The 64,519-nt window shown below is 43.7% G+C and overlaps 1 protein-coding gene across 1 annotated transcript; it reads left to right on the top strand.

The window, feature by feature from the left end:
* Positions 1-13,646: 13,646 nt before the first annotated feature.
* On the top strand, positions 13,647-24,882 carry LOC148478195 (uncharacterized). Its single transcript, XM_088455767.1, has 6 exons — positions 13,647-13,748; positions 14,358-14,426; positions 15,659-15,759; positions 16,141-16,290; positions 20,929-21,071; positions 23,287-24,882. The coding sequence occupies exons 2-6, from the start codon at positions 14,358-14,360 to the stop codon at positions 23,430-23,432; spliced, it is 609 nt and encodes a 202-aa protein (XP_088311893.1). The 5' UTR covers positions 13,647-13,748; the 3' UTR covers positions 23,433-24,882.
* The last annotated feature ends 39,637 nt before the right edge of the window (positions 24,883-64,519 follow it).

Below are 64,519 nucleotides of genomic sequence, written 5' to 3'. Positions count from 1 at the left end.
AAGGGGAGGGTCGGCAAAAAATACAGGCGTGCCATGACTTTTGTGGGTGTGTCACATCCTGCGTCTGCGATCCTTTATGGAAGAAAAAGGTCTCTGGTGTCTTAGGGAGCACGTCCATTCTGTGCCACCAGAGGGTGACTCAGAAGACTGATATTCAAAAGATCTGCTTCTTTGTACGCGGATGCTTGGATTTGCAAAGCCCGAAGGGGGGCGTCTGCGAAATTTGCATATTTTTGCACAAAAGTTGCGCATGGAATCACAGCTGCAATGAAATGATCACACATCTCTGAATCAGTCCCAGAATACAATAAAATGTGTTTGGAAAAAATACTTATTTGACATTAAAACTTAAAATTGATATTACACAATTCAATGCATATACACTTCCCATTATCAAGTTTAGCACACATGGCATTAAAAGTGGAATGTTCATATAGTACCTGTATGTTATATAGACCTGATGTCATAAGCAGTGGCCTCCAGCTGCGCCTAGAACAGTAGGTTGGTGAGGAGGGTGTGGAGCAGCTGGAGACTGCACATAATTGCCCCATACCGGTCTGGATACCATAATTGTTGGGACACACTGGGCATGTCTGGGTTGTATGCCTGGAGAAGGAATAAGCAAAACTACATTTAGTGAGTGAGAAAGAGTCACAAGGGTAATTCAACTTCTTATATATCCCTTTTCCTTCTTTACTATCATGTGCCAGCAATTTCCCTTATACAGAGTGCCGGCAATCTCACTATACAGTGTGCCAGAACTCTCACTAACCATACAGCGTGCCAGCAATCTCATTACCCATACAGTGTGCCGGCACTCTCATTACCCATACTGCGTGCCAGAACTCTCACTAACTATATAGCGTGCCGCAATCGCACCTTCTCTACTGCATGCCAGCACTCACACTAACTATAATGTGTGCCGGCAATCTCACTATACTGTGTGCCAGCAATCTAACTAACTACATTGTATGCTGGCACTCTCACTAGCTATATAGCATGCTGGCACTCTCACTAACTATACTGTATGCTGGTAATCTCACTAACTATACTGTATGCTGGCAATCTCACTAACTATACTGTGTGCCAACAATTTCATTACCCATACTGCATGCCAGCAATCTCACTGATTATATAGCGTGCCGGCACTCTCACTAACTATACTGTGTGCCAGCAAACTAATTAACTATATTGTATGCTGGCACTCTAACTACAGTATATAGTGTGCCGGCACTCTCACTAACTATACTGTGTGCCAGCAATCTCATTACCCATACTGTATGCCGGCACTCTCACTAAGTATACTGTATGCCAGCAATCTCATTACCCATACTGTATGCTGGCACTCTCATTACCCATACTGTATGCCAGCACTCTCACTAGCTATACAGCGTACCGGCACTCTCACTAACTATACTGTATGCTGGAAATCTCACTAACTATACTGTATGCTGGCAAGCTCACTAACTATACTGTGTGCCAACAATCTCATTACCCATACTGCATGCCAGCAATCTCACTGGCTTTACAGCGTGCCGGCACTCTCACTAACTATACTGTGTGTTGGCAATCTCACTTACTATACAGTATGCCGGCACTCTCACTAACTATACTGTGTGTTGGCAATCTCACTATATAGCATGCCGGCACTCTCACTAACTATACTGTGTGTTGGCAATCTCACTTACTATACAGTATGCCGGCACTCTCACTAACTATACTGTGTGTTGGCATTCTCACTTACTATACAGTATGCCGGCACTCTCACTAACTATACTGTGTGTTGGCAATCTCACTTACTATACAGTATGCCGGCACTCTTACTAACTATACTGTGTGTTGGCAATCTCACTATATAGCATGCCGGCACTCTCACTAACTATACTGTGTGTTGGCAATCTCACTTACTATACAGTATGCCGGCACTCTCACTAACTATACTGTGTGTTGGCAATCTCACTTACTATACAGTATGCCGGCACTCTCACTAACTATACTGTGTGTTGGCAATCTCACTATATAGCATGCCGGCACTCTCACTAACTATACTGTGTGTTGGCAATCTCACTATATAGCGTGCCAGCACTCTCACTAACTATACTGTGTGCCAGCAATCTCATTACCTATACTGTATGCCGGCACTCTCACTAACTATAACAGAAAAATACAGTACTTTAAGCCATTAAGACCATTAATTGAGGCTTTTCTATCAGGATAATTCGACAATACATAGAACAATTAAAATACCAGGAGCCACAAGGTCTTCATGTACTGCTTTATGTGGTGAAATATGCCAGGTTCTTTGAAAATAAACAGAAATATATACATATGTTCTTATTAATGAGGAAAATGGCATTCGTATTACACCAAAATAAGTATTTGTCTCTCAGGGTATGGGAATAACAGAAAGACATGATAAATAGGACATTGTATTATCTGTACATCACAGAGCTATGAAGCTCTCAGTCACTTCTGCCTCCATGCAGGGCCGGAAATAGCGGCGGTGTAGCCGGTGCAATCAGGGCTGCCAAGAGAAATTCTGGGCCCCGGTACAACCACTTCCCGGGGTCCCCCCTGGAGGGGGCGTGGCCACAGCATGTTAGGGGCGCGTTCACGCTGGTCGTTATCGTTCATCACCCAAACCTCCTGTCCAACCTGATGATATTGTCAGGTTGGACATGTTCGGGGATGAGAGAGGGAGCCCGGCACTGAACGATGTCGTTCAGTGTTTGTGCTCAGTTTCATTAACGACACTGAGGACATCCCTGCCGGGGACACACGGGACGATGTCGTTCATGGAGCGAATTGTCCCATGTGTACAGCAGCTTTATTGAAACCAGTGTGTGGTGGACCTTGCATATCTATGTTAGAATTATATATATATATATATATATATATATATATATATATTGCACACATATATTATATATACACATGTACACACACATATGTGTATATATATATATATGTTTCAAACATTAGATATAGCTATCTATATATGATATACATCAGATATATATTATATATACACACATACTATATCCAATATATACAGTGATGGATGCATTTTTATAAATTATATAGAATTTATAGATAATTTTAAGCTTTCAGTAGCCAGTATCAGTTGCAGCACGGCACCATAGTCTCATTGTCATTGACATCCAACTCACAGATTTACAGCAGCAGAATCAGTGGCGCGCTGGCTCTTCCGTTCCCTCACACAGACTTATATCACAGTCTGCTGTTCTCTGCTGTGCCACTGCCCACACACAAACAAGGCACCCAGACTGCTTTTCATCCCGGACCCTCCCTCCCAATCCCCTCCCACCGCCCGGAGCCTGGAAGTGGTGCTTGGTACCCGGGGCGTGCCTGCTGTGAGACTGAGAGCCTCACGAGATGATGATGCCGCAGCGGTGCGGCTGCTGCTGCAACAACTTCAAGTGAGCCACGACGCACGCACCTGACCTGACCATCTGACTGTGAGTGAGTGTGACAGTGCGGCGGACCTAGCGACCCCCCCCTCCCTCCACTGCGAACTGCCGCCCGGCGCCTGCCGACTATACATAATATCCAAGTACTTTAAAAATGTAGGTTGGGAAAAAAAGGAAATCCGTTTCCTGCGGGCGGCCCGGGCCCCCTGCCATGTCCGGGCCCGGGTAATCTGTACCCGCTCCCCCCCCCCCCTCTCGGCGCCCCTGGGTGCAATGAACCAGGGCCCGTAGCAATGAAAGTGCCCACAGCCAGTGGCATTATCAGAGAGCTGTACTAATAAAGAGTCACACTGGCTCATTACACTACGCCGCAGCCGGCCATGGGCCATAACTAAAGAGAAGTGGTCCAGCCAGTGGAGAAGAGAAAACCCCTCCCCTTAGTATGCTCTGGCTGTCACTCTACACTAGAGTTACTCCATTCTAAAGCTGGGGACACAGGACCCAGCGATGGTGCGCTGCGATGTAACAAAACATTGCAGGCGCTGTACTGCATGTAACATCATGCTGCATATAACAACATCATCTGAACAGCAGATGGAACAATGTGATGAATGACCATCAATAACGAACCATTGGGCGTACACACTGTGTCAGAATGATATATTGCACAATATATCATTTAGTGTGTACCCAGATTCAGTTCTACATACTCTGTCTAATTCCTATACCTTCCCGACTTGAGACTAATGCTGGGTACACATTAGCCGATGTATACCCAGCACGATATCGTAGGCGGCGGGTCCTGGCTGCGACAGCGGAGGCCAATACTGCATTTGATAGCATGGCCCCCCTGACGATATCGCCCGTCGGACCAGCAAGCATGTCTGACGGGCAATGTCGCTGATGACACGCAGGAGCACACGTCATCAGTGACATAGCGGGTACATACTGCCTGATGTGGACTATGCGTCATCCGATCCGCCAGCATTAGGGCCCCATTTATTAACAAACCTAAATACCAGCGGCATATTTTAGTAAGCATTGGAGTAATACGAATATACCACTGGTATTCATCATTACTGACCCCTCCGGGGAGATCCAGCAACATCCTTCTCATCAGCGGAGTCCTCCGCTCATCTGCTGGTAGCCTATCGCTACCAGCAAACATACTTCTATGCCATGTGCATGAGTAACGGGCACTGAAATATATTATGCATTATATGACGGGAGTATGATAGGGGAGGGAGTATGATAGGGGAGGCTCTGACCGCACGTCCCTGCTCTTCATTATAAGGTGGTCACTGGGAAGCTTCCTGCATTATATGGTGCTCACTGCAACGTTCTCTGCATTATATGACAGGCACTGATTGTCTCTGTATTCTATGGCGGTCACTGCGATGCTCTGCATTAAATGGCACTATTAATACCCTGTGTGGCCACACCTTTTCCCCATGTGACTACACCCCTTTTTTGTGGGCACACATCTTCATCACGTGCAAAAATTTCCTATTTTGCACGGAGGCCGGTGGGGGGTGGCAGCAGCAAAGAATATTGTTGCACCTGGACTCACCACTCATTAGGTCCGCCACTGCCCCCAGTGGCAAATGCAGGATTTCTTGAGGGGAGTTTCCAAAAACTTGATTTTAGAGTGAATGTGGCCTGTCCATGAAGAGGGTATATTTAGCACTTATCCAGCTTTGCGTCATACAAAGTGTATTGTGTGTCATAATTCCAGCATATACAGGACCAGGGATCACAGTAAGCCATTATATGCAGCAGTAGGGCCATCCTGTCTGAGCCGAATGTTTTTATGTCAGATGTGGGCACCATTACAGAGCATTGGAGCAAGTCCATGTGTCTGGGGGAGCAGCAGAAGAACCTAGCACCTGGACATATATGTACATATTGGGCTCATTATGCACTGGATAGTGTATTATTATACAGTATTAATAATTAAGCCTATAGATGGTCTATAGCAGTGAACCCCTAACAGTGCATGTTTTCCAGATCTCCTAGTTAGTGCATACGTGTATTTATTACTGGCTGCCACATATTAAAAGATCCACAGGTGGTGCTAATTATTTCATTTGTGATACTGAGAAAAACATACAGAACTAGTAATATTCTATTATATTACTATTTCCATTGTGGTCATGATTTGGGTTGGGGAGGGGGGTTTCCAGGCAACCGGAAACTCCCCCTGCGTTTGCCTATGGCCTCCATGTCGAATATCTCTTAGATCTTGTCTACCTGTTGTCTTCTTGCCTCATCTTTACCTCTCACTTTCTCCACCCTTTGCTCTCCCTGCATTACGGCTGCTGCTTTCCTCATCTCTTCTCCTCCCTGCCCCTTGTTCCCCCATGTCACCCTGCCCTTTGCCTCACCTGTGCCCATCTCCCCAACCTCTATTACTTTCTGTAACATTGTGGCATTTATCACCCCCCTTCTCCATGCCCCCCTCCATTCTGTTACACTGTCTTCCTGCACCCCACCAGGCCCAGATTTTGTGTAAAATCCACAAAAGCTCAGACCACAAGCTGATATCTGCTTACTTTGTATGTCACTATCACCGGTTGCCTATCACTGGTGTATGGTGACTGATATCTGGGGACAAATAGAGGACACACGGCACCATTGTGATACCACAGTGTTGGAGGGGGTGTGGGCAGTCCTTGGTGGGCCAGGCTGGCTGTGGAAGGCTGTTGTCAGCTGCAGAAGGTGTAACAATTGCTTCTTTGCCTACCATTACTCCTGTGTGCACAAGTCTTTGTCATCTCTCCCTTTACACTACACTAAATTACACTACACATAATACACTCAAAGTATAATGCCATAAATAGTGTTCACTCTCGCTCCGGCGGCAGGCAGGGCACCGGAGCTAGAGAGGGCAACTTTGTGCGCTCGCCGTAGGCGCGCATGCCCAAAAGGGGCGTGGCCATGAAAAGGGGCATGTCTATAAGATGCGTCCCCTTTTCGTCATACTTGGGGGCGTGCCCTGCACTTACGGACATGCCGGGCAGCCCCCAAGCTTTGCAGACAGTGAGAATAGATGCCGGGCGCATGCGCCCGGCGTCTATTCTCTGGTGGTGACCGGGTCACCGCACATTTCTCCACCCACGGGACACGGCGACCCGCGGGTGAAGACGGCATCCGCAGGCTGTGAGGGCAGGGCGCTTTTTGCCCTCCTTCTGGAGGGCAGGGTGCTTTTTGCCCTCCAGAAGGAGGGCAGGGCACCGCGCCCCGCTAAAATACCCTAACGGGAATGCTACCATAAATGTACAGAGAAATAAGAAAATAACACCCACCTGGAATATACATGTAATCAGTAAGTGGAAATCCCAACAGGGGATTTAGGTAATTATAACTAACCCTACCCCCTAACTATAACCCTCCCTTAGGGGTGCCTAACCCTAACCCCCCCTTCCCCGCAGCCTAAACCTAAGTCTCCTGGGTGGGTGCCTAACCCTAACCTCCCCCCGGGGGTCCCTAACCCTAACCCCCCTTCTCCTAGCCTAACCCTCCCGGGGTAAAGCCTAACCCTAAACCCCCCCCCGGGAGCCCCTAATCTAGCCCTGGCCCCCTCCTTCGATCGGTATGCCGGGTGTCGGGCTCCCAGCGTAGGTATAATGACAGGCATCGGGATTTTGACCGTTGGCTTCCTGACTGCATCCCATATACATATCTCAAATTATCTACATGCACAAGTGTTTGCTATACAAGCCAGGGACTATCTGTGTTATTTATATGGCAAACATCTCTAACAAATATATACTTACCCTTTTCTCCCATCTCCTTAATCTCCTGCATGAGATAGGCCTCATATGCCTCCGGCTGGTATACTCTGCAAAGAAAAATAAATTATTACAAACACTATTAAGTCATGTATTGTCCAGCATCGGGCTAGTGACTAGACTTCTGACTAGACCCCTACCAAATCCCAAACATACGAAACATCTACCACACAGAGCGGCCGATTTATCAAATACAGTTGCGGGAAATCCCCGTTTTCGGGGTATAAATACAAATACGTATTAAGTAGCACCTGTACGTATGAAGGAGGAACCATAGCAGATATCTCCATACCTGCCGTGGTCCCTCCAATGCTGACCACTGTGCCAGTCATAGTTCTGCCCAACACAGTAACACATAAAAGAAGAAATGTAGGATAAATGTAATTTATTAAGTGCCAATTTTCCTGGAACAATTTGTGAGACATAATTGGAAACAATTTTAGTGCTATATATAACAAACTAGCTGTAATGCCCGGTGTAGCCTGGCTTTTATTCTCTCTCGCTCTCTCCTTTCTCCCCACCTCTTCTCCCTCCCTACACTGTCTCTATCACTGTCCCCTCACTCTTTCCTGTAACCTCACTGGCACTGGTGAGAGGTACTGTACCTGCCAACGTGATGACATCATTTTTATCAGCAATCAGTATTTTTCTTTATAGAGATTAGAAAAACTTGATAAATAAAAACTCACCATGTATTTTCATGTACGCCGGAATTTCCGGGGTTGTGTCCGCAGACAAAAAATATATTGAATTGTAACATTGTCTGAAACCCATATTTGGCCATTCAGTTATTTAAGAAAGGAAATTGTTAAAATAAAGTATACAAATAACAGACACAGGGACATAAGGGTTCATGTACAAAGCCTTGGAGAGAGATAAAGTACCTAATCTCCAATCAGCTCTTAACTCTCACTTTAAAGACTGTAGGGGAGATGTACTAAGCTCTGGAAAGTGATAACTTCCAGCCACTCAGCTCCTAAGTGTCAGTTTACAGGCTGTGTTTGAAAAATGACAGTTACAGTTGGAGCTGTTTGGTTGGTACTTTATCTCCATCCACTTCATCTCTCTCTGAGGTTTAGGGCCTGATTCAGAGATGGACACAATGGCGATTACATATGCAGATCGAGCAAATGTTTGCCATTTCACATACATATAAGTAGCACTGCGCAAACGCAGTGATTGCATTGGGATTGCAGACGCACAGAGGAATCCATCGCAAAGTGAGTGACAGGTTGTCAATGTATGGGGGTGGGCAGTGAAATGCAGGCTTGTCTGACCGATTAACGCTGTTACATGGGCGTGCATAAATTAGCCTTTGTGATCTACTACGCAGCATGAGAGCTCCCTGTGTGTCAGGAGAGCAGCTGAGCCTGCACCAGGTCAGATGTGCTGCAAGGACAAGATGGCCGCTTGACGTGCATCGATATTACTGACATTTACGCAGGTAAGTGATATCGCACACAGGTAAGAAGGAAGCAGGGGGCGTCTCTATGCTCGGTTGATCTTTGGAACCATTAGCATATTTTCCCAGCTGGTTTGCGTACAAAATCGCAGCTGTGATTGCATTAGCGGCCATCTCTGAATGAGGTCCTTTGTACGTAGACCCTACAGTGCCTTATTCAGAGTCAGATGCGATTGCAATCACATTTGCATTTTTTGGGGGGGGGGTTTAAGTGCAGCTGCGGCTCCCTCCACGTGTTGTTCCTGGATGAGATGTGGGCAAAATGCAACTGGAGGCGTGGCTTCACTGAGTACAGACATTTCTGAAAATCGCAGCACACAATGGAGATATATTGAAGCTAATGGCAGCTTATAAGTGGCTTGGTGCATATGATTTGCTTTTTATTTATTTCAACACTTATAAATATATGTGCAGGCTTGCCCTTCCCCTGTTGTGCAGGAATCATTCTTCATTTCTGAGAATGAGAGTTCCTACTGTGTAAAGTATATTTTTAAACAATGCGTTTTATGTATTTGAATAAATGGGTGTGTTTTTCACATTTGCAGCCAATTAGATTCAGTCATCAATATAAATGTTACACTTACACCAGGGTCAGAGCACACGCAGCTCAGACCCCACAGGAGGCTGCATTTTAAACGCTTATATTTTTCAATCGATTGCAATTCTGCAATCGATTGAAAAAGGGAAAGATTTTTATATACAATCGATTGCAAATTGCATGATTGCTGCAATCTATCTCTGATGTATGGGGGCCTTTAGACTCAATTTGTGAATACACACGCACACCACTCCCTTACGGTACTTTTGCTGTGACCCTTCCAAGCCAGGTCAGATCTCTGCCCCCTAATCAAACACAGGGCCTTTGCAGTACGGGCCCCTCATGTGCAGTACGGGCACTGAGTGACTGCACTCCCCTTAACTCGTTTGTAATCAATTGTTTTCCGGTTCAATCGAGCAACTGAAGGTGTAATGATAAGCTGCAGTGTGTTGGTTATTATTGGGACATGTAAAAGGCCACCAGGTCCCGGGGTTCAGTCAAGATGATCACATCATATAGACTGGCAGGGCAGGTTAAGCATTAGCGGAATAAATGTAAAATACACCTTGAATGCAAGCCCAGTGTTGAAGACCAGGCTGGGGATTCCGGTAACGGGGAGGGTTGCAAAGTCGCCGTAGAGACCAGTGGCCACTGACCTTAATGATGAGCTCTCAGCGAGGTTAGATTTATTCGGGTGCAGCTCCAGAGGGATCAGAGTGTCAACAGCGAGTGTGCATACAGAGGTCGCCAGAGCGGTGGACCAGCCAACCACCCAGTAGTCATCAGCAGGGGGGAGCCTTCGGGGCAAAGGCCCTTGTGGGAATGACAGGCCGCGGCACAGAACCTTCCCCGCTGGGGTTATTGTTGTTGCAGGCACTGAATGTGGAGATCCAGCCGGCTGACAGAATCAAAATGGCCAACTCCCTTGATCCCTGGTACTTTTTTTGTTTTTGGAATTTTAGGAGGTCCCTCTACACCACAAGGAACCTCGGCTAGCAGGGGAGAAGCCACAGAGGTCAGCGGGGGCAGCTGGCAGCAGCCAAAGATCCGTCCGAGCACAGGGGAGTCCTGCATGGCCTGAACGATGACGTCACAGTCCTCCGCACGGGAGCAGTAACCAGAGGCCAAGGCGTCTATCAGAGAGGTAGGCCAGGGAGTCCCGGGTCCTGGGAGACAGTCGCCGGGCCTGATCAGGAGAGGAGTGGGGTTGCAAGAGCCCAGTCAGGCAGAGCAGACTGGATAGGGATGCCCAAGGAGACCCCAGATAGCGTCCCAGTGAAGAGGGAATCCGTACCTGTAAAAGGCACGGTCGCGAAGGCCACCAGTCGGGTCGCGGCTCTTGGAGAATTCCAGAGGGCTATAGGAAGAAGAGGGAGAGCTGCCTCTAATCGCGGTCAGGGGAGAGGAGGTCCGGCCGGTCACACCTCTAATTGAGCTCCAGGCTTCCTGGAGCAAGTAGGCCTCAGGTCGCAGAGGGCTAGTGGGTCCAACCCAAGCTCACAGTCCAGGTCTCAGGCACCCCAGCAGGTTCTAATATGTGTAGGCTGTATCTTATTCGCCTTTTGGATCAGAACCAGTATCAAAAAAGGTGTATTTGATCAGGTTTTGGGCAAGAGCTCATTAGGAGTGCATCTACTCAGCTCAACAGACAGGCCACGCCCCCTGGATGTGATTTATTATTGCCGACAAAACTAAGAATATTTGTTGCATCCATGTCCTAAATTTTAGTTCAAAGTTACTGGTGGCTTATTCCCTATCTCCCTGTTTATCCCATTCACTTCCAGGTGGTATTAGAAGATGATTTCTAAGGCCTAGTATAGTGTATGCCCAATGTCCTAATCTTCCATATATGACAATATTAAAGGACGCCCAATGTAGGAGATCCATTAAGAGAATTTATTTCACATTCAAAAATTAGTTTTCTTTACATTAACACAGGACAAGCGCAGGGCCTCCTCTCATACCCCATACACAGAGACTTATTTATACACAGAGTGATCATTTATGTTTAATAAGGCATCCCATAGATAAATACAGCATATAAACTGTACATATCATACATACACACATACAGGGGCGTTTTATGAGAGATTAGGGGGCCCGTGTGCATTCCCTGTGCAGGGCTCCCTCCTCTCTCCCCGGCAGCCGACTGACGCGGCTGGCCGGCCAACGCAGAAGCAGTAAACTCTGGGCACTAGAGTGTGCCCAGAGTCTATTGCGCATGCGCAGAATGTCGGAAAAATGGCCGCGGCAGACATTTTCCGGTGTTCTGTGCAACGCTGACACCCAATGCAGGACCACGGGCAGGTGAGTTTTAAATAATATGGGTGCAGGGTGTGCGGGGCCCCCGGTCCTGGGGGCTTTAGTGCCCCGCACACGCTGCACCCATTATAGATACGCCCCTGCATACATACCATACTGGCCTACTTTTGAAAAAGAGTTTCAGGGAGATTGTGAAAGCAACACCTATTAGCGCAGCAGTAAAGTGGGTGTCAGTGTTCTTCCCACTTTGTTTTTTGCGGGTGCACGTCCCGGCAAGAAACAGTGTACCACCCAGCACTTTGGGAGCCTGCAAGTGGGGACAGTATCTGGGAGCTGTATAAAAAGGAACAGATCCTACAGACTTTGCAGCTTTTTCATAATCAGACGACTGGGCCTCTAATAAGATAAAGAGAACAATTAATATATAAAATGTTATTTCAAGTTTAAATCATTATAAGGTCAGGGTTTAAAACATTTTATTATTGTGAAGACCCCCACCCGGCTACTTCTTTATGCCACCCGGCTTGAAAAATTTTCTGGGGAGAACACTGGACGTGTACTGCTTCATCTGAGAGGTGTGTCATAAAATTGATTTACAATTGTTGTTTTTGACATCGATGGGGGAGAACCAGATGGTTTCCCTCCATCGATGTAAAGGCATAACCAAATTATTATTTTTATTTTATTTTCCATATGCCGGGACATGGAGCATAGCTCTGCCCCTGGCACCCATGAAGTCCCACCCACATGTTCTGATTGGCCCATGTACCACTCAGTCAAAAGACAGGGATGACTATCGGTTGGTGAAACAATCGATGGTCATACAGTGAATAGTTTGTAACCATCCATGGCTACTTACTTTTTTACCATCGATGGCTACACCACCAATGGCCATCCCTACTCTGCCACACTAGTATCGGTAGTGGATAGAGGGCTGATTCAGCAAGGAACGCAAAGTAGAGATCGCATGCACTTGGCCAATGTTTTCGCACTGCGCATGCGTAAGTATAGGACTGCGCATGCACGAAGTAGCCAGTGCGATCAGGTTAGGGTACGCAGGCTACACGCAGACCCCTCCGATATTGATTGACAGGAAGTGCTTTGTGGGTGGTGATGAGAGGGGTGGTCAGGCGAACCTGTGCGTTGGGACGCCGTTATAGGGGTGTGCATAATTAAAGCAATGCGGCAGCATGCGCGGCGATACCGTAAGCTATACACAGGAAGCGGCCAAAATCCTGCGGCAGGTCAGGTCAACCACTATTGTGCGTATGGATCCGATGGTTCTCGATGTTTCAGCTATCTTGCCAGGTATAGAGGACGCAAGTAAAGGGAAGTGGGTAGTATTATGTAGTGCTGGGCATCTGGTTATTCAGCTGTGATTGCCGTGCGCCGTGCGTATGCATTCATTAACATATATCAACATATAAATAACTGGTAATAAATAAATATTCTCGCCGGGGGCGTGCGTGCGCACACTTGCATTCCTTGCTGAATCAGACCCAGATCCCCTTCAGTAGATGTACTCTGAAAAGTAAATAAAGGTTATACTGCGCTTAAGAATTACCCAATTACAATGATAATCAGCAAAATATCAAAAGTGAATGCCAATTTGGTATGATAAAAAAATAATAAACAAAAAGCAAAAAATATTTTAATAAAAAATGGTATATAAAATATTTTTTATTAAAATATTTTTTGCTTTTTATTTATTTTTTTATCATACCAAATTGGAATTCACTTTTGATATTTTGCTGATTATCATTGTAATTGGGTAATTCTTAAGCGCAGTAAAATCTTTATTTACTTTTCTGTTTGAAATTGGTTAGCATCCATTAAATACTGCAGCTAAGGGATTACTACCAATTAGAATTAGTATTATTTTTATATATTATCATTCATTTATTATTAATTGATTTAATTTATATTATTTGTATCTTATTTTAAAGCGCCGAGGCTATATTTTCTTTTTTAGTAGATTTACTATCCACGTGTTCATAGAGGGGGAATGGTAGATATGGGATAGATCCCTTTCAGTAGACACTAGCATAGGTCTCGGCGTCTTCTGTAACCATGGCAACCGCAGATCCTCCTAACGCATTACACTTTCAACGGTAAAACCATCGACTGTCGCAGAAAGTCCCTTCATTTCCGGTGCAGCTGTGTCGACTCTCTATGGTGAGAGGAGCAGGAAACTGCGATGTGAATTTGAAATAAACCAGGGAGGCGCGCTGCCGGTGAGAGTGAGCGTCCCGCACTGTCTGCAGGTAGGTGGCGCAAGGGAGTACGTAGCTACGCCTGGACACTGCGAGGAATATTCTGTCCTACATATTCACAACACAGCTTCCATCCTGAACAGTAAACCCTACGCATACCTGGCACTGCCGGTCTCTGACTCTGATAAACTGTAATACAGCTTCCACACAGCCCGATATATACTGTAGACATCAGACATACTGACAGTCTGTGACCCTGATACACATTCATGCCCTTATGTTTTCCTCATATACATACCTGGGTACTGCCAGTCTCTACACTAAAATGCTTCCACACAGCCCCTTAAACACATACTAGGCACTGTCAGAATCTGACCCCGATACACTGTAAACAGCTTTTACAATGGCACTTCTATTAACATCTTACACATCATACCTGAGTACTACAGATATTGCAGGGCTGCACTTGCTAAACGGACGTATACGTTCACTTCATACGGGCTGTATTTGCCATGCTGCAGGAGCCCCATGTGTACTTCAAACTACCAATAGGCAATTAAAGAAGTATCTTGACCTATGATATAACTGCAATTATAACAGATAATGTTTGGGATTTTTTTGGTAAGGAAGTGTTAATAAATTGTGTTGTTTTTTTTTCAGATGGATATATTAAAACAGCATCTAGCAGAAGATGAGGAAGATTTCTCCTATAGTATGACAGAGCTTGAGGTTGGACTTCTACAAGTTAACACTAGTGTCATTTTGTGACATGCAGTAGTAATACAGATGCTGTGTTTGTAAAACATTAGGATCATTCTGGGTTTATACAAGTTAATAGCGGACCATCCTTGCTATGCGCCAGTGCAATAGATGTTCGTTCTGAATAACACGTCTTGAGTCCTCTAAATCTACATAATTGTTATATAAAATGTTTAAGGTGCTTTTACTAGGTTCAGAGCATATATTAGTTATCAGTATTCATCTCATGCTCAGTTGTGTGTACCAGATTTATCTGACAGGATGTCTGCCAATGTCCCCTGGAAAACTTGTGTGCAGCTGACAACACCTGTGCTTTTTATGTAGCATGGTATGACATGTTACATGCACCTTCCAGCCATGGGTGTACTTGTGTTATGTACACACTGTAACAAAGCTTAGTAACTAAGGGTAATATTTATACTGCACAGAGGGCTGTCGCTATGCGTGATACATAACCTATACCAGTTAGAGAGATTTGTGGCCGTGAGCTGTTAACGGCAACACCTGTGTGCAGGAAGAGAATAATATGAAATGTCACTTTCATTCAAATCTTCACTAGCAGAAGAAGAATCTAGATCCATTACTACTGTATGTTAGACTTTTCTAATGTCAAAACTTGATATCTTTACAGTGCTTTTAACTAGGATCAGTTTTTAGTCCATGTTAAACTCCTGCTCACTAGTGCGTCCCCAGTTTTGATGTTGGTAGGGTAGAACACAGGTACTGTCCTAAGGACCCCAAACAATGTAAGTTTTTCCAGGTCTCACAGAATCACAAGTGAAATAATTAGTTCCATCTGTAGATCTTTTAAAATGTGTCAGTAAGTAATGACTACACCTGTACACCTACAAAAGTAACCTGAGAACCAAGTTTGAGAACCACTGGGGTAGAACAGTATGCAACCCATGAAATCATCAGGCTGCTCACAGCAGCACAGAGTATCTCACATATGAGAGGGATACAATTAAATGACCATTGCACATAATTTTTTCCACATGAACTGTAGCTAGTGCTATTCAATTTATGAAACTTGTCGACTCATGCTTGCATCATCTATGTCCTAGGATGTTGATACTTGACTGGAATACAATAAAGCTCTTTTTTTTTTTTTTTAATGATTGTTTCCTTCCTTTTAATAGTCTTGGAGAATACTTACAGCTTTTACATTCATTTGATGCAATATCTAATTACGTTCACTGCAGAAAATTGTTCATCTCTTCTCTGATCGAGTCCAGTCAGTCAGGGAACAGCTAAACAAGACAAAGGCTGAACTGCATGACCTGGAGACAGAGACCAGTGAAAGGTATCGCAAAGATGCAATAGAAATATGTTCCCCTCATAGAAGATCATGTTCCAATCTGTGCTTGAAGGTGTATTTATTGGGCAGTGTGCTCCTCCCAATATTTTCTCATGCAAGGCATTGCTAGTAGGGCCAACTTTCTAAATTAGATGTCATTGAGCCTGATAACGGACAATACTGTACGTATAGGATTAGGCACAGATTGGATGAACATGTGATTAAATCTTCATCCTGTGATGTTATGGATACATGTATAGCTTTGGTGATATTGCCCGAAACATCACCCAGAGTACAATTTATATCCAGCTTTGGGGGCAAACCTTTACTTATTACCACACCATTGTATGCTTCCTGCTGTAATGTAGATAATTTCCTTCTCTTTAGAAACCGAAGTAAGGAATTATATGTCTCCCTGATGGCCCAAGTGGTGGATCTGCAGAAAGCATTAGAGGAAGAGGCAGAGACCCAACAACAGCTCCAGGAGGTGACCGTTGAAATGGAAAGACTAACAGAGATGCCGCTCACAAATTCCAGGTAGTAATCTGTTTCTATAACACATTGTTCACTGCAATTAGTTTCATCAGTCATTTTACTAGAATGAATCTTTCATTCTGGGGAACTTTTCTATAGTGTACATATTGGGCAGCACAGACGGTGTAATGGTTAGTGTTACTGCCTCACAGCACTGAGGTCGTGGGTTCGATTCCCACCACGGCCCTAACTGTGTGGAGTTTGTATATTCTCCCTGTGCTTGCGTGGGTTTCCTCCGGGTACTCACTCCAAAAAATATACTGGTAGGTTAATTGGCTCCAAAACCTAAAAAAATTAACCCTAGTGTGTATGTGTGTGAGCATGTGATAGGGAACATAGATTGTAAGCTCCACTGGGGCAGGGACTGATGTGAAAGGCCAACTATTCTCTGTAAAGTGCTGCGGAATATGTGTGCGCTATATAAATAACTGGTAATAAATAAATAAATATTGGCTTCTATGCCATTTTACTGAGATCAATAACTACGGAATGTTTCACACCCCTTCAGCTTGTCATTGTCTGTTTTATGGTGTTAGAAAGCTTATGGCTGTGTCTTATAGTGCTGGGTGGAGTGGTGAGGAAAAAGGATGTACAGATGTGTCCACACACAGCTATCCTCTGTGCGCTGCAAGTCTTGTTACACAAGGCGTAAGCACCGTGTGACTTGGTAACAAAGAGCTACTTTCTACTTCAGGGTCCATAGGGTATCCACAGGATACCTTGGGGTATAGGTGTGACGTCAGTCGCCGGGCACCATAGAGTTAAGCTTTTCAGCCTCCCAGGATGCACTAGGGTCCCCCTCCTATACCCCGCCCCCGAGCCAAGGCACCTCAGTTTAGTTTGGTGCCCGGCCGGAGTCGGGTGCACCTGTCGGAGTGGGGGCTAGAAGAGCCCCTGAAGCTTTCTCCTATGCAGCTGTGGCTGCACATCTGGATGTACAGCATGGACAGTTAGTCCTGACGTCCATGCTGTCTTCCCTACACCCCCGCCGGTACCAGAACGCCGGTACCGATCCGGGGATGCTGGTGAGCATCTGGGGTCACAGCTAGCGGTGACCCCAGATGTTCCGGACCATGGCCGGATTTAAGGGGGACAAAGGTAAGCAGCGGGGTCCCGCGGTGGGTCCCCGCTGATCACATGGTCCTGAGTCCCCAGGCAGGGGGCTCCCTGGGGACTGGCTGCAGCGTGGAGCCAGGCGACCAACCTGCGCTTCCACTACCCCCTGGGACAGCGGACCGCAGCAGAGCGGTAGCGCTGCGGCGTCCCAGGGGTTAAATGCATGTCAGGGGAGCGCGCCTTCCCTGTCTCACAGCCGGCGCCTCCCCCGCTGCACACAGCCCTCTCTGCACGCTGCCGACTGGTCCTGTGGCAGCGCTCCTCCCCCAAGCCAGCCTCCTCTCTGCTCCTCGGCGGCCATCTTCTTCTGGACGCATGGTGAACGCTGCTGGAAGCGCTGGACGGAAGCATCGTGGTCTGGGTCCCCCCGCATACCTCTCCTCCGCTGTGGTCAGGTCTGTGTATGCAGCGCTGTGTCCTACCAGGCCCTGTGTCTGCGTAGTTGAGTGATCAGCGCTGTTAGTGCAGGAATTGATTTTCTTTGCATTGTATGTGACTGTGCTAGCGCTGCTGCCTGTAACTTTTCTTCTAAACTGTCAGCTTTATTCTGTCCCTGTTCTTTCTGCTAAGCCCTTGCGGTGGCGTGCTGCAGGGTGGTCTCTCGCCTTTTAACTATTTAATTGGTGAGAGGGGTCACATACCTGGTGCCATCATGTGTGAAAGTGATTTTCCTCTCCGGCTACAGTGTACTACGTGTAAAGTACCGTTAGCGGAGGGGGAGGGTAGCGCGGAGGGCTTTTGCCGGCAGTGTTTGTCCATGCCGCGGCCGCTTACGGTTACAGCACCGGTACAGGAGCCGCCCTGGGCTTGTTTCGCTCAGGCGCTTACAGCCTTAGTGGGCCAGTTAGCTTCGCAGCCCGCGTTTACACCGATGGGTTTGTCCCAGCAGTCAGTGGTGTCGTCACCCATGCACGGTTTCCCACGACAATTGGTGGTACCCCACAGTCTCCCTATTTCCCCGCTCCCGGTTTCTCAGGAGCCAGCGTGGGTTAACTCCCTGACGAGTTCTGTACAGCACTTGTCGGATGTGTTGCAAGGGGAGTCTGTGATGCGGCCGCATAAACGGCCGGTGGCGTCTCTGTCTGCTCCTTATGAGGATGACGAGGGGACGTCTGATGATGGGGAGATTCTGGATCCTTACGATCAGGAACCTCTCCACAGTAAGGACGCTGATGCAAAGTCCAAGGTATATATTCCTGGACTTATTCGGGCGGTGATTGAGGACGAAGTTCCCCCAGCGGCTAAATCTAAGTATGCCTTTTTCAAAGATGTGAAGGGCGATGCCACAGTCTTTCCTCTTTCGGGTCAGTTAGTGGACCGTTTAGAGGAGGCGTGGAAACAGCCTGGCAAAAGATACCAGCCGCAGAGACGCCTGGCGGTGGCTTATCCGTTCGCGGATAATTATTTTGCAAAGTGGGAATCCCCTCCACAGGTGGATTCTCACATGACCCGTCTTGTCCGTAGTGCCACATTGCCGATGCCATCCATGTCCTCCCTTACGGATGCTACGGACCGCAAGGTGGAGATCTGCCTGAAGTCCGCTTATTCCCTTGCGGGGGGGGCAGCACGGCCGGCTATGGCCATTTGCTGGGTTGCCAGAGCGATGGAGCGCTGGGCGGATTCATTAGAGGCTTCTTTTGATTCCGACTGTCCGGCCGAACAGGCTGAGTTGATTGGCAATCTCCGTGATTCGGCCACTTATATCAACGAGGCGGCGATCCTGGAAGGCGGACGCAGATTCCAAAAAGGGTCTGGAGGCGTTGCCGTTTACCGGAGAAGTTCTCTTCGGTCCGGATCTGGATAAGATTGTGGCCACGCTGGCGGCACCCAAATCGGCTTGTCTCCCGTCGGCCGCTGCTCCTTCTGGTTCTGGACCATCGTCCTTTCGGTCATCTATGGCCCAGGGCAGGCCCAAACCACAGTCGTTTCCTCGACAGGCTGGCCCTAAGAAATCGTCCAAGCCCTGGAAGCAGGCATGGAGTACCAGACGTCCGGCCCCCAAGCCAGATGACAAGCCTGCGGCCTGACGGTCCGGGCCTCCCTTTGGGGGATCCCAGGGTGGGAGGCCGCCTGCTGCAGTTCGCCCAGTGTTGGTCGGCCACTACGACAGACACTTGGGTTCTCGAGGCGGTCTCTCACGGGTGCGCCCTCTCCTTCCGCCACAGACCCCCGGCGCGATTCTTCACCACGGTCTACCATCAGACCGGAACAAGGCTATGGAGCTGCGGAAGGTATTGCACACTATGCTCCAGGCTGGAGTTATAGTGCCTGTTCCATTCTCATTCCAGAGGGGCCAGGGTTTCTATTCAAATCTTTTTTTGGTACAGAAACCAAATGGGTCGTATCGTCCGATTCTCAACCTCAAAGCACTCAACAAGTCTTTGCGGGTTCCGAAGTTTCGGATGGAGACCCTACGGTCCATCATTCTGGCGCTGGAACCTGGGGACTACATGGTGTCATTGGACATACAGGACGCTTACCTGCATGTCCCTATTCTTTTGCGCCATCAACAGTTTCGGGCGTTACCTTTTGGCCTGGCGACAGCACCACGTGTTTTCACCAAGGTGATGGCGGTCATGGCGGCTTCTCTGCTGCTGCAGGGAGTCCGCATGTTGCCGTACTTGGACGACCTGTTATTGGTTGCAGGATCTCCAGAGCTCCTGTTATGCCACTTGGACCTGACCATTGCACTGCTGCAACGGCACGGCTGGCTAATCAACTGGCAGAAGTCCACTCTAATCCCGTCTCGGAGGATTCTGCATCTGGGAGCCTTATTGGACTCGGGACAGCAGAGGATCTTCGTGACGGAGGACAAGATCTCTGCTTTACAGTCAAGGGTGCGCAGTTGTCTGCACAGCCGCCGGGTGTCCCTACAGCATAAGCAGCTTATGCTGATTAAACTGATATGCGGCATGCCTATATTCGGTGTGTGACTGCACTTATATCTGCATGCAAAATGCTAAGTTACAGTATCGGCGGCTGTAAAAAAAAAAAAGGCGCACGAAAAGACATTAGGCCCTACCGAGTTGCGCCACGGCATGGTGCAACTAGAAGGGCAGTTTAACGCGCAAAGAGGCTAGATGTATGTGGACACATCAGTAACGTTATGTAATTGTTGATTACAAGACGAAATAGTCTGCTATTTCAGATAAAAATATTGCGCCAATGCATCATTATTCATTTTCATTTCATTATTCATTTTTTTTGTTGTATCCTTGTATTTAGGTACATAGATTATTCAGTAAATGTTATTGTTCCCCATTTTTAAATAAGCTGCATAATGCTGCCTTTTTATCCAGCACCCACCCCCTACAATTCTGCATTGTCTGGGCAGTACAGGTGGTTAGGAAAGGTGTGCGGCGGATTGTCCTTCTGTCCTGCTATTGGTTACTTTGCTGCATCTCCCCCCTACTTTGCTGCACTGTCAGTGGCTCCAGATCTTGCAACATTGCAAATGTCCTGCTTGTGGGGAGCATCTCTGCTGTTCTTGTTGATTGTATTAGTCACACTTGTTCTGCTCTGCAGTGAAGCCCTGGAAATACGATTGAAGGAGGTGGAAGTTATCTGTAAGATGGAAAAAGAGCTCTTGGAGGAAACTGAAAATCTGAAGCTGTTACTACAGAAATCACAAGCCGGATTGGCACAGGCAATGTCAGATCATCGGAAAGGTGAGCACAGAGAGAAGAAATAAACAATGGTGCATAACTGCTGAGATCGTCATGACCATTAATTGTATTGTAGCATGAAAGGGATGTCATAACGTTAATGTTTAACATTGAGTAAAGCTAAACTGCATTTTTTTCTTTTTTCATTACAAGATACAAATGTCATGTTTATTATGTAATTCCCGCTACCTAGCATTTTATAACCTACGAGTGGTGCTCTTTTGTATGCTGTCCATGTAGAGACCAACTATGACTACACAGGATTTCCCATTTGCTTACACACCAGGGTAACCAAATTGGTAAGATCCTGCCATTCTGCATTCATTCTGAGCAGCTGTATCAGATCAGAGCCTGCTGTAGTGGTGAAGTAACCTCACGCAGGGCCCGATTCAGGGATGGACGCAGTACACCTTACTTCTGCGTTGTTTGGACACAGCAGCAATGTGTAAATATATTAGTGTATCTGCAATCCGAGTGCTGCGTCCAAGGACTGGTCGCGATGGTTGCAGCTTCAAGCCATTTGAGAAAGCCAAAGGTTATTCAGAATGGCCATCTTATCTGCGTTCATGGGCGTAGCTATAGTAGGTTCAGTGAGTGCCGATGCTATGGGGCCCAGAGGCTTTGGTGGCCCCTGACCAAATATTGTTAACAATCAAGTTCACAGAATTGCTTGCTAAGCAATTAAGTCTGGCCTGTTGCACAGCCTGAAAAGTAGACTCATCAGTTCTCATACAGGGTATAAGCAATTGTCTCTCTCTCCTCTCTCCCTGTCATTAAAGCTCCACACTATGATCCATCTCCCTTGGTCCTGTTTCGCCTTCACAGGCACAGCTGCGCTAAAAAGTGAGCCCTACACTTGATTATAACCTTTTATTATATTAGGATTAGATTAGGACTGTCCCAAAAAAGGGGTAGTGTGTTGAAATAAGCAAGATCTCTACTGAAAGTGAAATTTCCCACATTAGGAAGCATCCTTCTCAGGTAAGAGCTGGTTGGTCTCTGTCCCCTCCTCCGCTGTCTTTACACTCACTGGCAACTACATTCTTCACAGCTGTGAAGGCCCTGCAGACGTGTAAGACTCAAAAGTGGAAAATAGCGATGGAGCCGTAGAAGCTTCACCATTGGAAGATGAAGCGAAGTAAGATAAGAAGTCAATTGGATATAATCTTCTATGAACTGGAGGTCACAAAATATAAACTGGAGCACTGTTTAATAGAATTATATGAACTGAAGGACACTGTAATAATGCACAATATGAACTGGGGGCACTACAGTCTGGCCTAATATGAACTGGGGGCACTACAGTGTGGCATAATGTAAATTGGTGTCATAATGTGTTCTGGCAGGACTGCCATGTGGTATATTGTGAACTGGGGCACTACAATGTGGTATGATATGAATTGGGGCACTGGGTACAATGTTATCTAGGGCACTACTATGGCGAATAAAATTAACTAGGCCACATAACATTAACTAGGGCAATACTGTGGTAATACTTTGTGACATAAAATGAACAACCAATTTGGTGAGAGGTGTCTCTCTAAGCTTTAAGGCAGGGGCCCCTGCAAGATGGTGTTATGGGGCCCTCAAAGTACTGCCTGCGTTGCTGAGACCAGTAAATCTGCATCTTCCAACACAGAGCCTGACCTTTGGCATTTCTAGAAAACGGGGGCATCATGCGCCTGTTTCTGGGGATGCAGTTCGGCTGCACTCCTTCCTTGGCCGGAGCCAGTCAATCAGGCTGCAGCTGTAGAGCACTTGCGGGCGTGATCGCAGGACTCTTTCTCCACATGTGCAGAACGGGTCCTGAGCATGCGCAGTGCTCCCACCATCAGGTTAGGTTTACGTACTAAACTGAATAAGGCCCACAGTCCAATAGCAGTCATCTTGGCCACATTTATGGCCTGTCCATCATGTTCCTTATCTATTCCTCTGCAAGCTACTGTCTTCTGTTATCATGGGCTCAGAGAGTTATCTTGCAAAGTAGGTGGCAAGAAGTGTGAGAGTCGTAGTTGTTTATCTGTCTTTGTTAAACTCCTGATCTGTTTACAGATATATATTTGCAAATGTTATCATTTTGTGTATTTATATATTTTGAATATTGTTTGACCTGCAACTCTTGTCCATTAATCCTAGTGATGACAGCCATGTGCTTTATAATAGCCTTATAAGTTATAGTTGGGGTACATTATGTTGAGGTTTGTTTCCATCCCTTCAGTGGAAGAGGAGCTTCTCACTCTGCAGAACAGGCGCCTTGCCCAGAATTGTCCAGGACACAGGGAAGCTGATCTCCTACTTGATGCCTGTATCAAGGAAATAGAGTCACTGAACATTTTACCAGATGAGAAACGTCGCAAGAAGTAAGGTTTTTTCCTCCGATCGAGTATATTCCTTCCATGACGTAGGTTCCCACTAAGAAGGGATTTTTTTAAATTCGACTCCTAAGGGGGTGAAAGGGCTAAAATGTTTCCTCCTCCTGTGCAATGTCCTGCCTGACTGTCTCATCATGGCTGCATCACAGTTCAAGATTTAAACACCAACTATCATCCCAATGTTTTCACTGATTCCTCAATAGCTGTTGGTGAGGGAGGGTAATGTTTTACTACACAGGTGAGGGAGGGGAATGCCGAATTGGTTACAAGATGGGCGAGGAAGGGAATGTGCTAATACAGAGGTGAGTGAGTGGAATGTGTTAGTACACAGATGAGGGAGGGAATGCATTACTATAGAGGTGAAGGATTAATTTGTTACTGGAGTTGCGAGATGGCAATAGTAAATATAAGATCTACCTGGGTGAAAATGGGTACATCAGCTTGTATGTATGTATGAATATAATAAATGTGTGTTGTTGTGTTTTTCATTTTTTTTTTTTCCTTTTGAAATGTGGGGGAAATATGTTACTCTACCTTTTTTATTTGTATTGTAATTTTACGCAGTTATAATGAGAATCACCATACTGCTACATGGGTTGAGGGTAATTAAATTACCGCTAATATAACAGTGCCCCCTAGTGGCTGAATTATAATTCAAAATTGGAGAATACTTGTTTCTTCAATACTACTGTATTTAAAAAAAACAAATTCTCAGATATTAAGAGTGCAACATTATAAACCTACAAACAATCTGTACAATAAGTGTTTTCTATTTATCAATGAACAAATTAGAGCCCAAAAATTGCTGAATCAGGGTTAATTTGGAGTATTATGAAAGTTTCAGTCTCTTCATGTAAAGGTGATGGGGAACAGGCAGTAAATAGAATCATTAAGTATATTCTGGATATCCTCTTATCATGACCTGCAAAGACCTTGGAAAATTAAAATACATTATGGCCAACTTCAGTTTTCTTTTGGTGTCCCTATGGATCAGTGATTGTGCTGCAAAGTGATATATCTCTGGACCTATGAATCCACCAAACCAGGCTAAATCTCTGTACAGCAAGTGTACGAAGGTGTCATTCTATACCTGCCCATTCAGTCTAATAAGCTCCTCCCACCTAAATTATCTTGATGCAGTGCAGAGGACAGAGAGAGAGGATGGTCTATATAATTCATTTATGTATAAACCCTCCGTAATAGACAACCTTTGTTAAGTATCAAATAGTGGCCGTGCACTGCAATTCTTAGCATTGAACATCAGTAACCTCTTTATTGATCACTGTATATTGTGCATCCTATAAACTCATCAATTGTCTGAAAAAAATGTTTGCTGAGTGCATTTATCCAATGGGGTTAACATATTTTTTTTCTTTTATATTTCCCCCCCAAGATCCTTTTTTTTTTTTTTTGATTAAATAAAATTTGACCATTCTGGACTCTGTTTTGTCATTTGATAGCACACCTTTATAATATGTATGTTATATACCATTTTACATGTGTCATTTTTTTGGAGGGGTTCTCATTAGTGTGTCTGCTTGACTTGTCTCCAGCTGAGTTGACACGTCACAATACTCTCTAGGACATGGCATCATGGAGACTTTGCACGTGTCCTGGGTAGTCCTGAGGACTACCCATTTTAGTCTTGTAATCCTGCTCTAGTAGATTTTTCTATTAGCATCTACAAGGCAAGAATGTGAATTGAGTGTTATGTTCCATGAAGTTCCCTGCAGCGGGTATATGGTAGTCCTGTTCTTTTTTTAATTGTAGACTTCAAGCGGTCATCTCAGCTCTGGTTGTCCACTTTTTTATTGGAGTAGATCTTATGTGGCATAAAAAGAATGCAGGTGATTAGCTGAGGTACATATCAGAGATCGCGCTGAGCGGAAAAAAATGTGGGTCTCAGGGACCCCTCACTTTACAAAGTTGGGGTCCTACTCCACTGTTTTTGGGTCCCATCACATATTATGGGGGGTGAGGGTAGGCGGTAGTTAGCAGTTGGGGTAGAGCTTGGGGGTAAAGGCAAGGAGAAGTTGGGGTAGAGCTGGGGTTAGAGGGGAGTAGGGGCAGGCAGAGCTGGGGGTAGGGAAGGGTAAGTGCAGACAGTAGTTGTGACAGTGCTGGGGGCAAGGAGGAGGCTAGGAGCAGGTAGTGCTGGGGGTAAGGGTAGATAGCAGCTGGGGCAAGGAAGAAGTTAGGGGAGGGGGTAAGGGTAGATAGCAGCTGGGGCAGTACTGGGAGCAAGGAGGAGGTTAAGGGCAGGTAGTTCAGGGGTTAAGGTGTGGGGTGCACACAGTTGACAGGGTAAATGGGAAATACACACAGCTACACAGTCAGGGCTAGTGAAAAGAATACACACACAGACATGCAGGGGAAGGGGCCACACAGCCGGCCAGTGACATCAAGGACAGGGGCCTGACAGCTGGCAAGTGACACCAGCTATAGGGCCACATAGATGGCCAATAAACACATGTTACGGGTCACACAGCCGGCCAGGGACGGGCCACAGATGGCCGGCAACACCAGGAACAGCCAGGGAGCACACAGCTGGCCGGCAATACCACGGACAGCCAGGGAGCACACAGCCGGCCAATAGCACCAGGGAGCACACAGCCAGCCAATAATACCAGGGACAGCCAGGGAGCACACAGCTGGCCGGCAATACCACGGGCAGCCAGGGAGCACACAGCCAGCCAATAGCACCAGGGACAGCCAGGAAGCACACAGCCGGCCAATAATACCAGGGACAGCCAGGGAGCACACAGCCGGCCAATAATACCAGGGACAGCCAGGAAGCACACAGCCGGCCAATAATACCCGGGACAGCCAGGGAGCACACAGCCGGCCAATAATGCCAGGGAGCACACAGCCAGCCAGGGACAGATGCCCTTACCTTTCAGGGTGCTCCTCTCCACCAGCACCGTGTGCACCTGGGGTCAGACATGAACTTCATCTGCTCCAGGGCGTTCTTGTTTTCCAGAGACTCCCCCAGGGAGGCTGGGGCGTCGCGGCCATCTTCCAGCAGCAGTGGCACCAGCTTCCGGGTGTGTTTCTGCACCCCGAGGCCGACACCTCCAAGCGGGTGGTGCTGTCATTTCCCCCGCCCAGATCCGACAGTGGAGGCTGAGTGAGAGGAGAGTGGCTGCAGCTGAGGCAGTAGGCTGACACTCTCTGCGTAAGCGAGGAGCTGGCAGCGCAGAGGGTAGGGGAGCTGCAAGCTCCAGGGGAATTATGGGAGTTGTAGTCAGGAGAAACCTCCAGCGGCGATTGGATGAGAAGAAGCCGCCGGCTGTGATTGGGGCTTTTTTCGCAACGCACACAGACAACACACACAGTGGGTCCTGCAGGACCCGCTGAGTATTAAAAACCGGGTCCCCAACTTCCTAAAACGTGTAAAAACATGCTATAGCGCGTATGTTGCGAACACTGCATATACTGAGCCCACCTGTGGAGACATTTTCTGGCTTTGTATGAAGTGGATGCAGTGTACGCATCTTTGCTGGCACTAAAAGAAGGATCACTTTTTTTTTTTTCTTTTAAAGCATTCCTCTGCTATGCACAAGATTGTGCTGATCATGGAGTTCTCCAACTAAGCAAATGTGGTAATATGCTGACCTTACAAAACAACTGTGCCCAGTAACATACTACAAGTTAGGGAATACATGGGAGAGGAGAAGCTCGTGGAGGAGTTATGTGGTGAGATGCACGCATGTTAAAATAGTACTTGTCAACCACCATTCCATTTTTTTTCCCCTCCCTGCCATAATGCAAAGTACTGATCCACAGTGACATTTTTTTGTTCTTTGCATGTATACACCTTATGCAAAAAAGATTCTGGACTATGTAATAATATAAGTGATCAGATTTGAACTGTCTACAGTGGAATACTATCCGGCTGGAAAGGATTCTACTATCTATTATTGAGACTTATTGAGTTGTCATCTTATGCTTTAAATTATACATCTGTTCCAGTGGATTGTCCATATTATAAAGGTGGAACATACTACCTATACAGAGGAACAAGCTGTTCAAATAATTACATACCTACTGGAGAAGATTCCCCCTATACAAAGAAGTTATTACATTTATTATGAGGTTTTTGGATACAAGGAGAAACATTGCAATAAATTGCCATTTTTAAAGCCCGACACTGTTTTTTAAATGCTGCTCAAGATAGGGCATTCAGATCATTCTTGTGTTTTATTAAGCGTAAGGCTGGGGTTATTCACCCTGGACGTTTAACCTTCTAAAAAAAAAAGTGTGTATATATATATATATATATATATATATACATACTCAAAACCTTGACAAAAGGGCATTGTGCCCTGAAACGTTGGCATTAAAAACCGCTGATGTAAGTCCCTCAGTGCTGCCTATTCCCTCTGCTACACTGTATATTAAAGGAGGGCACAATATGCCATTGGGATAATTAGAGTGCCGGACCGACTGGACATAGTGTGTGTGTGTGTGTGTATATGTATATAATATATATATATATATGATATTTTTTTTATGGTTTTAATACTATATTTGTGTGTTTTTGTGAAGAAAAACTGTTTAACTGACTAGTGCCTCCTGTATAATTTTTAGCTTTGTATGGTATATTGTTGGAGATCCAGTTTCTCCACATTGAATGCAGAGGCTGAGGTATGAGAAAAACAGAAACCACAGTGTTTGCAAGAGGTGGCAAGGACACCCAGAGAATATTAGACAGTGGCAGGCTCCATTTCCAGGTCAAATTGAGAGGACTGCCAAAGACAACACTTTATCAAGAAGAACAAGACATTTTCGCTTAGTAGAGATGTCCTCATTCATCTCGCCTCAATATGCCACACAGTGAGACTTTCCTGGCATGAGTGAGCCGCCAGGTCCTGTGCAACTCTGATAGCATCAGACGTCTTTTATTTTTTTTTTGCCGAAAATGCGACTAGAACGCACCAGCAGACTGCTGATTAATTTGATATGCAACACTTGTATATAAGTGCGCAGTCCAGTGATGTGCAGGCAGGTGAGGCAGAGCCTTTCCTGTCATACTTGGATATACTCCACAGTTTGGACTATAAAAATTATAAGAAAAATGTAAAGTAAATATTATAAATATCTTCTTTGTATTATTGTAATAATTTTTATAGTCAAAACTCTGGAGTAAAAAGTGTATGGCAGGTGAGGCACTGCCTCCCCTGTCTACCTTTTCTGCATATCCCCGATCAAAACACCAAATTTTCAGCACTATGTACTGCTGCACCTTTGTACAATGCCCACATGAACTCTCGGGTTCATATATGTATCTGTAAATCTGGCTCTGATACTAATCAGTACCTCACCGTATGTCACTGGTGCATACCTGGGTCTGTATAAACCACAATGGACCTTGGAATGAAAAAAAAATTAGCATTTTGTATACAGATTCCGAAACTCAGCTGCACTCAGATATATGTGTTGCACATCAAATTAATCAACACAGTCTGCTGGTGTGTCCTAGTCAAATCGCATTACGATGTTACTAGGACGGTAAAAGAAAAAGACCTGACTAGCAGAGTCTCACGTGACCGGGCGCACCAAGAGGGGTTTTGTGTAAGGACATGTATACATAAAAAGTTTGTGAGAAAGTGAAATTCCCTAATTGAAGCCAGGTAGCAAAAGATAGTGCCTGTGGGACGGAATCGGTATGGAATCCCGGCAGCGGCAGCCCGACAGATCAGCAGAGCCCGGCAGCGGAAGCCCAACAGTGCTGGAAATCCCGATCGTCCCTAAGGTAAGTATAAACTAACTTAACCCTCCTTATGGGTGCCTAACCTCCCCCCCAAATGCCTAATCCTAATCCCCCCTCTAAGTGCCTAACCCCCCCCTCCCCGCTGCCTAGCCTAACCCTAAGTCCCCCTAGGGTGCCCTAAGCCTAACCCTCCCCCGCAGCTGTCCGCTCACGACGCCCTGCATCCCTTTGATCGTTATGCCGGGCGCCTGTCTCCCGGCGTCGGGGAAATGACAAGCGTCTAGATATAGACGCCCGGCATTTCCCTCTCGCCGGGATATGACAGTCGGGAAGCCGGCTGCCGGTATTAAAGGCAGCCAGTTTCCCGATTGTATACCTGTGGGACTATCCAGCATCTACATTAGCAATAAGCGCTTTGACTAACATTAGGAGAGCAGAGACAGATTTGTAGTTCTGAATTTAGAGAATCTTCGAGGCTTAAGCCTCAGATTTGCAGGTCCAAAAGGGGAGCCCTAAACCCAGTCTCACCTGAAACTGAAGACCAGCCTGATGAAGTAGAGCACAGTGCGCATCCACCGTTACACCTTCGGAACTGGTTTTCTTAACTGTATCAGCTGAGCAGCCAAATAAAATAGGACCAGATGTTCCTCTATAGCTCTTCCTGCTGCATCAACAATGAGAAAGAAGCCATAACTCCGAGATGTATTAACATCTCAGCCACCAGAGTGGGGTAGAGAAAACTACCCCCTCTGGTGATTTGTGCAAGACCTACAGTACTTCAAGCTAGTGCTGATATGCTGTGCCTTACCTCCTGGCAAGCCCCACTGCGTAAGATATTGCAAATATTGCAAGATCTCATGCGCAGCCTGAGATCCCCACAGAAGCCTCTCATCTGACAGGTTAGCACATATACCAGCAGGTAATCCTGCTGATATGTGAATAAACAGTAATTCACAAAAGTGCGCTTATCGTATTTTAACAACATCTGAATGATTTTCTGTTGTCATGCAATAGTATGGTAATGGAAAAATCGTTAGATGTTTGCAGATAACGTAGAGAAAAAGGAGACCACCTAAGTATCTTTAAATTAAGTGTTCCCAACAAAGGGGAGACAAATGAGGTACCTCATTAATTGCAGGGAGAAGGGACTTGGATTCTAACACCACATCAATCCTAGAGAAGGAGTGGTGAGACGAGCAAAACATTAATACCATCCAGTCTCGGTGAGCCGAGGCGGATTGGGCCACTAGGACAACGGGTAAGTTCCCGCTGGGCTGGTTCCATTACCCCATCTGCCGGACTGGCTTATCCAACTCTGCCTACCGGACCAGAGCTGTCGTTGTTATTATCACAGCTATAGTCAATGTCTGGGCTGAGATTTCTGTATTGCGCATTCTTTCTCATGGGTGCTGCACACCAGGGAAGGGGTATGTAGCAGTATTAGCAAAAAGGTTGCAAACGCAACTGCAGCAAAAGACACAAGGAAGTCCGCTACTGTGTTCAACTCAGAATCAGGCCCTATGAGGAAGGATCCTGCCCCTCTCAACAAACCCCACACCCTCAACAGACTCCGTCCCCATTAGGGTTGCTTCCATAAATTTCCTGGGCTGGTTTTCCATACCAATCTTCCCCTGGGGTGAGCTTAGTGCCAGGCATCCACAATGCAAATCTCTTCAATCAACCGGGAAAAAGCAGAGGAACCACCAGGGTGGTGATGTAGATTCTCCACCTGAGCAGAACTGGCCAACCTGTGGTTCTCCAGCTATTGTGAAAATATACATCCTAGCATGACCTGCCACAGTTTTAGCATTCCCTAACAGTAAAACTTTGGCAGGGGATGCTGGGACTTGTAGTTTCACAGCAGCTGGAGAGCCACAGGTTGGCCAGGCCTGATATAGAGAAGCATCTAACACAGCATTAAAGTCCCCTATAGTGGGGTCAGTAGGAAATTCATAACATGGAGAGCACCACAGAGGAGAAGGGAAGGGGGATATATACAGCCATTACAACAAAATGGGAGGAATGTATTGTACTGCTGAGGAAAACAAAGCGACTAAGAGGATCAATCTGCAATTTAAGATAAATAAAACAGATGTATAAACAAGAACTGACGCCCTCCTAGAGTTAGAATGGAAAATGGAATGATTTGACCAACCCACCCAGGATTTTTTGAGGGACATAATTATATCACCTACCAAATGAATGTGTAAGAGAAAGACAACCTGTTGCAGTACTAGAGATTTATTTATCTTCGCTTTGTTTTATCATTAAGTCCCCAGACATTCCATGATAAAATGTTCAACATAGAGAAAAAAGGGGACACATACATAGTAACAGGAGACAAAACTCATATCTCCAGACAACAGCAGGGGAGAAAGGGACACTTAGGTGTACTGCCAACCTCAATAATTATCATTAAAACAATGTTGCGCCATTCAGAAAAATAAGGACAATATACAAGAAAAATAAACAGAAACACAAGGAAAATTTCTCAACAAAACCTACACTGTATGCCAAACTCCAATGAGGTACACCTAATCTTTATTAACTGGACTAAGCCCTAAATAACTAACAAAGAACAACATATACAGCAAAGTAAATTGGGGTAGGCAACGACACCCGTGTGCCTTAAGGGCATGACTCAACCAGTCCTGAAGTAATGAGCCAGCTGGGATCATCCCGAAATAAACATCAGGTCAAAACCGGACATGTATACAATACAGGCAATACCATAACAGACATTTAGATACATAACAGGCCCACAGCACAGTAAACTACATACATGTAGGCAACAACACATTAAAATGCACAGCAATTAAACATAGTACTCAAGAGAAGGAAATTAATCCCTGAGTGGCGTTCCTCATTGGAGCCTGAAGATCGAGACAGGAAGCAACGTCACAGGGAGAATTGAAAAACGGATTCCTTCCACTCAGGACCACTCGTAGATGAGCCGGCAATAGCATAGCGTAGGGAAATTGTAAATCCCGCAACCATTTCTTAATATGTACTAATTGTGGTCTAGATTTTTGCACATCCGAAAAAAAGTCTTGAAAAATAGCAAACCGCTGACCAAAAAAATTCCAGAGGGCCCTTGGTCCCAGAAAGCCATAGGATCGTATCATGGTCCTTATAGTGCTGAATCTTACTAAGAAATGTCAGCGGAAGAACTTCTGGGAGAAATTGTCTTGTGAGCATATGACGAGCTCTTTCAGCGGTAAACTGAGGGGTAAATGCATCCTGTCCAAAAGTAGTAGTCAACCAGGATTCCAAGAAATTAGTAAACCAACAGGGCGAACATTATTATGGTGGAAGCGCCCATCCATGTCAACCAGATTTTATTTGCTGGCACACCACTATCAGGGAAGTCAACCACACAGGAATGGGAGCAGTAGTATTTTCCAGCATAGAAAAATAATTTTCCGTTTCCCCAATCCTATACCTCATCTTTTGCATGTCGTGTCAGAGAAGCAATATATCAATATGCACCTCTGCCACCGTGTCTGTCACCCGTTTTTCAGAATCAGTAATGGCCTGTAGCAGTTACTCCATGGTGACACCAGAACCCACAGCGGGTTGAACAGAGAGCTGTAAATTAGCAGTAGGAGTCTAAGAATGCACAGAGAACTGAGCTGGGACAGAGCAAGTAAATTTCTACAGCTTGGCTTGTGATTTTATGCTCATAAGGGAGACAGAGCGCTTGGCAGGAGCTATGGCAGTGACGCTGGGGCTCCGGCACCACAATACCCAGGCAGTAAGGACCCTATAGATAGCAACCACCAATCCGAAGGACAGGAGCTACGAAGGGCAAGATGGCGGCAGGCAGGATGTTCTGGCAACAATTCAGAGAATTGTTGCCAGCAGGAGCAGAGCGGAGGCACCCTCAGGAGAGAGGACATACACTCCCCAGAGCTGATAGGGAGGGCCAAGGAGCACCACATAAAGACAGGACCTCGGAGCTCTAACAATGAAACACCCCACACCACAAAGAGGTGGGAGGCGACGGCACAGACCAGGGGGGTTGACAGACAGGAACTGGGAGGCCAGGGATACCAAAAGCAGCACCGTACCCATAGGTAAGTATCAGGCGGAAGATCACCTCAGGCAGCAGAAGAGCTGGACAGGATCATATGTTCTACTCCATTGCCAACCAGGTCACACCCCTAATGAAATTGATTTTTAAAGTGGAAAACCCATTTAAATCTACAGATGAAAATAATATGCTAAATAGAACAAATGGTGGGGAGGCCAGAGGAAGGGGCCCACAACAACATGGTGTTTTTTTGGCAAGGCAGAGAATTTTTAAACATTAATTTTTAAAGTTTCCACTTCAAGAAATGGAAATTTAAGTTGGGTGTATCTACGACCAGTTTTATTTCTATAGTTCTGTTTTTTTCTATTATATATTAGTTTTATTCATTAGAATACCATTTAAAAGAATATATGTTTAATTATTTAGAAAAACTAGCTTTTTCCCTTGGCTTTGCCAACAATGAAATTGCTTCTGCCAACGTTTTTTTAATTTGAGGTGTTCTAGGTGTATTGCTTTGAATAGGGGCCCTGACGCTGGAGTGGTCACGTGACCAGCAGCGCTATACAGACTGGTGGCAGCAGCGCCTTCACTCACTACTCACGCCCCCTTACTACTCACACCCCCTTACCGGCTGCGCACATGGTGCCACACCTATCTCTTGCATGGATGATGTTAATAATTTTTGTTATTGCCCATCTTTAACTTAATGGATCGAGAAGAAACAAAGTGCAGGTTATTTTATAGGAGTTTCCACTACAGAATGCTACAGTTTTCATGAAAATCAGTTCAGTAATTTTTGCGCCAACTTGGAATAAACAGACAACACAACATTCTTATTATATTAGTATAGATTTTATATGGCTGTGTAAAGTTTTACATGGCCTGATTCAGAGAGTTGCCGCTGCTGCTGCATCTGTGAATGCAGCTACGATGAGAAAATATGCAAATGTCGCAGACGCAGGGAGATGTATTGAGACGCCCACCTGCCACTCGGCAAATCCAAGCATCTGTGTACTAAGGTGCAGCATCAGTCGCAGATCATTCCATTGTTGCAGTCCTGAGGAAGTCTATAGTCCCACAGAATGAATGTGGGAATTGAGACGCTGGAGCTATATTCCATTCAGGGTCGTAATCACCGGATGAGACACCCCCGAAACGACTCCCCAATACCTTCTTCAAACGCTCCCTGTTTGTCTAACACACTGCAAATAAATACATGCTGCAAGTGACTATGGTAATGTACCTTGACGCATGCGCAATGCGACTCAGACGCATGTGCAGACGGCCAGTAATCACTAAACTATGAATACACCGGCATGGCATACAACTCTGAATCAGGCCCAGTGTCAACTCTATTTGTTCTGTTGTGTAGAGCAGCTGCCTATATTTAAATAGTTTTTCAATTATTGCTCATATACAGTACACTTAAATAACAAGCATTTTACTTCCAGTGCTTAATGTATAACACACATGCAATGTCTGTAATCAGTGACTAGTTATCACTGTATTAAAGGCACACACTGTATTTTTGGTGCAAACTTTGATCCAGAGTTTACAAAGAATGTTGTCAGGATGCTGCCAGGGATCGGCCGCTACTCACCTCCGCGCCAGCGTCCTTGGGTTTAGGTGATCAGTCGCTGGGAGTGGAGATGAGTGTTGACTGAGTATTCTCCCCAGAGTCTGACAAGGCTTCTATGCGTGCATCCTGGTTCCCGGCGTGCTGGGCATGGACGCAGCAATGTTGGTCCATATCACCTGACTAGTATTCCCCAATGGTAGTTCTGTGGTCAATCAGCTGATCCTCTGATCCAATGACCAGCTACCTAAGGGTATTTTAGTCTGACTCTAGGAACAGGAACCTGCTGTTCAAGTGATTGTTATGCTCTCAGGTTTTCCACAAAGTATATCCAGTGTGTTATTTCAGCCAGTGTTACTTGTATTAGCTCCCATGCTAATTATCAGCGTGTTACTTTACCTCTCTCATAGTACTCCAGTGTTTCATGTTATACCCCTTTTACACCAGAGCTAAAACCCGAGTTATTGCAGGGTTAACCCGGGCAGTTCCCTGGTGTAAAACGGGAAAGGGTTTGATCGCCGGGTCGAGTGTCCCGGCAATCCTACCCAGGTAAATAGCAGGGTTTAACACGGGCATAGCCCGTGAAACCCTGCTGTAAGAACAGCGCACTCCGGGTCACGATGATCTGGAGTGCGCTGCAAGCCCGCCGATTGGTCCGGCTTCAGTGGCGCTTGGAGATGACGTCATCTCCAAGCGTCCACTTTCACGCCGGGAAAGCCGGGTCTATGCAGACCCGACTCCGGTGTGAGTGGCGCCGACTCGGGAATATCCCGCTAAATTCCGGGTCTGATCCGGATAGGAACTCTGGGCCTGATTCAGACCCGCTCGCGAGCGCTGAGCGCTCGCAAGTGGGTCAATGGTGCCCTAGTGCGCATGCGCACGACGGAGGCTGCTCCGTCATGCGCATGCGCGAGACCCGGCTAGCGACGGGGAAGCCGTCGCTCCGGGTCTCGCACCAAAGGGGGCGTGCTGGCGATGTTGATTGACAGCACGCCCCCTTTGGTGGGCGTGCCAGGGGCGTGGCTGCCAGACGGAGGCGTTCCCATGGGAACGCCTACCGTCTGGGTCCGGCCCCACTGACATCACTAGTGATGTGAGTGGGAGTGATTTTGGCTCTGATAGAGCCAAAATCACTCCAGGGCTTGCGGTCACTGAGACCCTACCGCAGGGTCTCGTCGCAAGCCCGATGGTCGCGATGGTCTTGACCATCGCGACCATCTTTTTGGTCGCTCGCATATGCTGTGGGTGGTCACCCACAGCTATGCGAGCGGCCACGAGGCCGCTCCAAGTTTAGGTAGGAGGGCCCTGATTCAGAGCGAGCGCTCTGGTCAGAGCGTCCGGTTCTGAATCAGGCCCTCTGTTCCAACTCAGGGTCAGACCCGGAATTTTGGTGGAAAAGGGGTATAACAGTTCCTGTGTTGTCTTTCAGTGTGCTGCTTAGCTCTCAGGCTGACTCTGTGTTACATGTGTCAGCCATCAAGCTGATTACTAATTTATCTGTCAAGCTACATCGCTGTATTTACTTCTCCTTACATTTTACAGTGCAACCTTGAGACTGGATCTCTACCCATTCTCAGTATATTCCTGTGTCTACATTTCTCCGTGCAACTCTGCGATTAGGATCCCAAACAATTCTCAGTGCCTCATTCCAAGTGCTGACTACCAGTGATTATCAGTGTTTCATATCAAGTACTGATTACCATAGATTCTCAGTGTTTCATACCAAGTGCTGACTATCATCGACTCCCAGTGTTTCATATCAAGTGCTGACTATCAGTGATTATCAGTGTTTCATATCAAGTACTGACTACCATCGATTCTCAGTGTTTCATACCAAGTGCTGACTACCATCGATTCCCAGTGTTTCATATCAAGTATTGACTACCATCGATTCCCAGGGTTTCATACCAAGTGCTGACTACCATCAATTCCCAGTGTTTCATATCAAGTGCTGGCTACCACAGCTGATGTATGCTTCTAGCCCATCATGGTCAATAACTAGCAGAGGAAGTACTGCAAAGTCTGGGTTAGCGTCTTGCATACTGTAATTTCTCTGGGTATCCCCAGGGGACTGGGTGTCCTAATGAAAACATTTTTTTAGGCATTGTGATGGTGAATCTAGCAGTAGCTACAGAACCTGCCTGGCTGCATTTAAAAACATAACCACCACACTTTTAAAATGCATTATGCTTTCTACAGTAATATATGGCATAATATGCAGTACTGTGCAGATTTGGGATGTCATGTTATGTTAAACTTTATTGGCACTATGCCCGATACCCTGCTTTGCTAAAGTAGTATTGCCCAGTAATGTGCCAATATTAATGGCTAGTATAGCAGCAGTACTAGTGTGCAATAATGTGCCAATAATAGTAGTAGTAGTGTCTAGTAATACGAAAGTGGTATCAGTGCAGTAATGTGCAAGGTGTAACAGTAGTGTTATGTATTATAGCAATAGTAGTAGTGCCCACTAGTGTGCCAATAGTAGTGGTGTCCAGAATTGTGGGAGGAAAGTGGTCCACACTCTCCCCAATGCTCCCTCCCTATTCTCATCCGTTGACTTGCAGCCTCAGCAGTGCTCATAATATTTTTAAAGTCTTTAGTAACCTCGTAGAACAAGAAAGGTTTCACCAGAGGATGTAATTTACTTGGTGCGATATTTACTTTATACATCATTAGTCTATATTTATTGGTCCTTTTGAAATCACTGCCAGTATGTTAGCTGTTTTTCCTATTCTGTGGTTACTGGTAGTATGACAGTTCAATCTGAAAGGACTATGAGCAGGTTATAACTGCCCCAGCCAGTACATACCAGAGAGGTTTATTTTTAACATATTTTACATGGAAACTGTAGGTCATCGTCCTCAGAAGTAAACACAGAGCTGCTGGACATGTTTCACGGACACAAAAACACTGAGGTTCATCTTAATCATAAACTCATATTGGGGAATTGTTACAAAGTAAATGTATACGTTTCTTAAATATTTTGCATGCCATGGAATAGCCTTGAACATTGTTAGTAGATCGTACACAACAGCAGGGATCTCACACCATGTCTACTACACATTAATGTCCGGTGCTTGGACACTCCTATCTCTTTGCCGGAAATCTAACTGGATTTGTCCAATTGACGGGTGCAAAAACTGCATTTGCACTACGCAGCAACCTGTATTTTTAAATGACCCCACAGTGGTTCACTTAGAAATGAGACTTTCTTGCACTCTTTACAGTCTCTCTCCTCCCAGTACACAGGTCTCACTACAGCAAGGATATCACATCACTAGATTAGAGCCTTGATGCTAGTTTGTACTCTGGTCTATCAGGAATTTAAACTTGAGTAAGGGCTACATCCTTATCCTGTATCTGCTTATCATAACCAGAGAGGTTTTTCAGTACCTGACTGTAAAGTCGGCCATGTGACAGGCTCCAATCTGAATCTCATGGTTACAATTCCCTTTGTTTCCCTATACTTCCACATGCAGTATAACCAACAGATGTGAATTTTATCTCCTAATGACCCCTGGAAGATATGTGTGCGGCTGACAAACCCTGTGTCTTTATGCAGCATGGTATGGCAGATTACATATACCTTCCAGCTACGGGTGTATGTGCATACTATAACTAATGGTAATATTGTACTTACAGAGGGCTGTCGCTATGCCTGATACTGAATATATATTGGGTAGATAGACTTGTGGCCGTAGGCCATTAACGGCAACACCCGTTAGAATTCCTTGCTTTATTTTGTTTACGGTGCCTTTTGCATTGTGTCATCTTCACTACGTTTCATGTCTTGCTCCCAGGAGAAGCAGATCTGCAGTATGATAAGATGGACAGTGGTTTCATTACACCATATACAGCAATGGGGTAGATTTACCAAGCCACAATTTGTCCAAATATTAGAAATAAATGATAATTGAAGCTGTTTTAGCATTTATTTCTATTGCCATTTTAAAACTATTGGTCCGAGCTGACGAGAATCAGTGACTTTAACAAACCACGGCTTAGTAAATATACCTGTAGGTGTTCACTTAAATCAGTATCAGGTATCCAATCCAATAACTTAGTAGAACGTTAATTGTCTTCTGATGAAAATATTAATCCTAGTGTGTTTGTGGGGCAGGGAATGATGTGCATGACTGAAATGTTCTCTGTAAAGCACTGCAGAATATGTGTGCACTGTATAAGTTAGTATTAACAAATAAATAAGTTGATAAATTTGGTTAGAAGATGACCACAATTGACTGATATCAGCTTGTGTCTATAGCTCTTCTTCCCATGCACTAACCAGTCCCAAAAATTACTTTGTGGCCAAAATGGATATTAACCCTGTCCTGGGCAGAGAATAAAATGTGTAACAGTTGTTAGGTGCCCCGCACCAGTGTTGATATCTTGAGATACAATAATATTTTATCTTGGACCAATTTTGTTGTTATCCCAATTATTCAAAGATATACTGTATGTTATATACTAACTCTATTCTTGTGGATGAACAGTTGGTGCTACCTAACTCCTACAACTATTTAAAAACAAAGTAAGAATGGTGACTTATTTTGTATGGTGCGCCCAGGTCCTTTGTTAACATATTCATATTATCGTTAAAAACATACAGTAGGTTTCCCCTATATTACTCATTAATTAGTAGGTAATATGTTTTATCAAATACCTGTATACTTATATATTCAATAACTCCCTAGTCTGAGATATAAATTAGTATGTTTAATGAAATAGCTAAAAACAAGGAAAATTGGTGTAATAAAAGAAGAATGGTTAAAATTATATGTTGTCCTCTTCCTTAACCTCATATTTTTATGTATAATGTTTGTCTTTCTGATACAAGATATCGATGTGAAAAAAATTGTGGGGTTTTACCCTGGGTGAAATCTACTGTTTCATATCTCATGTATATTGCAATAGGCAAGCTGATCAGGATATAATAATTATGTCAGTACTCTCTTTGAGTCACATATATGTGTAGATAAGATTTCTTTGACAGAAGTGGTATCCTTATCTGCTGATACCTCATCAGCTGTAAAACCTGCAATTAAGGACACTAAGGTCGGTGGGTGGACTGCTGATTTATTTAAATATGGGGATTTGCACTTACACAGATAGCTTAAAAATACTGTTAAAATAGAAAACTCCTGACCGAAGTACCATTTATGACCTATATATATATATATATATCTGTGTGATGTCTGGTTACCCTGTGAAATTAATTTTCAGTTACTTCCCTGTTAATGATTTGCCACTTCTATAATAATGTAGGCACCGTATGGGTTTACTCAGCAATCTGATATTTGTTAATCCTTTATTTGTATATGCATTTACATCATTTAATTTGTGAATTTCCCCAAGTCAGGGGAAAAAATAAAAAGGGGGTATTGTTATTAATTTAATACCAGTTGTAGTTATGTATGTTAGTTCAACTATAGAATATAATAACAAAGTACAGTATCTAATAACAGTGGTATATTGTGGTTCTGGCTTGTCTCTTAGATCCTGCTATTTCCAATCGTACACTAGACATTCTTGTATTCAATCCAATGTTTTACTGTCACAGGTTGTCAAACATTTCACTTCAGTCTCTGTTGAGTAGCTGATACATTGCTATCCCTTTACAGGCCCATGTGTGGGTATACACTATAAGTATAGAGTATGTATCTTTACGTGTATACAGTATGTACTAAAGTCATATGATTGATTAGGGAAATAGTTTATGCACTGCACAAATTTCAGTTATATGCACTTTATCTAGTTCTGTTAGTCACGACGTGTACTGTATTTTGAAAGTATATATGGCCGTCTCAGGAGACACCTAGAACAATTTATATGATACTTAGCCATTGCCAGATGAACCCGCATTCTAGTCTAAACACACTTGTATCATGTATTCATAATGTTTGGGGAGGACAGGAGGAACCACATCCAGTGAAAGTTGACAAGGCAAGAAAGGAAGTTAGGGAAAAATGGTTTGACAGATGGTGTAATGGTTCACAGCACTGAGGTCATGGGTTCGATTCCCACCACAGCCCTACCTGTGTGGAGCTTGTATGTTCTCCCTGTGCTTGGTGGGTTTTCTCCAGGTACTTCAGTTTCCTCCCACACTCCAATAATATGCTGGTAGGTTAATTGGCTCCCAACACAAATTAACCCTAGTGTGTATGTGTGTGCGCATGTGATAGGTAATATAGAGTGTAAGCTCCACGTGGGCAGGGACTGCTGTGAATGGCCAAATATTCTCTGTAAAGCGCTGCGGAATATGTGTGCGCTATATAAATAACTGGTAATAAATAAATAAAAGATTCTGGGATGTTTATATCTTATGGTGCAAACTAATTGCTGTTTAGCCCAATGATTGAGGTTGAACTAAGAAAAGTTTTGAAATGAAAAAAGATGTATGTAGTGTAATTATAATATTAAAATTACTAGGCATTTCATATTATGTACACTTTGGACGTCATTCAGAGTCGGTCGAAGCGGCTGCACGGTCGTACGGGAAAAGGGGCCGGATATTCAAATGATTCCCTCGCAAGTTGCGTCCCTAAGTTCGGATCGGTAGCTGGCCGACCAAGGGGAGGAAGCGGTCGGAATGAAAAAAAATACGCCCCCTTCTCGTACGCATTGCACGTCATCTCCGGGCATATAAGGATTAATCGAGACCATCGGGAACCATCGAAACTGGTCGTAGAGCTTAAGGTTGACCATACCCTCTCTTAAGCTCTACGATCATGTCAGTGTAAAAACCTCCCCTGTCACATGTGCCATGACGCTACTTTGTTAATTATGCACTCCCATAAACCGTATGCACTCCCATAAAACGATGTTCGCATAATTAGGCACGCCTGCGTTCGGATCTCCACTCCCCCGTTTTCAAGCACCTTCCCCTGTTACCACCCACAAACGCCTCATTCTGTCACTCAAACTACCGACCTGGCTGTGTTCAAGGAGAGAGAAATTTCTGATCGTAGCGGCTAGTTTGCGCACGCGCATTGCGAACTTTACGCATGCGCAGTATAGCGAACATCGGCGGCGTACGACCGTGCGGCCGCAATGACCGACTCTGAATGAGGTCCATTATACCCAAAGGGTACAACTTGCAAATGTTCTAAATGTTGAAGTCACTATTTCTTTTTTTCCCTGAAAATGCGGGCAGTCTTCTATTTCACATTACTGGTCACAAGTCCTCTTACTGAGCTTTCAGTGAATTGTGTTTCTTAATCACCTGGCATACTGTGCTGTACATTTTATTCCAAATTATGAGCAATCTGCTAAGCCTCAAAGTGATTGGTCAGTGGTATGAACATATAAGCCAGAGTTATATGCTCTAAGCATGCCAAAAGTCTAATAGTTTGATCCTGCAAAGCTTCGCTCTGGTCACTGGCTCTTCTTGCAGTTGGAGAAATAAAGCAATGGACACTATTTTAATGGTGGATCAACAAAAGTAAACAGGAAATTTTCAACAGGCCAACGTTAATATTTGGCAAAAGGTAAGTGACGCCACTATATTTCAATTTACAAAATATAGATGTTGTACTGTTCCTTCGGACTGTTCTGAGTGGGTGTGGATCATTAGGTCTACAGTGAAAAGGTAACAAGGGAGGATGGGTATACGTGCGCTCCTAAGTGAGAGAGATTGTGATCGTAGGTGCAGAATGTGTGATGGAGGGATGTGTGGGTGGGGGGGGGGGTGGTTGGAGGGTGAGTTTGGAGAGGATGTGGTATTGTGTAGGTGGGTGGATGGAATAAAAACTGACAAGAGATGTTGGATCCAAACCTATTTATTGGGTAGGCACAATGCTCCCTAGGTGGTTCCGTATGTTGACATACATATGGTGAATGATATTGATAGTCTCGATATGGCCCACGGTTGGGGGTGGGGGCTCCTTTGGCGTGCGGTCCTCACTCCTGCTCGTCCACCTGCTGGACCTTTGGTTAACAGACTTATGGCAACCGGGGTGTGGTGTAGGCTGTAGACCAGGGTGTCTAATGAGTTGGCGGCGTTCCGCTCTGCTTGGGGGTGGACTTACCTACCTACGTGTATAGTCACGTGGGGTAGGGCGGGTAATGTCTGCGGGAAGTGCGTGTGCAAATGGGTGTGCGTGTCAAAGGTGGCACTTAGCGATTGGATGGGCCAGGCTGGAGGCGTGACACAACCTGTCATGCCTGGTGGGAACGGGGCGTGTTGTGCTTGTAGTAGCCAACGTCACTTTATGTTTGCACGTTGCTAAGGCTACAAGGGGCGTGTGTGACACGAACGCAGATCCCACGGGCTCATGGGATCACCCAAAGCACGTGGACCTCCGCATCACCTCACCACCACCCAGTGGCTGTGACCATTCATCCTCGTGGCCGCCCGTCCACCTGACTACCCCGCGGGACCACGGAGGCCAGTAATATCGACAAGCTTGGTATCAGGACATCTATTACCACTGCCATCCACCGTGGACCCCACCCCACCTACCGGTAGGTAAGTCCACCCCCAAGCAGAGCGGGACGCCGCCAACTCATTAGACACCCTGGTCTACAGCCTACACCACACCGCGGTTGCCATAAGTCTGTTGACCAAAGGTCTAGCAGGGGGACGTGCAGGAGTGAGGACCGCACGCCAAAGGAGCCCCCTAAAAGAGTCCACCCACCCCCCCAACCGTGGGCCATATCGAGACTATCAATATCATTCACCATATGTATGTCCACATAGGGAACCACCTAGGGAGCATTGTGCCTACCCAATAAATAGGTTTGGATTCAACATCACTTGTCAGTTTTTATTCCATCCACCCACCTACAAAATACCACATCCTCTCCACACTCCCCCTCCAACCACCCACACATCCCTCCATCACACATTCTACACCTACGATCACAATCTCTCTCACTTAGGATCGCACGTATACCCATCCTCCCTTGTCGCATTTACCCAGCAAGAAGTGGTACTCTTGCATATGTTGCAGCACCTACCCGACCCTTTCCCCAACATACAAGACCTACTACATCACCACTATTGGAAGCACAGTCCACCTCCATTAAGCTTACAGTAAAAAGGTAGACAATGGAAGTTAGGCAGGCAATAGGTCGACATTGTCTGAAGGTCGACACTCTAAAGGTCGACATGCACATTAGGTCGACGCATGTTTTTTTTTTTTTCTAGCCTTAATCTTCACCCTAACACTCCCCTTGGTGCCTAACCGTCCCTCCTGGTGCCTAACCCTAACCGTCGGAGTAGGTGCCTGACCCTAACCATCCCTTCTAGTGCCTAACCCTCCCTCCTGGTGCCTAACCGTCGGAGTAAGTGCCTAACCCACTGCTAAATGCCTAACCCTAAAAAAAAACCCCAAAAAACATGTGTCGACCATTTGTGTGTCAACCTAATGACCCTGTTGACCTTTGTACCTGTCGACCCTCTTAATAGTCGACCTTTAGTCTGTCGACCTTCAGACCATGTCGACATATTGTCTGTCTAACTTCCATTGTCTACCATTTTACTTTAGACCTAATGACTGTATACCATTGTGAGTAGAGGGAGCACAAACTTGCTCTGGGGAAGTTTAATTAGTAATTTTAATCTGGAATAGTGGCAGTTATAATGTCAGAGTACTAATGTTTTGTTCAATAGTCATTATAATGTTTTGTTCAATAGTCATTATAATCAGACCCACAAATCTAGGTGTGTACACACTTAGCGATATTTAACACAATTTGCCTGATTCCGTCACATCGTGACGACAAATCGTGTAAAATATGCCCATATCATGAGTGTCCACTCACGATGCCGATGTGTGTCCCCGCAGGTCGTACATCACATCTTCAGATCTGCCGTGCTGTAGGGCAGATTTGTCAATCTGGGACAAGATGCACTGGAAAAATTTAAGGTTGCACGATAGATCGTTTGTCACATTGGACACTTTTTACACCAAATCGTGTGCAGGACTGCCGGGGAGCTGCCAGGGAGAGTTCAAGGGAAATTTTACGTGATGTCGGATTGTGAGCACATCTTTAAGCTCAATCAACTCTTGCATATCCAAGAATAAGCAAGTTTGAAGGAGTAAGGGCTAGGACATTGGTTCTCAATTCGGTCTTCAAAACCCCAAACAGTTCATGTTTTCCAAGTCACCTGTGGATTTTAAAATGTGGCAGCTGGTAACACATATGTGCGCCTGCTAGGTGCCCTGGAAAATGTGAATCGTTTGTAGTCCTGAGGACCGAGTTTGGGAACCACTGTCTATGATTACATGTAACTAATATAAACCTCTTCATTCAGGCAGGTGTTTGACAGGAGGTATTTTTTGATTTCTAAAGTGATAATGCATTCCATCAGGGTATTATGAAAGTGAATGTAATCCTCTGACAGCAAAATTGCTACAGTCTTCCAGAGGAACAGATGGCCTAATTTATCAATGAGTCATATTCTTGTTATCGCTCGTTACTGATCGTAAATGGTGCGCCAAACAATTAGCTCCTGTCATGTGTTTGAAAAATTACAGCTGATTGATTGGAGCACCATTTAAGATTTGTAACGAGTGCTAACAAGAATATCGCTCATTGATAAATGAGGCCTAGGGGTAAATTTACTAAGATGGGATTTCTATTAAGAAGTGATGTTGCCCATAGCAACCAATCAGATTCCAGGTATTATCTTCTAGAAGGTGCTAGATATATGAGAAGTATGATCTGATTGGTTGCTATGGGCAACATCACTTCTTAAATAGAACTCCCATCTTAGTAAATTTACCCCCTAGAGTTTACTATTTACTTTTACATCCGTCCTGTTTAACTTCTATTAACATTGACCTTAATGAAATGTACATATCAGAAAATGTATGTAAAAAGAATTGTCTTAGTCTTGCGGATTTTAGAACATACAGCAGATCGTCTTACCACCACTCTGTCATGTCCCAAATATTAGATTGCAGGGACAAACTCTATTCCTATAGATTCTAAGTTTTGCTACAATACAATTCTCTGTATTGTGTTTATATAGCAATCATAATGAAATCTGGCAATATAATATGACGTGCAAGGAGAGGATGATTAATATCATGGAAAGGGTGGTGGAAAAATTTTTTGTTGATAGATAGAAATTAAAATGAGGGGTGGAAAGGACGTGATATTCCGGTGCCCACCCAAAACATGGCAACTAGAGCTGGAAAAGAGAAGATACAAAGAATCTAAAAGTGGTTTCGACAGATGCCTGGAGATCCCCAGCGTCTCAGGGGACGATGCTGGTCGTACAGTCCGGGTAACTCCTCCAGTAAGTGGATGTTTGGCAGACATCACTGCTTAGAACCAAATTATCTGCACAAATTGATGTAAAATAATCATTATATATATTTTCTACAATGTCTGTGAAATATGAATACTCTTTAAATTTACATTTGGATGTTTTTAAAGTCAATGTTGAGTGTATATTGCTGCCAGCAAATCTAGACATACAGGGTCTCATGTAAAGTTCAGAGCACATCCTGCTAAGGCTGCAAATTTATACCTGGGCAAATAATTTTTTGAGGCAAGAAATGTTCCCATGCAGGGTAAATGTGGATTAAAAATAATGGGCGCCACATTTCCAATACCAGTAAGTAAATGCTGCTTCCTCAAGTGGGGGTAGTCCGCCTCTCAGATATACACAATGAAGAATAAAGCAAAATAGAGGGAGCGCAAATGAACTGATAAAAAGATAAGTTTTCTTCAAATAATGAGCCTTAAATTCCAATAATATAATAAACAGTAACAAATAAAATACAAAGATATACAATCTAAAATATACAGTATATATAAAAAATAAATAGTATATATATATATATATATATATATATATATATATATATATATATATAAAAAAAACCTGGTACCACTGTTTCAGAAATATGTACATATGGTTAAAAATGAACATTCAGGAAGATGCTTGAAAGTTTGTGAACCCTTTAGAATTTTCTATATTTCTGCTGAAATTTGGCCTAAAACTACCTCAGATTTTCACACAAGTCCTAAAAGTAGATAAAGAGAACCAAATCAAACAAATGAGGCAAAAAATATAAGACATGCTCATTTTTTATTGAGGAAAATGATCCAATATCACATATCTGTGAGTGGCAAAAGTATGTAAACCTTTGCTGCTTTCAATGGGGGAGATGTACTAAGCTCTGAAAAGTGATAAAAAGGAAAGTGATAAACTACCAGCCACTCAGCTTCTAACTGTCATGTTACAGGCTGTGTTTGAAAAATGACAGTTGGAAGCTGATTGGCTGGTAGCTTATCACTCTCCATTTTATCACTTTCCAGAGCTTAATACATCTGGCCCCCTATCTGGTATAACCCCCTTATGCAGCAATAACTGCTTCTAAACATTTCCGATAATTGTTGATTAGTCTTGCACATCGGCTTGGAGGAATTTTACCCCATTTCTCCATACAAAACAGCTTTAACTCTGTTATGTTGGTGGGTTTCCTCCCATGAACTGCTCGCTTCAGGTCCTTCCATAACATTTCGATTGGATTAAGGTTAAGACTTTGACTTGGCCATTCCAAAACTTTAAATGTATTCTTCTTTGACCATTCTTTGGTCAAATGACTTTGGGTCGTTGTCTTGCTGCATGACCCATGTTCTCTTGAAATGTACCTCATGCCCTGACATGTTCCTTTAGAATATATATAGATTTACCCTTGGCGCTGAGCAAAATAGAGCGCAGTGGACCAGATACAAAGGACTAACCAGCAGCTGCTACCAGATGGTTGCCACCATCTATAACAAGAAAGATACTCAAGAAAAAGCACAGCAGCACTTTGTATTCAATTTATACAATAATTAACCAAGAGTGAAAAAAATATTTTAAAAAATAACCGCAGATATGTAAAAAATATCAAAACACATAAAAAATATACATATAAAAATTAGATTAGAACAATGGAATCAAATGAATATATCCTGATACAACTTCTGCACATATTTAACCATATGTATGTGTATTTATTACACCTGAGACACCAACTGCATGTAGTCAGTATTCCGGAACAATTAGTGAGAGGATCCTCTAATTACACATCGAGGATATTTGATCTTAGAATATGCAACAAAGTATACTTGTAGTGATTATTTAGAGTTCCTTCAATTAGTTGCGGCTTAGTTGATATGTTTGAAAAGCTCTAATGGAAACAACAACCATTTTTTCAAATATTTTTTTCACTCTTGGGTAATTATTGTATAAATTGAATACCAAGCGTTCATTTAGGATATTCTGGTATAATTCAGAATTCATTGTCCCGTCAATGATGGCAAGTCGTCCTGAGCCAGATGCAGCAAAACAGGCCCAAACCATGATACTACCACCACCGTGTTTCACAGCTGGTATGAGGTTGTTATGCTTTATATGTTATGCTATGTTCTCCTTTTTCCAAACATAATGCTTCTCATTTAAACCAAATAGCTCTATTTTGACTCATCTGGCCACAAAACATTGTTCCAATAGTCTTCTGGCTTGTCCAGGTGATCTTTGGCAAACTGCAGACGGGCAGCAATGTTCTTTTTAGAGAGCTGTGGCTTTCTCTTTACAATCCTGCCATGCACACCATTGTTGTTCAGTGTCCTCCTGATGATGGACTCATGAAGATTAACATTAGCTAATGTGAGAAAGGTATTCAGTTGCTTAGAGGTTACCTTGGGTTCTTTGTAACCTTGCAAACTATTAGATGTCTTGAACTTGGCATGATCTTTGTTGGTCGACCACTCCTGGGGAGGGTAATAATGGTCTGAAATTTCCTCCATTTGTACGCAATCTGACTGTTGATTGGTGGAGTTCAAACTCTTTAGAGATGGTTTTGTAACCATTTCCAGCCTGATGAGCTTCAACAACTCTTCTTCTGAGGTCCTCAGAAATCTTTGTTTGTGGCATGATATACTTCCACAAACATGTGTTGTGAACATTAGAAGGACAAAGACAGGGTGTCCACTCATACCTGATTGTCACCCTATACATTGTAAATACCTGACTCTAATTTCACCTTCAAAATATCTGCTAAGCCTAAAGGTTCACATACTTTTGCCACTCACAGCTATGTGATATTGGATCATTTTCCTCAAAACAAAAAGAGCATGTCTAATATTTTTGTCTCATTTGTTTGATTTGGTTCTCTATCTACTTTTAGGACTTGTGTAAAAATCTGAGGTAGTTTTAGGCCAAATTTCAGCAGAAATATAGAAAATTTTTGAAGGGTTAACAAACTTTCAAGCACCACTCACTGTACATATTTAGGTCAGAAAAAGACACACATAGTAAAACCTGTTAGTTATGTTTCATTTTGTGATCCACTAAATGTAGACCCAAATGCAATTTTGTAACAACCGCTCCCAATCTGTGCGTGTAGCAATGTCAATTAGTTTGTTGCTAACACCAGTCTACCCGGAGTTGGTTTCCTTCAGGGTTTAATCCCGGTTCCTTATATGCTTCGCCTACAACATGGCACAACTGGGCGTCCTGGTACTTGAGGTTGCCAGTGGTTTCGTTGGTTCGCTGGGAAGCGGAAACGCAATGGAGCAACAGTGGTGAGGTAAAAAAATAATAACAGTCCTGATGCGTATCTCGACCTCTCACACTGGGCCTGATTCAGACCCGGTCGCAAGCGCTGAGCGCTCGCAACCGCATCGATGGTGGCCCAGAGCGCATGCGCACGACAGAGTCGGCTCTGTCATGCGCATGCGGGAGACCCAGATAGCAACAGGCATTCTGTCGCTCTGGGTCTCGTACCAAAAGGGGCGTGCTGTCGATGTTGAATGACAGCACGCCCCCTTTGGTGGGCGGGCCAGGGGAGTGGCTGCCCAAACGTAGGCGTTCCCATGTGAACGCCTCCGTTTGGGGCCGGCCCCACTGACATCACGAGTGATGTCAGTGGGAGAGATTTCGGCTCTGTTAGAGCCGAAATCTCTCTGGGGCTTGCGGCAACGAGACCCTACCACAAGGGTCTTGTCGCAAGCCCGATGGCCGCGATGGTCTTGACCATCGCGACCATCTTCCTGGCCGCTCGCTATAGCTGTGGGTGGTCACCCACAGTTATGCGAGCTGCCAGGAGGCCGTTCTAAAAAAAAAAAAGACCGGCTCTGATTCAGAGTGAGCGCTCTGAATCAGGGCCACTGTCCGTTTCTTCTGAGGAAAAGCAGAAATATCACTGACTTCCTGTGTTCACCCATTTTTTAGGGTGTAGCTATTGGTCTCCATTTTGCTTATTTGCACAGCTGGTCTGTTTTGTCACATTTACCAGAAATAAAACATAAATTATAGTATACATGCAAAAAAACCTTTTAAATATATAAATACGAATACATGAAACATAAAACTAGATAATTCTAAAAAAACAGTCGGATAAATTAAAAAAAGGAGGAATAGAAATATAGTGCAAAATTTACTAAGCGGCAGGTTCTAAACCCCGGTGGTTTAGTGGCTGTTTTACGGTGGTTTCTAAATGACACCAAAACCACTGACTACTAATTTTAGCCTTTGCCCTGTTCTATTCTAATATGTGTTATGACTGTGGTGTTGCAGCAGTTTTGGCCTTAGTACATCTGCGGATAGCAAAATCGCCTCCAAACCACTGGGGTTTAGAACCCACCGCTTAGTAAATTTTGCCCATAGAATCCACAGTGTAATAATTAGAATTCATCAGCGAATTATTCTCCAGCACATCTTAATATACTGGGGTATAGATCTAGTTCAACATTTAACCTTAATAATACAAGGGAAATTATAGTTTGTTTAATCCGTTTATAAATTACTCTCCAAATTCTTACAAGATTAATTAAATAAACAAACGACAAGTTATAGAGAACCCAAAAAATTTTCAGAATTGTTTAAGTACCACATATAGATATGTTCTAATTCTAACAAAAAGGGATATAAATGTAACTCAAGTACCTAAAGTATTCTATATTGTTAATATATTCTATATTATATTCACTTTCTGGATATCTAAGGTTAGCTAGTAGTATTCAATTTGCAGGGTTCCCTATACTTCTCAGCGTAATCATTTTATATGTATATACTGTATATATTCACCTAAAGTATATTGTTTCCCAAAAATATACCCCAAAAATTATTTATAATGTATTACTTCTAAATGAGTACCTGGATATAGGTTAGGTTTTACATAATGGGTCCGGAGTCCATATCCCAGCAGTAATACCCCGCAATAGAGAGCCCCCCCCCTGGCCCAGTGCGACGTGGCAGGTGAAAGAGCATCAGGAGTCTGCCTCCTGTCTATAACACCGCTATAGAGATAATTTACACTCATTCGCGATGCACACCACCGGGAGTATCCATCAGCTGTAATTCCTCGGAGTGGGTACAGGGGAAAAAAAGGGACATATCAGAGACTAAGGGACCCTGGCCACTACCTTAGGGAACCTCGGGTGTCAATACCCAAACGGGTTGCCTGTGGCCAAGGGGGGGAGGTGGTGGGGGAAAGATAAAGGGTTGGTGGGGAAGGTAATTAGGCAGGGGGGAATGGTGGACCAAGGGCATAAGCCCTAAGGGACGTCAGGTGTCAATGTTCATTTGACCGCCATTCCCCACAGGGAGGGAAGGCTTGGGGGGTGGCAGAAATAAGAATCAACAGTGGGCCCTAACGATACTTGGGAAAAAAACGGAGTAAGGGGGGGAGGGACTAAATATTATTGAGTTCTACTGTGTCATTCAAGCTATGTGGGGTTAAGGTGTGTAAATGGAAAATCCAGAACGCCTCTCATTTGCAAAGTAGGTTATATCTGTCCCCTCCTCTCGTGGTTGCTTTGATTTGTTCTATAGACCTCACAGTTAGACCCCTCAGACTAGCAAAACTATGTGTTTTCAAATAATTAAGAATGTTCCGCCTATATTCTGAGAACCTCACATGTAGTAGATGGTATATTTACTAAAGTGCAGTTTTGTTTTTATTGACTCAGAAGCATATCAGACATAGGGACTTTTTTTCTCAGTGTAATACAAAAAACAATGTGCTAAACGTCATATAATATTTATACAAAAGAATCCATAGGACATATAACAAACAGAAGGTAAGGTAATGTGACATGGGTATATACTGAAATACAAAACTACATAACATGTTTAGATAGTAGAAACTGTCGCCGTGCAGACTAGGGTCCCCCCCTCCCCCCAATGGTATCGGGAGTTCGTTGTCAACTATCCGTAATTCAAACTAAGAAGTGGAAGAAAAACATTGTTGAAGTAGTTGCTGTGTTCTGGAGGGAAGAGTAGTGATATAACTTTCCCATACCTCAAAAAATTTCCCAACCCTAGATTCCTTGTCCAAGGACGCCTCCAGCCAGTCCATTCTAAACAAATAGGATATTTTTTCTTTAAAGAAAGTAACAGTGGGTATGCCTGGCTGGATCCAAACCTGGAGTATGGTTTTCCTTGCGGCTGCATTTAGGGCCAAAAGTAGTCTACGGCCTCCGCTAAATACCCTCTGGTAATATTCCCAATATGGCCCAGGCTGCGGTAAAATGTTAACCAAGTGATCCAAAGTGCAAGTTTTTAGAAGTGGAGTTGTTGCCCACACAGTAGCAGCCTATCAGTTTCTAGCTATTACCTGCTAGATAAATGATAAGTAGAATCTGATTGGTTGCTATAGGCAACAACTCCACTTCTCATAACCAACACTTTAGTAAATATACCCCTAAATATCTCTGTACATTTTACATTTGTTCCGCCTGCAGAACAATATAGTGTAAAATTTTTACCTCTAACTGGGTTGGTTCCTTACTCTAAATAAGGACCACAGTGCTTTACAATATTTTGCAAGGCTTTCTGACTTCAAAGGATCTTGATACAATATTGAGAAAATGTTCTCTGTTTACGATCCCGATTCACAAGTTCTTCCAAGCTACCCCGAATATGTGTTGGAATGCTTCTTGGCATAGCGGAACTTGGGTGCATGAATGGCACTTTTGTTTATTTATGTAGAAATAGGTGAGTGCATGCCCCTAATTATATTACCAAGTAAGCAACACCCCCGATTCACTGAACTTTCTCAATTGGATAGTGCCATCAGATGCTGTCATTTTGATTTGCAGATCCATGAGCTTCCCTGTGCAAATGTGGGACATAGGCACATGTACTGCGGGTTGCTGTTACGCGGTTAGTAAATTATCGTGTTAAATACACTTGTATCCCTTCACTACCTTTTAATTTTCTCATCAAAATGTCCTTGAGTGCGTTGCACAAGTTTTCTACTTACTTTGAGGTTGTAAACACACTTCTTTTCCCCAAGGTTTTTCGATTCAGCTGTGTTGTTATTAGTATTAGTACTCTAAGCACAGTATTTCCAACCTTTTATTTGTTACATGTATAAAAAAAAATGCATAGCAAATTCTCAATTTTAACTGAATATTATCTCTATTTGATTCCTATAGATAAGCAGACAGATAATATATTCCACACTCTGCAAATTTTAGAGTAGTGGTTGGTAATTTGTCATTTCAAGTGGAACTAGAAGTCTCAGCATGGCAGGATATGTTGAAACATCTAGTACAACTACTACAGATGTGTCCACATACATCTATCCTTTGTGCGGTACAAGTCGTACTACTCAACGCGGGAGCTTCGTGTGACTAGGTAGCGCCGAGTGTCATTTTGTGTGACTTTTTGCCTTCAAATGCGTCTCATTTGTACAGCAATGCGAACAGGTAGTACAAGCAGCTTTTGCTGATTAAAATGATGTGCAGCATACCTATGTTCTACTGTGTGCGACTGCGGGTATATCCATGCGAAACACTACGTTACAGTCGCTGACACTAAAGTAGCATTACGTATGCATCCATAGTCACACAGAACATATATATATGCTGTATATCATTTTAATCACCAGAAGCTGCTTGTGCTCCCTATTCGCATTGCTTTGCAAATAAGGCGCAATTGAAGTCAAAAAGTCGCACAAAAAGACGATCGGTGCTACATGTATGAGGACACATCTGTAGTACACCTCAAGTTTATTAACTCTGATTTAGATAAATGTAAACCCAAAATATGAAGATATCAGTAAGGAAAGACAGGCGGCGCTTGCCAACTGATTTGATCTTGTTTGTATAGGTGAAGGTGCAGCAGCGCAGTCACTGCATATAGATCATGTGGCTGTTTGTTTTGTCATTTGCCCATATTAATATTCACTAGCAGATTTCACCTCAGTGACAGTGATCGCCATATCTATTTCCACTTGCTGCCATATGATGACTACATTTTTTCCATAATAACCTGATTTTGTAAATATGGGAAGGTGCTATAGGGTAGACCATTTACTTATGCATGCCACCCATGCTAGAATGTGCCAGTTCTCTCTAGCGAAGGAAACTAAAAGATCAAAGTACATGTATTCCACAAACTGAGTAAATAATCAACACAGATTAGGTTAAAATGTTGAAATAACACCAGAATCCAGCTATGTACATTAACAAGTCACAATGCCGTACTCTCTGAGCACAGTCTGTGTATTCTTACTAAGTATAATACATATTGAAATAAAATCTTGTAGAAATTCTGTGAAGTAATGGGATATTGGTGCACATTAATAAAATTCACTTTTAAGGTAGCATTAAAATAAATGGAGATTGAAATGAACTCCACTGAAAAGTTAGATCCAGGCGTCATCTGAGAGGCTCATGAAGTCATCATTAGGGTTACACTCATTTACATGACTGTAGCCTACTAGAAAACACTTGACATAACTCCTCTGTTGACACGCTCAGGACACTTAAAAACACATTTTTACATCTCTGATGCCTGTCCAGTATAGCACAAAGGTCTGCGCACACTGCACATGGCTCCTGGCTGGTGCTGAGTTCTGCTCCTGCCCCATCTGCTCAGTGTCCTGTCACTGAGCATGGAGATGGCTCTCTGCAGTCACTTGCTCACAGAGTGTCTCCCCAGCATGATGGTATACAAACTGCACACCAGAGTTCCCTCCAGAACAATAGTATGGGCGCAGCCATGTTGGACTCTGTCACCTGACATTCTTCCTCCACTCAGAGCTGCTCCCAAACCAGCTGATCGTAGCATCCATTCCCTGGGGATCCACCCCTATAAATTCCATTCCCTGTCTGGCCCTCATTGCCACTGCCAGTACAATGTTGCTTCTTGCTGAAGTTAAGCTGCATACACAGGGTATGACCTGTACCACCAATGACTTGAAAGATATCTTTCAAAGAGAACTTTCGGTGAAGTCATCCTGCCACATCTCTGAACAGACAAAGTTGACAATATCGTGCAAGTTGGCCTGCATGTACGGATGATTATAGATATCGTTATCATGCGGGAACGTGCATTGTTGGTCGTTCACTGCATAAAAATGAACTATATATCTTTGAACATTATCGCTCATACATATCGTACCGTGTGTACGCACCTTTACAGTTTATTGCTGAGCTCCCTGGTACTCTGTATCTGAGCGTTCCCAGTCCATCTTATCCAGTTCCTAAATCTGGTAAACAAGTCTCCCATACCATCTTGCACACCAGTCTGGTTTTACCACTAAAGGTGCATACACACACAACGATTTTGTAAATGAACGATTTTAGTAAACGATTTGCATTCATTTTTTCAAGGGAAAAATGAATGAAAATCATTTACTAAAATAGTTCATTTACTACATGTAATGAACGATTTTTTTGAACTACAAACGATTTTTGCATATTAACGTAATGAAAATTGTTGAGTTGGTCAGTCTGACTGAGCTACAAACGTGAACGCGCATGAACGATAATCGTTCATCGTTTTAACTTAGAAAGTGAACGATTTTCTCAACGATGAATGATAAACAATATCGATAATCGTTAAAAAAATTGTGTGTGTATGCACCTTGAGACTTTTTCTTACAGCCACCATCAGTTCCAGCTGATACCACCAACCATCGGTCTCATCCGATGCTTCCAACATCGAACTCTTATCAATTAAGTTTCTCAATTCATCAGCATCTGACTTTTGTAAGTTAAGTTCTTCGGTCCCAAGCGATGAAGTTCATAAAGTCATTAATATCGGATTCATATTAAAAATTCTTCAACATCGGTCTCAAATTGATCAAGTTCGTCAATTTTTCAACATCGGATTAAAATAATCAACATTGGTCTCAAACCGATCCAGCTCTCAATCCAGCATCATCTGTTTCAATCCAATTCTGCTCATTCACTCAGTATTATCATCTTCAGTTCTCATTCAAACTGCTGTTTAATAAAAACATTCTATTTCTCTCCTCGCCTTCGGGCTAATAATCTCTGGACCTCATTCAGAGTCGGTCGAAGCGGCCGCACGGTCGTACGCCACCGATGTTCGCTATACTGCGCATGCGTAAAGTTTGCAATGCGCGTGTGCAAACTAGCCGCTACGATCAGAAATTCTCTCTCCTTGAACACAGCCAGGTTGGTAGTTTGAGTGACAGATGGAGGCGTTTGTGGGTGGTAACAGGGGAAGGTGCTTGAAAACAGGGGAGTGGAGATCCGAACGCAGGCGTGCCTCATTATGCGAACGGCGTTTTATGGGAGTGCATAATTAACAAAGTAGCGTCATGGCACATGTGACATGGGAGGTTTTTACACTGACATGATCGTAGAGTTTAAGAGAGGGTATGGTCAACCTTAAGCTCTACGACCAGTTTTGATGGTTCCCGATGGTCTCGATTAATCCTTATATGCCCGGAGATGACGTGCAAAGCGTACGAGAGGGGGCGTATTTTTTTATATTCCGACCGCTTCCTCCCCTTGGTCGGCCAGCTACCGATCCGAACTTAGGGATGTAACTTGCGAGGGAATCATTTGAATATCCGGCCCCTTTTTCCGTGCGGCCGCTTCGACCGACTCTGAATGAGGTCCTCTATCTCCCCTTCAGCCTCCCACGTCTGTTCTTTTCCAATCCAACCCTCAGGCGTGACAACTGGAAGTGGTATATGCTAAATGGAAGACAGGGCTTGATTCAGCAAGGAACGTAGCTGCGAATGCAATTGCGATTACGCATGCAGTTTAACTGCGATAGTATGCTAATCTATTGCAATCGCAATGCCACCGCTGCACTACATAAGGACACCCACTTTACCTTACACACATCCATAATGTTTAGCAAGGCTGCTAAACCATTGGTACAATCGAGTACCGTCGTAGCCTCACGCACACTTGCACAAGCCCTGACCTTACTTAGAAATTGCTAACTTCCACGCACACTATCAGGCCTCAGGCTGCATAGGTCATTGTAGTGGATCATTTATGCATGGTGTTGAAAAGCACTGGCACCCAACCATCCCCCTGTTACCACCCACAAACGGAACTTCCTGTCAATCACTCTGCGATGGGTCTGCATAGTCATTGCAATTGCAGTTCCGATCGCTGTGGCCGGTTTGCGTACGCGCACTGTGATGCATGCGCAGTACGCAATGATCGGCCGATTGCATGCGTGTTATCAACTGCGTTCCTTGCTGAATCAGGCCCACAGTACAAACCAACCCTACAAGCTTGCGCTGACTCATTAAAAGGTCAGCTGTACACAGTTTTGTCTTGCAGGACTGCATGTATGCTTAAGAAACTGCCACAGTAGTTTTATAATAAGGCAAATTAAGCCAATAATGTTTCAGCAAATAAACTACAAAAGCAAGCTATCTGGTTGATCAATAATATCACATTGGCTGCTGACATATTCATTATATAACTTATTGGGAATAGGGAAGGAATTTGTGGTATTTTAGTAAAAATATGCCCTACTCAAGCCTCCATCTATCTGCCCCTTCCCTCGACTTATTACTCAATACTGCAGATCCTTACTTGACACCATGACTCCTCCTGACTTTTCGCAACTTATATCATAATCTTTTGTTGGAGGAGCCTCAAGCAGCTATGAATACCCTCAAATCGTCATTGGCCCTTTGGCTTCAATGGATTAACACAATATTATTAAAAAAAGATCTCTGCAACACGTGCATGACATCCTTGAACAACATTTTAGATGGAGCTTCCTTTGATAGACCACATTGGTCTACATTATCATCTGTAAATCAGGTCATGATCCAGCACAATGCAATTTACATTTACTGTATATGCCCTTAATAAACTTCAAACTCAATATGTGAAATTTTTGTCAAATTGACGCTCTCCCTTCACTGATTGTAATGGGAGTGCAAAAATGGCTGCTGAAAGCCATGTTTATTTCATTGCTTTTTTGTGATCGTCAGGCATTAGGTGGTACAAAAGAATGTGAAAATTAGACATTTCATATATCTCCAAGGTGTTGTCTTTTAGTATCCACGCATGCATTAGTTTGTTAAAGCTTTCTTATCAGTATTTAACCAATAGGGTAGTTGGAAACATAATTGTACCCATACTTGTAAGTGGTGTCTGGAGCCTAATAGCAGGATGGTTTAACAGTTTGGTACAAAGCAAATTCATCAACCTTTTGCTTGACACTGATCTGCAGACAGTGCAGAGATTTCCATCTCCACAAATGTTAGAGGTGGGCTCCTGGAAATGAACATTTATATCCTAAGCAAGTTAAGTGACATTTTATAATATACTTTGTAATAAATATCTTTTTGACTGAGATATTTGTGTTGCTTAATTAACCCTTTGTATCCAAGTACCTTATCTTGTTCCACCGAGAACATTAGTGGTGTCAGAAGTGGGATTAAATGGGTTAATAGCCATAAATCTGCTTCGGATCTGTAGTTGATGGTTTAGGGTCTTGTGAAGACCATCTAAATTCTCTTCATGGTTCAGTAGTTCGGTCACTACTGTTCTGAATGGAATGTTCCTCTGTCTCATTCTATATGAGAGAGGTGTGATCTGATCAATCACAGTGTATGTTGTTTGTCTTACTATCTGTCTGGATGTTTTTGTCTTACTGGACAAACAAGAAAAATGCATTTTAAATTTCTAAGAATATATGCTAATTTGGTGATGAATAAATTGGAAATTCTGGTGGTTGATTTCCAGAGAATTGTATGTGGGTATGAAAAAACTCAGCATAATGTGAACAAGCAGTACGTTGGTTGTGAGTTGAGAGACAACAATGAAATGTTAAGTGAACAGGATTGATAAAAGGGAATGATTCTGAATTCACAGATGATCAATTTCAGTATTTATCATTGCCTGTTATTGAAGAGAGTGAAGGTAGTCAGTGTGTGTTTAAGGACTCTGCTATTCCCTTCGTAGGTGCTGCGAAGGATTAGGGGGACTCCAGATGCAGAATCTAGGGAGAAGATTGCAGCCATTATAAGCAAACATTTCTCATAGACAAGGGCAGAAAACCTGAATCCACACTGTCTAGTAAATTTAGAAGGGAGGGGCAGTGAGGAGATTCTTAGTCTCTACTGAGAGAGGAAAAACAGACAGCTTTTATTGAAAGAGAAAGTTTGCAGATAGAAACATTGAAAGAATGAATCAGAAGATTCCACATGTATTGACATTACAGAAGATATTGATAGTCACACATTGTTAGAGCAGAATTGTGTTCATGTGACAGCATGGCTAGATGATTATGAAATTCATTTTCTGACAAAATACCATTGGTTTGTGAGATGAATGATGGCACATCGAAATACCAAGCCATGTCCAATTTGCTATGTGTGGTGAACTGAACAAGAATCAGGAAGTGCCTGAGTGCCCATTAGAAAGTGTGGGTTCAGGTGATGATGGGGGAGTGGTTATGATGCCCAGTGAGGTGGTTATGAGCGGGTGTTACCAAGAGCCAATGAGTGGGAGATAGGCAGGATTGCAGTCAAAGTCCATACCCCTGAGACTAGACTAGAATACTGTTGCCATGAGGATATTTAATTTATTGGGCATGATGCCCAGAGAGTTACTGTGAAGTTTTACAATAAAAAAATTGAACAAAGTGTTTGTGATGAAAAAGCATCTATTGCAAATGATGTTTATGGTTTATCAACTATTGATGCGGCAGTAATGGTGGGAACCACACTGACACTGATAACCAATGAGCCATCACATATGGTAATGCATCTCGGTGGCATTTAGCGCATCCCAGTGTCATCTTGCCAAGAATTCCAGCCCTGAAGGCTGCTACACAGCCTAAAGGCTGCATCTCAGCCCAAAGGCTGCATCTCGGCCCAAAGGATGCATCAAGCCAAGATTACCAGCCCTCAAGGCTGCTACACAGCCTAAAGGCTGCATCAAGCCAGAATTACCAGCCCTCAAGGTTGCTACACAGCCTAAAGGCTGCTACTCAGCCTAAAGACTGCATCAAGGCCAGATTACCAGCCCTCAAAGCTTGGACTATTACGTTCCTGCCCTCAAGATTGTGCTGGACTAGGCTCCTAGTAATCGTCCTTACCAATCCTAACAGTAGGAAAGGTGTGGCAGATTGCTTTCATTGACCCTGTGCCCACTGGTCACGGGGGAGTCAAATTCTGCTGCACTGTGGTGGACACCTACTCTGTGTTGCTGCTCTCCCCTCTGTACATGCTGATACACACGCCCATAGCCTGAATGGTGTGCAATTCATTGCAGACATAGCTCTGATTGTGCAAGGACTTGTGAGCCATGAAAGAGCTGAAGTTCCATTCCAGCAAGCCTTATTCTAAACCATGGACAGACAACTGTCACGTTTCCAAACAGCTGACAATGAGGCCTACCTTACTTGTTGCTGTTGTAGGCCAAATGGACTGTGAGATAATTGTGCAAGAATCAGCTGCTGTGAGCACCCATCTTGATGGAAAGATTACTTTTGAGGCATCTGAATCTGAGTTACCCTTCTTACAAATGGGGAAAGGTCCAGTGAATGTTGCAGAACCATATACCAAGCCAGATGAAGAACAGAAGAAATTTGCGTGCTTTACAGATGAATCTTCACAAATTAAAAGGCAGAAGTTAAACAGCTAAAGTCTATCAGCCTATTGCTGAAACGGGATGCGTTCGGCATCCCAGCGGTCGTGTTGCCGACGCTTACATTACCGGCGCCAGAATACAGATGCCAGTCAGTATCCGGCACCAACATCCCGACCGCCGGGATGTCGAAGGTAAGTAGCGTGGTTGGGGGAGGGTTTGGTTTAGGGGTTAGGGTTAGGCACTAGGGGGCGGGTTAAGGTTAGGCACTAAGGGGGGAGGGTTAAGTTTAGGGTGCAGGGAGGGGGAGGATAGGGGGGAGGTTAGGGTTAGGCATCAAAGAGGAAGGGTTAGGGTAGGGAGAGGGGGAGGGTTAGCATACCGACCAACAAGTGTCGGTATGTTAATCCTGTCGGGATTCTGACCGTCAGGATCCCGACTGTCAGCATTTCATACTGACCCTGCTGAAACTATCTTGAAGTTTTGACAAAGACAAAGATCTTTGATACTTTTAAGAAACTTTAAGCAAAAACAACATGGAGTAAACTGGTCATTTGTATTTGTTTCTATCCACAAAACTGCCAGTGTGAATGAGTAAATGTTTTGTTTAGGGAATTGAAAAGTTTAAAGTTATACATACAGTATATCAGTTATTACAGTAGGTTGCATATCTGTTTATTACAGTATAGTTGTTGATTAAAGCAACAGTTTATTCTGATTTAGCAGGAGTATGTATATAGGGGATAAGGTATAGATTTTGCCATCCGGCAAATATACTGAAACATTTAAGTAGAAAATTATATCTATAGGGCAGATTTATTATTTTGTACAGGTTGAGTCTCCCATATCCAAAATGCTTGGGACCAGGTGTATTTTAGATATCAAAATATCCGTATCCGTATTTTGGAATATTTGCATACCATAATGAAATATCTTGGTAATAGAACCCAAATCTAAACACAGAATGCATTTATGTATTATATACACCTTATACACACAGCCTGCAGGTAATTTTATGCAATATTTTCAATAATTTTGTGGCTCAAACAAAATTTGTGTACATACATGAAATTCATTTATGTTTCATATACACCTTATACACAGAGCCTGAAGGTAATTTTATACAATATTTGTAATAATTTGTGCCTTAAATAAAGTTTATGTACATCGTACCATCAAAAGCAAAGGTGTCACTATCTCAATCATGCTAAAAAAAATATGTATTTCGGAATATTCCGTATTTTGGAATATTTGAATATGGGAGACTCAACCTGTATTAGATATTGAGACTCACCCTAATAGGTTAAAAAATATAGAAGTGAATGTGAAATAAAGAAATGTGATTAAAAAAGCGGCACACGATTACCCGCTGAATCTACGTCACAATATGATAGTTAGAGTAGGTTATGCTCTCCAACATGTATCACATATAATTTGAGTGTCTGATAATACAAGTGTGTATATGATAGTCATAAATAAGGTTATCAAGAATTCTATTCAATATTATAAGACTTATATTAAATCACAAGGAGTCACCCATGTGTAATTATGTTCTCAAATGGTGTTTCAATAAATAGGACAAAACTAATAGTATGTCCCCTAAATATATACAAAATATTTCTATCATTAAATACACATGCAGCGACAATCAATTGAAAAGTGATTCTCATAAATCACTAATATAATTATGGTGATACATGTATGGGTCACTTTACTAAGATGCAGCTCATATATTTAATTTGATGTCCAAGAGTGATATCAACTTATATTTTCATTTATTGCGAATAACTCTCAATTTAAGTATGATATTATAGATCATTTTAGCACATACATGAATGCTGCTGGGAAATATGCAAATATAATACACAATGTAATGCTCTAGGAACACAACACCGCACTGGTCACAGTTATCCCATTTAATAGAGCTTCTAATAGTGAGAGTCGCGTATATTAAGACCCTTCTCAGGATAATCACATATAACTCTCACTATAAACATACAATGTAATTGCTTTTTTTCAAGACATGAGGGGTATAGACATGCGCCGCTAACCGACGCAGCGTTTCGCTTCCATGCTTTATCAAGGTAAGCTGAATGTTTTACTGAAAAAGCCTTAAATACCCGCGGGTGCCGTAATTGGTCAATCCCTGGCGGAAGCATGGAAGCGAAACGCTGCGTCGGTTAGCGGCGCATGTCTATACCCCTCATGTCTTGAAAAAAAGCAATTACATTGTATGTTTATAGTGAGAGTTATATGAGATTATCCTGAGAAGGGTCTTAATATACACGACTCTCACTGTTAGAAGCTCTATTAAATGGGATAACTGTGACCAGTGCGGTGCGGTGTTCCGAGAGCATTACATTGTGTATTATATTTACATATTTCCCAGCAGCATTCATGTATGTGCTAAAAAGATCTATAATATCATACTTAAATTGAGAGTGTTATTTGCAATAAATGAAAATATAAGTTGATATCACTCTTGGACATCAAATTAAATATATGAGCTGCATCTTAGTAAAGTGACCCATACATGTATCACCATAATTATATTAGTGATTTATGAGAATCACTTTTCAATTGATTGTCGCTGCATGTGTATTTAATGATAGAAATATTTTGTATATATTTAGGGGACATACTATTAGTTTTGTCCTATTTATTGAAACATCATTTGAGAACATAATTACACATGGGTGACTCCTTGTGATTTAATATAAGTCTTATAATATTGAATAGAATTCTTGATAACCTTATTTATGACTATCATATACACACTTGTATTATCAGACACTCAAATTATATGTGATACATGTTGGAGAGCATAACCTACTCTAACTATCATATTGTGACGTAGATTCAGGGGGTAATCGTGTGCCGCTTTTTTAATCACATTTCTTTATTTCACATTCACTTCTATATTTTTTAACCTATTTTCGCTGTTTTTCTTAATATACAATAATAAAAGTTATATTTTAATATCCAATATGTGCACCAACAGGGACATTTCACCCCTTTTCTCTTCTTTTTTCAAAACTAAAAGTTTGCTTGAATGCTACTATTGTTTAGCTTTTTTTTTTAGGCCGATTTTATAAATTTTTTAATTATATTTAAATTAGCTTACTCATGTCACTGCATCAAGCCTATCATAACTCACATTATATTTGTGAGGGTGTAGGTCACATGACTCATACAATAACCAATAGAATGGTTCCTGTTAATTTATAAAGTACATTAGCCAATCAAAATTTTTCTAGGACCTTTATTAAAACTGTTTTGTGTAAAAAAAATCATTGCCATCATGAGAGCCTCCGCGTTTTGTAGGCGTGAGCTCCTGCTCCTCACTGAGGTGATGGACCAGAGAATCACCGACCATCCGCCCCCCATCACCAACCGCCGCAAGTGTCTGGCCTACGTGGAGGTGCACCGCTGCCTGCGTTCCATCAGCTATCGCCAAAATATTGGCCAACTGGAGCGCAGGTGGTCGGATCTGAGGCACAGATCCCCACGCCTGTTGGCCAATTTGCGTCTGCAGATACAACAAAGTAAGTGTTTTTTTTGGTAATTTTTAAATTTAAGCATACCTGCGTGTGCATGTTTACCGTATAGCCCTGTTTCTTTATTTTGGACCTACCTGCATGTGCATGTTTACTGTATAGCCCTGTCTCTTTATTTTGGACCTACCTGCATGTGCATGTTTACCGTATAGCCCTGTTTCTTTATTTTGGACCTACCTGCGTGTGCATATTTACCGTATAGCCCTGTTTCTTTATTTTGGACCTACCTGCATGTACATGTTTGCAGTATAGCCCTTTTTTTTGGGTGTCTAAAATTATTGCACTAAAATTGAAAAGTTAATTAAAAATAATTTTTTCTACATCATTTAGGGGCTGAGTGCAGACTACGACGGCGCAGACGTCGGGCTCGTCCCCTATCCCCCACTCCCACCCAAACATCCTCTGCCCACTC

The sequence above is a fragment of the Taudactylus pleione genome, unplaced genomic scaffold (genome assembly GCF_031769625.1).
Source record: "Taudactylus pleione unplaced genomic scaffold, aTauple2 ptg000671l, whole genome shotgun sequence".
NCBI lineage: Eukaryota > Metazoa > Chordata > Amphibia > Anura > Myobatrachidae > Taudactylus > Taudactylus pleione.
Note: the sequence above shows the minus strand (reverse complement) of the source record. Positions and strands in the feature narration are given on the sequence as shown.

Bases quoted from the DNA above. Each gene is read 5' to 3' on its own strand.
- LOC148478195 (XM_088455767.1), top strand. From the start codon at position 14,358: ATGGATATATTAAAACAGCATCTAGCAGAAGATGAGGAAGATTTCTCC. The intron at 15,760-16,140 runs GTATCGCAAAGA...CCTTCTCTTTAG, and splicing joins GAGACAGAGACCAGTGAAAG to AAACCGAAGTAAGGAATTAT. The intron at 16,291-20,928 runs GTAGTAATCTGT...TCTGCTCTGCAG, and splicing joins ATGCCGCTCACAAATTCCAG to TGAAGCCCTGGAAATACGAT.